The sequence below is a fragment of the Ictidomys tridecemlineatus genome, chromosome 7 (assembly GCF_052094955.1).
Source record: "Ictidomys tridecemlineatus isolate mIctTri1 chromosome 7, mIctTri1.hap1, whole genome shotgun sequence".
In the NCBI taxonomy this organism is placed as follows: Eukaryota; Metazoa; Chordata; class Mammalia; order Rodentia; family Sciuridae; genus Ictidomys; species Ictidomys tridecemlineatus.
The window spans coordinates 7,196,158-7,267,447 of NC_135483.1; the positions used below are offsets into that span (position 1 = coordinate 7,196,158).

The window sequence follows — 71,290 nt, forward strand, 5'->3', positions numbered from 1 at the left end:
AGTACCACAAGTCCAGAGGACTGACAAAGCAGGACAGGAGACTTAACTATAATGGGAACATGTGGTCCAGACAGGGGTTGAAGAACAAGACGGGGATATGGGTCATAGGACTGCAGCAGAAACATAATGACGGGTGTTTCTACTCATTTTCTTGGGTCATTGAGATGATGAAAGCAGTTACCAGAAGACATTTTTTACCTCTGATGCTGAATAATTGTGGTAGAAGGCAAGGTGGTATTGGTCTCAGAACTCAGGAGAAAACTTCTGTAAAATGTTTGAGTCACCGGAACATCATGAAGGGGCACGGAACTCCTCACAGAACCACATTAGGCAGCCAGTGCCAGCGGAGAGACGAGGGGTGGGCTGGGGTTTAGTTCTGTCTTGCTCATTATTCTTCAGGTTCGTTTATCTGTAGGCCCCGGTGAATCTTCTGGGAACCTGACCTCCTTCCTCTAAGTTCTTTGTGTACAATACCTAAGCCCAGAGTCCATCAAGAAGGAATTCCCACAGTTCTTCTAGCTGCATGTGACAGACCTCCACCTAAAAACAGCTTAAAACATTTGTTTGGGATTCATAATTGACCTGTGGATGCAAACTGGGCGAACGAGGGTCACTCCTGGGACCGTGTCAGTTAGGAATGACATGTCCTGCTTCCAGCACGTGGAACCCTTCTTCCTCAGCCTGGGGCTATTCATTAGTGCACACTCGGCCACCGCATCAGGAGAGCTGGCCTGACGGTGCACACAGTGCAGAGAAGGGCAAAGACCTGGATGTGGGGAGCCAAAGTCCATGAGGAGGGACCTGCCCCGAAGCCATCATTTGACGCCCTCCATTGAGCTCTTTCTGGAGTAGAGGTTGGTTTTCCGTTTACATAGGCCCCTGTATTTAATTTTCTGTCTATAAAGGTTCCTGTTGGAGATTTTGCCACTTGAAACTTGAAGGCCATTTCCATCTGTGTGATTCAGTTCCTCCCGTTTTGGTCATCAAACACAGGCATGGCACTAGCCTGAACTGGTCATGGGTGTCTCCTCCTGCTCCTCCCATGGTCTGATTTTCAGGAGTGAAGTACGTAGGTGAGGTGGTTGCCTGGAAGCTTGGAGATGCAGAAGGACGGGCTCCTGCCGTTGGCCTAGGACTAGATGGACATGAGATGGGAGAAAGAACACAAGAAGGTCCTGTTATTAGAATTCCAACACAACTATGAAGCAGAGGCCCCCGGCCTCACAGGAACTCTCTTTCTGTAGGAACAAGGGGTTCTTCTTACGGTGCTTCCTCCCTCGAGATGACACTCTGCAGGCTGTGAAGGTCCCAGGGAACACACTGTGCCACCCCATGCTAAAGATTGTCAGTTTCCAGAAAGTTCTGTTTGGGGAATATAAAATATGGGATGAGTTCTCCAGGTGGATTTGAAACATCCCGTGGTGTGATCTCTAGGAAGAACGTCTCCTGGGTGCTTGCCTCTCTTCATCCAGAGTTCCACCGCAGCCTGAACCGACCCACAGAACGAGAGATGAACTCACTGGAAAGCTGAGCTTTTCTAGACCCTCCCAAAGGCCGCCCTCCTGAGGCAGGGTTAGGTCTTGAGCCTGGAGCCTGCGTGGCACATCACCGTGTGTGGGAAGTTGTCCTTGGCCAAAGCTGTGGGCAAGAGAAGGAAGAAACAGACTAGCAGCCGTGTCACTCCTGGCTGCCCAAACAGGGAAACACAAGAGTCCAAAACTACAGTTCACTCCATACTTTGGGGATACCATCCGACTGGCGATAGGCCCCATCAACGTCATCCTCTGAACATTGTTAATGGTGAAGAGTGCAAAAAAATAAGGTCCATTGTGGAAAAGCCGACACTGAAGTCAAGTTCTCCAGTGTGTCGTGTCTCCCTTCCCTTCTGCCACCCGTTTTTTATCACATCTTACCAGAACTATTTCTGTCTATGGGGAGTTAGCAGGAAGATCACATATTGTACAGAGAGCGGGGTGTTAAATTTATGCAAAGGGAAGGGATGTGTTATGGCAAAAATTATTTATTGCATGGCGTCTCCCTTGAGGGTTAGTCTCCTGTTGGAGCTTTAAGGACAGCAGCTCTATATTTGTCACATGGCAGAGCCACACTCCTGCCTGCCTCCCGCTGCCAGTGCCAGGAGCATTTATGTAAAGTCGTGATGCAAACCTGCCACCTTTAGGAGGCACGATCTGGTCTAACCGGGTGCCTTGCCTTGTAGTCATTTGTGTTCTGAGAGGAGTGAGGCTTCAGCCAGGGAGAAGGAAAGACAAAAACAGAGAGGGGTTGGGATCCTGGAGCTGGGCCATGTGGTGGCAAAACAACCAGTGGAACAATGAGACATTTTCATGAGCTCTGCGGATTTTAGGAAGCGGTGTGCTGGGGTTTAGCATCAGGATTCATCAGACCTAAGATGGAGTGATCTCAGAGGGCGTTGGCATCTGTGAGCCTTCATCTTCTTGCCTGTGAAGTGGGAACACAAGGCTCATTTGCATTGTATTGTGAAAAGTGAAATAAAGCATGTGCTTAAAAGAAGATGCTAAATTTATATTAGTTTCCTCCTTCTTTTTATACAATGTGAATTCAGTGTTTTTCCAAGAAAATCCATTGCCCAGATCATGTGGGCAGGTTCCTCAGACAGGGATGTGGAACGCTGGGCCTGCCTAACCCGGCTTCCCTCTTCCTTTCTTCTGTCCGACATTGCTCATTGATCATGCCACCCTTTCCCCAGGATTCCTCGGGATTCTTCTCAGCAGTGCTGAAGGTGGTCACTACAACTCGGAGATGATGAATAAGGTGAAGCTTTTCTTCCTTCTGCATCCAGATCATGTTCATAAATTATTCCATTGATCACTGCACCTAAAACGCACAGGTGGTTCTCATGGACATTAACCACACCGCTGGATTTCCAGGTGCTTGGACGACACTGCACTTCTGAAAGACGTGCCAACATTTTCCTAGTCTTGATTCAAAGGTTGAATCACAGACGTTCTCTCTCACTTTTGGACATTTGCATCCCACAGCACACATTCTTGAGTGGAGAAAGGTGTCAGCTCATCTTCATCTTGTCCTGTGTGTCCAGGGGAGGCTACTCAGGGAGGCAGGGTGTGCATGTCTCGGAGGTCGAGACCCCTCTTCAGTCAGCCTCTGCCACGTACCAGCAATGGGAATCTGGCCAGTTATTCAACTCTCTAAGCCTCGGTTTCCCGATCTGTACAATGAGTATCATAAAAGCTTAACCCAGTGCCATGGTGAGGATTGTAAAATTGTGCTGATATAGGGCAGAGCAAAGTCACAGGCTTGCAATTAGCAGTGATGATGATGGTGGTGGTGCTGGTGGTAATGGTGGTGATCTGAGCATATACAGGGATGGGAGGTCCAGAGAGTGTCCATATCATGTTACAGAAGAAGAGAAAAGGAATTGGAAATAGGAGAAGCTGGGGAAAATAAGGTCATGGAGCACTTTCTAATTATCTTCAAATATTTCTAACAGATTTGAGCACATGGCTGATTTCATTACAGTTCCAAAAGTTGGTTGTCCAGCCCCTGGAAGGATCATGTCTTCTCATCCTCTCATAATTGACTGGGCCATGTGACTCCCTTTGACCAATGAAATCCAAGAGAAAGTAATGTTTGCCACATCCAAGCTTTAAGAACCAGGTATGGTTCCTCCATCCCACCGTCTCCCTGCTCCTGGGACCAAGGTAGAGCATGCTTCTCCAGCACCTGCCTCAAATCAAGATCAAAGAGCAGAGGTCAACCCACCTGGAGCTGGTGTGTACCTAAGGTAGTGGTTACAAGTCACTGAAATCTGTGGTTCTTTGCTACTGTGGCATAACTTGTCCAGGCTGATATTTTCTTTTAAATCTTATGGGTCTAATGGGCATCAATGTCTAGGATATGAAATGTTTCTTTTCATCATAGAAAGTAACTTTCTGTTAATACAGCCATCAGAAAACAGAGAGGGCTGCCTTGTGGGCGGTGGACTTCCTAACAGTGGAAGTATTCAAGTCAAGTCGCATAGTTAGTTGTCCCCGTGGTTGTGACACAGAATCTTCTGAAGGCCAGGAGTTCCTGATATTTAAGGAAAAGTGGGCTCTGAAGTCAAGCAGAGGTCTTCACTCCAGACTTCCCATCAAGTTTAAGACACTCATATTTCTGGAGCTTTTACCAAAAGAAATGCTATCTATAGTGTTTTCGAAACTTATTTGACACAGGTAGCCCCCTCACTCCCACCCCTCACCACCGTCAAAAGAGCATGTTATGGAACAGATGTTTTTAAATGCATTTTATGAAATGCCGACTTGATAGCTTCAGGGTTATATCAGGGTTTGGGCCAGATATAATTGGAGGTGTGTTATAGCACTAAGCCCTGGAACAGAACGTTGAAGATATGTTAGTGGTCTGCGATGCCAGTTAAAACAAGGAGCTCTGCATCCAGAATGAGTCTATGGGAATCTGATTCTGTCTCTTCTTCATTATTTCACCTTGAGGAGGTTTTCTGACCCTTGACCTGTGTTCTGAGGACCATGTCTTTTCACTCTGGAAAATTCACAGCTACAAATTTGAATATTGCCCCCCCCCGCCCCGATTTCTTTATTTTCTGCTTCCTTCTGGTCACTAGTTCTCTCTTCAGCTGAATCTAGTCTGATACTTCATCGATCCATTGGACTTTTAATTTCTACAGCTGAATTTTAATGTCTGGTCTTCCAATGTCCTTATTTTTTGAAATAATCTGGTCTTGCCTTATGCTGCTGTACTGTCTCCTTCTGTTTAGTTATTTAAAACTTTTAAAACATCTCATTTTGTGTTCCCTTTGGACTATTTGGTTGTCTCAAAATCTTGGAAGTGTTGGTTCCCCTGATGATCATGGTCATTAAAATTCTCTTGTGTCCGGTCGCTTTTCCATATATTTTGTAAATATGTTTTGTTAATGCATTTTCAGATAGGGCTGATTCTTTGTCTTGTGGGAAGCTCATGTGTTTGGGGAGTGAATCTGTACTTCCAAGCACTTTGTTTTGGCTTCTGTCAAGGGCTTCGTGGGAGCTACGAACTAGGGCTCACTTTGTATAATAATTTGTTCGATTGAGATTTCTAAACTATTTACAGTACGTAGTTCTGTTTCCAACCCCATCTGCAATGAAGGGTTGGATATTTTATTTCCACAGAGCCCTGGGTACAGAGAAACTTCTCGTAATTTCCCAGAGTTGGTAGTTAGAATTTTTCTAATTCTACTTTCATGAAGAGTTCTAGTTTTTTATGGTATTGGTTCTATGCAGTTACAGTTACAGCTTTCCACCTACCACAGCATTTAGACCTCATCTCCCGTGCCCCTGTGAGTCGAAATCCAAGCCATGAACATTTGGTCATTTGTCTAAACTCAATACTGTCTGCTACCACAGGACGAGAGTTCACATTTCCTGTTGAAGCTGTCAGCTCCCTCTTTGTTCCTGGCACTTGGGGACTTTCTCACTTAGAAACTGAGTTATGTGCGTGTACTTTAGCTCCTTCAACTATCGTGCTCTACCCATCTAGTGTGTAGTGTGTATATACATATGTACCAGGAGGTTTCTCCGTGGTTTCAGACTGCCTGGTGGCAGTTCTCATATGCATGTGAGTGTCACCTTTTGTAAATTGATCAGGCAGTGTCCATCCATCTCATGGATTAATGTGAAGATAAAATAGATAATGGTTAAGATGCACTCAGCCTCGTTCAGGCATATATTAAGTAATCAATAAATATTGGACATTATTACTTTATTATTTTTAGTAGACAAACATTTGAATAAGAAGACAGTTATAAGTGTTGGAAGATCCTGGAAATGGTAGATCTGTCCCTTCAGCAGGTATTTCTGGACCTTTTTCTAAAGCTACAGTGAGTTCCTGGAAAGAGTCATGGGCATTCTTTCTCCAACCCTCTGACCTCTAACCCTCTGAGGATTGGGGTGGGAACTGGCATTTGTAACTGCAGAGAGGAACTAAGATGCTCAAGAGCAGAATACATAATACTCCCAGTTATCTGCCGCGGTCTGACTGGGCGAAATAACCAGGGGGTGGCAAGCAACTTGTGAAGGTTGATACAGCAGGAGCCGCTTTATTGTTGGACAGCAGAGGTATATATACCTAACTCATTATACACAGCTTGTTTCAATTAACATCATCCATCTGCCATCAAGGAATCCTCATCATCTTAATTACACACAGCTTAACTCAATTAACGTAAACCAGATACGGCAGTCAGTCATTAAGGAATCTCCACACTTAATGGCTCGCTGGCGTGACTTCACAAACCACTCCCTCTGGCAAAATGCCAGGCGCCATCCTGACTTGTTTACGGACCCTTACAGCTATCCAGCGGAAGCAGGGAGACCTGGAGGACTGGTCTAGGAACTCTGTTAGTGGTCATCACCAGAGGAAAATGGTGGCTAGAGATCTGGCACAGGTAGAAGGACTGGTGTCTCTGCCAAGGCTCTGGATCGGTAAAGAGGGTGCGTGTGTGCTCTCCTTTCTGTGGGCACAAGGTTCAAGCCCTCTCTTGGTGGTTTTGGGGGCTCTGTTTCCCAGGTCCACTTTCCTCCATGGTCCTGGGTTTGGGTCTGACAAGAAAGGCACCGAGATGGGAGGAAAGCAGAGGCACGGTGTTCAGAAGGCGTGGTGTCCCGTGGTGACAGGCAGCTGCTAGTGGCACTCACCCACACTCCTCTGCACCCATTCACCCTCCCAGCTGTGGTCAGTGCAGGCAGGAGGCTGTCGCTCCAAAGGCCACACAGCTCCACACACGTTGCTCTTTCCTGGGGGGACAGCTCCAGAGACCTGTCCTGCTTGGTCCCTTTGGTGCCACTCAGGGCCTGGCTCACTTGCAACGTTGGATTCCCCTCAGGATGTCTGTGGGAATGGACCACTGACTGGTGTTTCAGGGACACGAAAGGCTCCTATTTCCACCCCTGACTGGGCCTGGGAAGGAACCCTGCCCACGAAGCCCCTCAGGGCCAGCTCAGGCCTTTCTGTGGCCTCCCCCAGAGCACGTTCCCACGCTCGCTCTCTCCCACTCTCTCTGGAACAGGCCACGCTCTTTGTCCAACCTTCCTGGGAGGGCAGGATGAAGGCAAGAGCGTGGTGAAGACTCCTCTCCATCTTGCAGATCTCAGCCTGTGGCCTTCTCCTGCTGCAGAAGGGAACTTCCCCCATGTCCTCTCACCACACTTTTTCCTCCGATTGACACACTCCTGTGTGCGATTCCACTTGTGTGTCCACTTCCACATGTCAGGATGTGAAACCACATCGACGTGTGTCCGTCACCCTCGTGCTAGTGATAAGCACGGTGTCTGACGTACGTCGTATTTACGTCCAGCGCTCCTGGGCCCCCGGCCTGGCTTCTGATGGCATCCCTTGGTGTTGTCCACCCAGTGTTGACGCGAGGGAGATGTCAAGGCGGGTAGGTGGCTAGAACAGGGTCAGAATGCTCTTCTCTCCCTGCCTTGCAGTGTTCATGGGCTTTGTTCTTAAAACAGAAATGTTTTACTGAGAAGGGTCAAGCGTTGGGGAGGAAGGGATGAATGGCTTTGGACGACAGAAGAAAAATGAATTGAAATACCTGAAAATACCTGGCAGAGATGAGAGAGGACCCTCAGAGCCCGGGTGTAACAGGGGGAAACAGGAGAGGGAAAGATCTCCCCGAGACCTTATAGACAAGGGAATTGTAAAACAGAAATGTCTCAGAGGAGCTGCCTATTTTTCTTAACTTTGCTGAGGGTGGTGCTAGGTACCCTCCCCGACTCCGTAATTGTCGTCCACATTACTCACTAGTGCTTGAGTACCAGTGGGTTCTTCACGGGGAACGGAGCAGCTGTGGATAATGAGATGAACTGAGGCCCTGCATGTGGGCATGATATGAAGGATGGGCTCCTAATTGACATATGGTTTACACCCCTAGTCCCTTTGCACGTCGGAAAGAGAGAGAGCCTGAGGCAGGAGTCATCAGATCCCAGTGACAGTGGTGAAGCCAGAGACTCCCTTTCCGTACCACAGCCATGAGAGCCAATGACTTCTTGATGTTCTTCCTCAGACGAATGCTACGGGGAGGGTGCACAGGCAAGTTTGGGAAATTGTGGAAACACGGAAAAGCCAGCTGCTCTGCAGAAGGGCTGAGCATAGATCCTGGCTGACGAGAAACGGCTGGGGTTCAGCTCCATGTGCAGGAGGCTTGGTTCCCAATATGATGATGTTGAGAGGCGGTGGGATCTTCAAAGATGGGCTTAGCGGAGGTGAGGTCCTTGGGGGCACCACCCTGGGAAGGAATTGATAATAATGCCCACCTCAGAGCGCAGGCTAGGGCTTGCAGCCTGCATTGGTCACCTCGAGAGCAAGTTGTTACAGAGACTATTTGACTTTGGCAGTTCGTTCTTGCACTCGCTCTTTCCTTCTTTCCCTCTCAAAAGTGCCACTCACCTCTGTCACAAGTGCTCTGATTATATGATGGCACCTGTATGCTGTGACCCAGTATGAAGCCCTTGCCAGATGTGGCTCTCTGATGGTTCTTGAGCTTTCAGCCTCCAGAACTGTGAGTTAGATAAACCTCTTTTCTTCATAAATTACCTGACCTCAGGTATTTTATCTTACCTGACTCCTCCAGAAGCCAAACACCATCTGGAGAGAAAAACCTGGTAGAGATGGTGTGAGACTTTTAACTAATAACGAGTACTGAGACCTCAGACGGTCAAGTGAAGCTGATTTAGATCTTCTAGCCCCCAACAAGCTGCTGAGCTGGCACCATGCAGAAGAAAGATCAAGCTTTCTTGTTAAGTCCAGTCTAAATGCCTGGCCCAGGGAAGCAGGGTTTGTAAAACCATGGCTGGAGTTTTAAGAAACTAACATTAAAAATCACATAATGACCCACCATATGTCACGAAGCCATAACTGCTTTCTCCTGCGCATCTTCTTTTCTTCAAGACGTTCTTCTCCTCCACTTGTTTTGCTGTCATTCGCCACTTGCCCTTTGAGAGGAAAAGTCGTGAACACGGAGTGTCGTGTTCATGTGGTGCTGGTGGATCAAGAGCTCGAGGAAATTGAAATGACACAGGGCCAGCTTCAGGGAGGTGACCTAGATCGCAGAGCAGCTGCTGGTGGGGTCTCTCCCCTTCCTCTGGAGGACAATCAGTCCTCAGGGTGGTGAGGGCCCTTCTCCCAGGGAGGCCAGGCGGAAACCTCCTCGGCACCCAGAGGGGGGTCTCTGAAGAAGCCAGTTCACAACAGGTTTGGTGTAAAGGCAGCTGGGATTCAGTCATTGAGATGCCTGCGGGCACCTGGGACTCTGTCTTTACAATGGATTTTCCATCAGAAGGAGTGTCCGTAGCATCCAAGACATCATTCTGCAGGTGACCTTTGGTGCCAGTACCTGGGGACGGATGGCTTGTGGTGAGGGCACTGAGGCACAATTCTAAACTCTTATTTCCATGGTTAGAAAAAAAGCAGCTAGCACTGATGTGGTGAGAGGAAAATCCAGGGACTCCGTTCTCTCCCATGAGGGAGGCGCCTTTCGTGGAACGGAGATGCTTGCCTGCACAGGAAGGAAGGATGGACACTCGGCTGCCCCTCCATCAGGTCCTCAAGTGACATTCTTGCCACCTCCAATCTCAGGTAGCATCTTTCTCGGTTAGAACCTCACTCAGGTTTTGGAAAAGAGAGTCGAAAAAGTCTCTATTTGGAGTTTAATATTTGGGGATGACATTATTTGTAATTTCCAAATGATCACAACTGCATACTGTCAGAGTGTCATTTCTAGATGCATCTGAGGTCACCTGCAGGATTCAGAGAGGTGCCAAGACCTAGAGATAGTGTAGGTCAAACTGTTTCTACGCCCATGCTTCATTCCTTCTCTACTGTAGATGGGCTCAGCCACTGGCTGTCCACATGTAGAGGGACAGACTAAGCCAATAGGTGCTGGATTTCCAGTCTCCATGGCCGGGTCTTATGATAAGGTGTGTTTCCAGAAACCCCCTGTAAGTTAAAATACCTAGAGGTGAGAAAGCCTGGGGTCCACCCAGCCACAGAAGGATGGCTCGGCTGCCCTGCGTGCTGCAGTGTGTCCCTCGTTTCCTCTGTGCCTTCCAGACTGACGGGAGCTGCGGCTGACCACCACTGCACAGCACAGCGAGAAGATGCCGTCCCAGATATCACCAGCCCGGGAAAGCTCCAAATTCAAAATTAAAAGTGGGGTTTCCACTGCATGTATTGCACTTTTGCACCACCTTAAAGTCGAAAAATTCCAAGTGGGACGGTCCTGCAGGAGGAACCGGCTTTATGTGATTTCTTGGGGACCCCAGGCAGCTCTTGGAGAAGGACAGGCTCTGGCCACTGTTCTGGCCTAAGCTCAAATAACGGAGAAGATCCAACTGGCTTTCCACCTCTGGGCTGTGGACGCACAGACAGCCTTGGGGGACCCACCTCTCATGACAAATGGAAATGCTCTGGCAGAGGAGAGGATGCCCTCCAGCGGCCAGCCCCATGGTCTCCTTTGGAACAGATCCTCTCACTCCCTCTAAATCCCTTCACTTTCCTGGTGTTTTGAACTAATTTAGCCCTTGCTAGCTCTTGTTTTTTAGTCCTAACAAACACTTTGGCGTGTGTGGATGTGTGTGGAGGGGCACAGTTATAAATAGGGCACTGAAGCTGGCAACCTCACAGAATAAAGAGCCCTGGGCAGTCTGTGCTTCATTACTCTGATTTATTGGAAGCACTGGTCACTGGTTTTTGTGGGCATTATGACAGACTATGAAGACAGCGCCTGGCCTATAGTGGGTGTGTTAGTCAGCCTTCTGTCACTATTACAAAATACCTGAGATAAACAACAATAAAGAGAAAAGATTTATTCGGGCTCATGGTTTTGGAGGTTCCTGTCCATAACTGATTGGCACTGTTCCCTTGAGCCTGTGGTGAGGCAGTACATCATGGCAAGAGTGTATGACAGCAAAATCACTGAGGAGAAAGAGAAGGAGAGACTAGATCCCCTTGGAGGACACTCGTCCACTCCTGAGGACTTCCCTCTCACAGGTCCCACGCCCTCCACCGCACCACGTGGACCAGGCCTTCATCACAGGGTGCTTGGTGACTCACTATCCACGCCGTAGCAGGGAGTAAACAAGACGTGTCAGGTGCTGTAGAGCAGGCCAGGGCCACAGAGCCCCTTGGGCAGGTGGGACAGTGCCTCCTTTGCTCCTTGTCACACAGGAGCCTGATCTTACTGAACCAGATGGCTCAGTTTACAAAAGGAGACTGAGGCTCAGGAGTGTTGTAGCCTGCTCCCAGGCGTCCCTGTGACCAACCAGGCCACAGGCCAGGCTGTCTGAGTCCCATCGGAGTGCACCTCCCCGTGTTCCCCATCTTGGTATCTCCTCAGGACCTGAATTGAACTGGAGAGGACTAAGAGATAATCTGCAGTTGACCACTGAAATTGAGTAGTGAGGAGTCAGGATCAAATCAGGGAGGATCTGGTCGGAAGGCAGAAGCACCCTCCGAGTTAGTGACTGAGACAAGTGTCCGCAGTCCAGCGTGTGCGGTGATCAGAGTCATTATGGTTGTGAGTTTAGCATGTGCCTCCCCAGGACTTTCATAGGAAAAGGGTTCTGTGGTCACTACGTTCAGGGAACACACACGTCCCTCTTGGAAATTCACAACACTCGTGGGCCTACTAAGTGCTCTGGGAAACCTTGTGATAAAGAACACTGTTTCCTTCTACCTTTCTGTTTGCCTACCAAAAACCCAGCAGCAGCGTTGGTGATATGGGATATGGTGACAGATAACGTGAGTGACATATGCAAAGCCACCTGGGGCTTTTGAAGTCCCCTGGAGCTCTGAGCTTTAAACCAGGTTGGAGAGGCCCCAAAGAGCAACAGGCAGAGAGAGGGGTGAGCAGGGAGCAGCTTGGGGTCTCCGCCTTCCGGGTCGGCTTCGCCCACCGAGAGAGGACATCCCTCTGACTTGGACGAGCGGATCTCCCTCCGACACTGATCTATCTCCACAGCCAGTGCTTGTGGGATACCCACCATGAGGCCACACGCCAGCCCTGTTGGAGGCACGTGGATAGGTCAGTGACCTGCGGAGTCAAGAGACCAGGGACGCTTCCTAGAAGGGACAGAGAGACGATGGGAAACGGACACACTGAGTGGGAGGCCGCGGGTGCTCAGAGGTGACAAGCCTGTGGGGAACGGAAGGAGAAGCAGTATAAAGGGGACTGAGAGGACTAAGGGGGGCCAGACGGGGGGAATTTAAGTAGGAACATGGGGTGCCTCCCTGGAAGTGCTCCTGGCAGAAGCCTGGAGGAGCTGAGAGAACCAGCCGCACACTCAGCTGGGGGAAGCCTGTCCCAGGCAGAGAACAGCCAGTGCAAAGGCCCTGAGGCCAAGCCAGTGTTGAGGAGAGCTGTGACAGGGAGGGCCCAGGGACTGACAGATCTGAACTGTGATGGGGCGTGGAGCAAGAGAAGGAGAAGCAGAGGAGACCAGGGGAGTTTATTTATGCAGTGGATGATGTGTCCAGAGTCCAACCAGCAAAACAGAAATGACTTATTCCTTCAGAGAAGAAGACGTGGGCATCCACCACCAGGAAGTGGAAGAACGAAGAAAAAGGGACTGAGATGTGAAACGGCAGGAGCCGCTCCCTGTTTGGGGCTGAGGGAAAGGGGAAAGAAACGAGGCAGGGGAACACCTGGCAAAGTCGAAGCTCAGAAGGTCCTTCCAGGAAGAGCCGCAACCACAGAGAAGAGCTTCTCCCCCTCCCTGCTGCCTCTCGGGGACCCCCTGGCCACACTCCGCCTGGCCAGGCCAAGCCAGCATGGCAGGGGCTTCCTCAGTGGACTGTCTCAGCGTCCTCCCACGGGCCTCCCCCACAGCACAGCGCTCACAGCGACCTCCACATATGGAGCTTGAGGCGCTCCTCCCCGATGTGAGCAGTGCGTAGGGTGCACAGGAGTCAAAACACACCGCGCCTCATAAACGTGTCAAGTCTCCCATGTTCCTCAAACTCCGCAGTGGAAATGTTGACTCCTGATGTGATCATCACTCACTGTGTCTGTGTGTGAAATCATCACATGGTACACCACAAACGTGTGCAATTAGAACAACATTCCTAAGCACACAGATTGCTTGATTTGCTTGTCGTCATTCTGTAGAATTGGGCCTGGGTTCAGCCAGCCCAGCTCCGGGGCTCTGCTCATAGCTGGGGCGAGGCTGGTTCCCTGGGTGCAGGTGGCCACCACCAGCCTGACCTGCTCATGTGCCTGGGGACTTAACAAGATGCGTCAGGTGCTGTAGAGCAGGCGAGGGCATGGGGTGTTGGCCAGGAACCCAAGTAGGCTGTTGGCTTTGGCTCTCAGGGCGGCCGAGACTCGCCCACAGCAGGGTCCAAGGTGGGCAGATAGCCCATGTGGCAGCTGGACCCCAAGATGGTGGAAGGAGAAATGCCCGCTCTTCCCCAGGCTCATTCCTAAAATCCACACACATCCCGCCCACTGTGATCAGCTGGATAGAGCCAGTCAAAGGCCGGCCTGGATCTCCAGGGGGGCACCAGGGGACCAGCCAGGTGTGGCAAGAGGCACGGAGGAAGGAGCCCCAGTTCAACAGGGTTGGGACAGGACTGCCTTCTCCTTGGCTCTTCAGTGTGGATCCTCACATTTCTGTGGGTTTCTAACTCTCTCCTGATGGCGGAGTCCAGGCACACTGGGAAGAAGCACAGCCTGTTACTCAGAAGAAACACTCCCGCCTTCCCCCGACAAAGGGCCACAAGGTGCCTCCGTTTCCCCAAACTTCTCAAGACCAGACCTTTCAGGGCTGGGTGAGGCCCATCTGGCCTGGGAGCCTGGGCTCTGAGGGGGAAATTAAGCATCAGCTACTGTCTTCACACAAAGGGCAGGAGGAAAGAAAAGGAAAAATAAGCTCTGTTTGCTGAATACTCGAGGAAGACATGCTCAGCTGCTTGGGTTCCTGTGTCTGCACCTGGTCACAGGACTATGGTTGGTTTCTGTAGAGTCCTTCTTCAGCACACCCATGTGCGATCCCCTGGGTCTCCACCAGCATTTCTCCTCCTCCTCCTCCTCCTCCTCCGGGAGTGGGGACTGGTACAAACTCTTGGCCCTGAAGGCCTGGTCTGCAGCCAGCCCTCCTCCCCAGGTCACTGCCCTCTTCCATTGTTTCTTATCAGGAGCTCCCTGAGATGCCCAGAACTGAGGTTCAAGGCATAGCTCCCTGCTCCCATCTGTGACAAATCTTATCATCCAGATCCCTCACCATGTCGTACAGGGAACTCTTTGACCTGTGGGTTCAGGGACGAGAGGGGTGCCAACTAGGCAGCTGACAGTCTGAACTTCCACTCTAGACTGACCAGTGCTGTGTCCCCTGGGGAACCATTCTTCCCTGGGGCTCAAAACCTCTAGAATAGCAGAGCCCAAAATTGAGGGGACAAGGCACCATGTTGGGCCATCTGGTGTCCCAGTTAGAGGCCACTCCCACCTCCACTCCAGACCCAGGTGTTCTGCTTATGGTCAAAAGAGCATCGATTACTTTTCTCTGGACCAAAGCAGATGCCCAGTCTCTGGAAGAAGGACAAAGGCTGATGGCATCAACACTGACGTGAAAGAACAGGAAGGAGGGGGCAATTTATGTTACAACTCTTCATATCTTCAGCTGATTTAAAAAGCAGAATCCGTGTTGAGAATGACTTCAGATTATCATAAATTTAATCAGATGCCTTAACAAGAAAATAAAAAATAAAAACCTTCTTATGCTGGAGGGTAGAAGATAAACCATATAAAACTCACTCCTTGTTCCAAGAACTGAATCATTCAGGACTTAAGCAAGAAAAGAGAGACCACTTGACACATTTCTAGCAGGAGGAATTTTTAAACCACATGGTTAAGGTATGATTGGCAGGAACCAGCCCAGGAACCCCTGCCACAGTCCATGCTATAAACTTAGCATCAATCACTTCCAGAAGTTTCTTCCTTGTCCTATTGGTTGGTTTTTGTTTTCCCTTTATTGGTCAGAGCACTTAAGATCCACTCTCTTGACAAAATTTTAAGTGTTCAATTCAATATTATTAATCCTGAGCTTGACATGGTAGGCAGAGCTCCAGAACTCACTAATCTTGCATAGCAGGTGCAGGGGATGGTCTACACAGATGATGGAAGAGATAAGCAAGGGACCAGAGTCACCGTGGAGGAGCAAGAGCAGGCTGCAGGTACCCCCAGGTGAGGGAGGAAGAGAGCAGATGCCAGGGCTGGAGCAGATGCCAGGGCCCTGGTGGTGAGGGCAGAGTGGGTACAGGGAGGTCTGCTAGCCCCAGCGTTCTCAGGGAAGCCAGGCAATGCCACCCCCTGAGAACAAGGAGCCAGGGAGGTGCTAGGAGCTGGTAGCGAGAGAAGCTGTGGGTGGGGGCCTAGCGGGGACGTGAACAGACTCTGTCTCCCAGGCCTCACATGGCCTCAGCCCCTTCAGGATGCCTCCCCACCCCAATGCCACGGCTCCCCTGGGCCTACCTCACTGTTTCCTGCTGTCTCTCTCCCGGGAAAAGCTCTGATGGCTTCTGCCCTGTTAGGTAAGTGGGTGAGAGCCTCTCATGGGGAGGGCGGAGGCCGGGAGGAGCACCCAGCAGGCCCACTCCTAGGGGAGGGAGACACGTGAGGAGGGGAGAGTTGCCTGGCAGCCACAAAGACGTCTGGAGGCCCAGGTCTGTGGTCACAGAAATAGATGGATAAGAGCAGTCACTACAGCTGTGGGTTTGTCCACTGCCATGCCCTAGTGGGTCCAGGAGAGGAGTAGGTGTGTCATAGTAGAGCTACGGCTTCTCCACATGGATGTGAATGAGGGAGAAGTGGGGGAGACTAAAATCAAGCAGAAGGGATTACAGCAAGGGTGGACCTCGGGGCAGAGGAGGGACAAGAGGATGGTTCAGGAGGAGGAGCAGCTGCCAGGTGGCCAGGGGCTGGGACACATGACACCAAGCTCTGGGGTGAGTGGAGTTCTTCAGGGTGAGCCTCACAGGAGCTGAAGGAGGAGCAGAGTGCATGCTGGGTTGGAGGGAAGGACTTTGGGACTGAACAGGAATTCCTAAGCCCACTTCTCTTAGACACCATTTGCTCTCTTTCCTCCTTTGGTCATCTCAGCCTCCTTCCCTCTGCTGAAATGAGGCCAGCTGCACTCTCAGGGCACGTGGTTCAGGTGGAACTGCCCTGGAGCTCAGGAACTGGGCCCCGTGCATGCCCGGCTCTCCTCCTGCCCCCTCACATCTCCTCGATTCCCGAGGAGCTGGCCCTGCTGGGTGCTCTTGGAGGCCCTGCTCTAACTGGGCAGAAGCCACCAGAGCTTTCCTGGGTACAAGGTAGCAACACAGTGAGCCTTGAGGGTGGGGAGGGAGAGTGAAGGGCTGAGGCTGCAGGAAGCTTGTGAGATGCATGAGACCCGGGTCAGCTGTGATGGCGCTCGGAATTCAGGGCTAAAATCCACGAGGTGAGAATGTCCGGAGCTTAGGAGCCACCGAACACATGGCTCTCCAAGGCCGGGTCATTGGGGATTGGCACTCTTACCCAGTTCCTGCTCCTGCCTTGCTCTAAAGTTAGCAATACTTTACTGAAATGTTTTTTTTTCCTGGTGACAAAAGGAGCAGGTGTTGTCTTTAAACAGGTGTGACTTGCCATCTTCCATATAGCAGGCACAGTGGCCCTGAATGCCACCTTGCCTTTACTTGACTTCCAGGTACCACACTTAGAGCTGCAGATGTATTTTCCCTCTTACGTTTCCGTGCAAATTGAACAAGACATGTTGAAGAGCTTTGCCAAGGTGGATAAAAATGTAAGGGATTAATTTTAATTTCTATTACTAGTTAATTTCTATTGCTATTTCTATTACTACTATTTTGGACTTTGCTTCCATTCCTCCGTCCTTTGCCGACGATGACGTTCCCTGCTTTGCCCAGAAAAGCTCATTCGTTAGGCGCTGAGGACAATTCCCAGATGGCCCAAGGATGTGCGGCTTCCACGTCGGCTAAATTAGAAACGTTTAAATTTTTCATCTACTCCCTTGTCTGCTCTTTGGTCAATAGCTTATTCTGACAACTTCATTACCTCCTAATTACTCTAAGTTCCTTTGCTCATTTTCTGTGTGTGATAAAGGAAAAGAAAGAGAGAGAGAGAGAGAGGGAAAGGAAGGAAGAAGGGAAGAGAATAAAGAAAACCCTGCCTGGCCCTATAAAGAATTCGGCATGCCAAGTCCCTGAGCCGCTGAGGACAACCAGGCCTTGCCCACTCCCTTGGAGGGGATCTTCTTTGTCTCTAGGAAGAGGCCCTGGTGCCTGGCGTGATGCCGGCCAGCCAGCCCTCCTCCTCTGCACACCTCGCCTTCCTCTGCAAGATGGGAGCGATGAGACACACCTTCTCTCTCATCAGGGCTGATTTATCCTTTGCCCATAAATCTTTGAGCAGCCATTCAGGAAGCTGTATGGGCTGTGCCTTCCTCTCTGTATTACTCATTTCTTAAAGGAATTCTAATCTTCTGGGCTTTAATTATACATCCCTTAAAAAGTGCCAGCCTTTTCTTAGCCAGGCACTTTATTCTCGTAATTTGGTAATAGCCTTCACTCTCCTTTCTCAAGAGGCTATACTTAGAAATTTGGGGGTGGAGGGAACTTAGAGGTCATCCCACCTGCCTTGCTGCCCAAACCTGGAGGCTCATGCTTGCCCCAAGGCTGCCTGCTAAAAACACAGGGTCACGGTGGACTCTAATCCAACCAGGATCCCAGAAAGTGTGTGTTTAAGAAGCCCTGGGGTGACTGTAAAAGACAGACGGTGGGGAGCTGCACACCTCGCTCATGGGTTTCCAATCAGACCCTCCCGAGGGGAGGAAAGGGCAAAGATATTGCAATTTAATGTGTGTGACTTCATACCAACTGATCATCTTGGGGCAAGTTCCTCATCCCCTGTGACTTTAATATCTACCATGCAAAAGGGTTCACCGTGCTATAGAAAATAGTTCTGGGGCATAACATGGAAAACATATAAGGCCTCTAGCCTGGGACCTGGCACCTGGGAGCATTTGTTCTTTCTCTTCCCCCAGGTCCCTGTCATTTCCAATAGTGCACATAGCGAGACAACTTGTGCTTTTAGACTTCATAATGCTGCCTTGATTATATGAATGCAGTCCCTGATCACGTCCTCACAGCACTGTGAGCAGGGGGCACTGTTATCCCCAATTTACAAATGAGAAGAAATATTGTAGGTGAATAATGTTAAGTCCCTCCACCCAGGGTGACCCTGAACTGTGGACCTGGGAGTCCTCCCTGAGGGTTTCTAACCCGTGGTTTTAGACCTTTATTGAATTTCTTCTGTACTCTCTGGTACAGACGGGGCCAGGCGGAGGAGGATCAACAGCTGAAGGCACTTAGGGAGGCCCTGGTCCTCCAGTGCAGGACGGGCCCTCCGTCCTGAGAGGAGGATCCTCAGATCCACGGCCTTGGGCTCCCCCTGCTTCACCCTGTTGGGCTGATGGCGTCCATTGGGGAGGAAGATGTCACTGGTTGGCCTCGTCTGCTCTGCTCCTTCCCTAGAGGATGCAGAGGGGACGTGTGGCCGCTGGAGTACCGAAGGAGCTGAGGGGCTGAGGGAAGCCCAGACATGGAGGAGCTGTACCAGGACACCTGGGCTCTGGCCTCCACTCCCAAATGTCCGTGCCAGAGCCAGCCCAGAGGGCAGGTGGCTGGGCCTCTGCTTCATGGAGGAGCGCGCCTGTCCTCTTCTCAGGTCCACACGTAGGGGGAGCATTTTGGTTTGCTTCAAGATAAACCCCTTTCCCCAGCTTACCCTGGAGATTCTCAAAATGAGCCAGAGGATGGAAGGGAACCGAGGCAAGGTGGACCATGGGACGGGGGCGCTTGAGTATCACTGTGGCAGAGGAAAGCCAGGAGGGCAGGGGTCACAGTAATAGTTTTGACCTTAGATGGCTTATCTCTTATGATACAGGGTGTCAGAACTTTGAGTCTCCAAAATGCTCTTGCAAGAATAAAGGTAGTGATCCCGTTTTAGACAGTGAGAACCGAGGGTCAGAGGGGAAGCAGGCTCACAACCAGAGAAGGAGGAGAGAGACAGGATTAAGCACCCACTCAGTACACAGGCTTCCATAATGTGTAACCTTAATGATCACATGAACTTAGGAAGCAGGTAGAAATGGGCTCTCCGCAGGTGTGGAGGGATACTTTGATTTAAGGAGTCCTCAAGCTTGCTCAGCACGTCAGAGGAACCACGATTCAGACCACACTGGCTTGGCCCCAAAGCTGAGCCTTTGTCTTCTCATACTGTCACATAGGTTTCTGCCCCGGCAGATGGTCATTGCTCCAGGTGCACTGTGAGGAGGAGAGTCCTGAAGTGACATCTGGGTTTGACTTGTGATGTCTGCCACAGGGTCCAGGGAAGAGAGGCCCATCTGCCTCACAGGGACTCCTGGTGCCCTCCAGGAAGCTCTCCAGGGATCAGGAGGGTGGGGACAGGATGTGCTCGGAAATAAAGCTCCACACTGGGTGGCCAATCTACATGGCCTCCTGTCGTGCTTCCAAAGCCTGGTCTCAGGGTTTCTGCAGCTACTGTGTCCACTGTCAACAAAGTGGGCTGCATTGTATCTGTCAAATATTGTCAAATGACTGTGATGTGGCTGTAGAATTTTAAAATCCCACCAGCAGAATGTGAGGAATTCCTTTTCCCATATCTGTCGCTAGGTGTGTCAGCACTATCAGGCTGATGTGCTGTCTCATTGTCATTTAAGTCTGCATTTCCTGAAATAGTAGGAAACCCAGAGCTTGGAATATAGCTCAGCAGTGGAGCATGTGCTTGGTTCTGGGTTCACAGCCGAGCACATAGGAATAATATATATACTTTTTTTTTGGTACCGGAGATTGAACTCAGTGGCAGTTGATCACTGAGCCACTTCCCCAGCCCTATTTTGTGTTTTATTGAGAGACAGGGTCTCACTGAGTTGCTTAGTGCCTCACATTTGCTGAGGCTGGCTTTGAACTTGCAATCCTCCTTCCTCAGCCTCCAGAGCCAATGGGATTATAGGAGTGCATCACCATACCCGGCACAATCAGAATTTTGAGTCTTTATTTTTCATTCATATTTCCCGTTGGTGAATCACCTGGTATTCTTTGCCTCTTTTCCAATTAGGAGGCACCTTTTTAATGTTGATTTTGAGGAGCTCTTTTCATAGCCTGCATTCTAATACTCTGTCACTCTTATACCTTGCAAACATTTCTCCGGTTCAACTTGTCTTTCTGCTTGTCAGGGTCTCTTTTATAGCACAGAAGTTTCAGACTTTAAAATAGTTGACTTTCAGGTTTTTCTTATAATTTCAGCCTTTTCAAGAAATCTTTTCTAGTCTTGAATGCAACCCCATATTCTCTGATTCAGTTCTAAAACAATGTTCTATGTTTCTTTACGTGTTCGTATTGAATCTACCTGCAATCTACTTTTTTGGGGGTAGATCTAATAATGCTTTCAATAAAAATAAACATCATTGTTCATTGAAAAAAACGTATGAAGCCTCTAACTGAATCCATGGCATTGTGCGAAAGGGCTGCCTAGCAGAGGGGTGGTTTCACACAGAGAGAAACCAGAGCTGCCAGTAGTGAAGCCACACTCAGATGGCAACTGTGATCCCTGCGCTTGTCCTTGCAGTGAATTGTGCTGAGGAAGGGGTGGGAGGGTGCGGGAGTGACAGCCTTTCAGGGGGAGCAGCGAAGAAAGGAAGAAAGAAACTGCCTCGGGTCTGTTTGTTCACACTTTCCTCCAAATAAGGGCTCTGTCTCCTGGCACGTAAACAGGAAAAGGCACTGCCACTGGCAGTCCCCACGCAGAGTCGCAGAGTCGCAGAGTCCGTGCGGTGCGGGAGAGGGCCTGCTTGGTGCTACCCTCCAGGAGCCAGAGGAGAGCAGAAGGCTCAGAAGAGAAGCTCTGAGCTGGAGGAGAAGCCCATCTGAGATGCGGACCCAGGGGCTAAACTGGTCTTTGCAGAAAAGCCAGCTTCTCCTTATGCTCTTCCTTCTTCTCCTCTCTACCGCACACTGATGCTTGACCTGAGCAAGCTGGAAGAAGAGGAGAAACGAGAGAGAAATCGTGCCGCCAACTTCACACTAAGATGTAAATGACTGATAGGACAGCGTATCTCTGAAGACTTCCTTTACTGTTGGAGCAACAATCTTTGCAGAGCAAGGACTAGTGCCTGCCGTCTGACACGGGCAAATTCCACAGCCCCAAGGAGCTGACCGCCAGAGGGAGCGTGCCCTGGGTACAGTCTCTCTAGGGCGCGCTGGATTTCCTAGTCCACGACTGTGGCCTCGGTGCCCGTGTGTATGTGGAGACACACAGGCAGGGCTGCATCCCACCTGTCACTCAGGTTCCCATGGGAGATAGGGAAGGAGAAAGAACCCCAGGTCCCTCATGAGAGGAACTGGAGGAAGGGGCAGGAGCGCAGGAGAGGTGCACTAGCCTCAGGGGCAGAGCAGGACGCCCTGAAAGGGGGAGGACCAGGACCAGGGAAGGGCTTTGAAAGGGCCAGGGCAGGGTGGGCCCAGCCAGGAAGAGGAAAAGAACGTGAGCCACTGGGCTGCTCCCGTGAAGGCATGAGACGTCCTATTAGAACTGTCACAAAGGCAGCCACAGCCAGGGGCGCACCAAAGCTCTGAGCCCAGATCCGTTTAACTCCCAGACCAGCTCTTTAGAAGACCCCCCTGGACAGGTGCAGGTGGAGGGAGGGCCCTGGGCTGGCTGGAGGGTGTGGGGGTCCACCTCTTTGCAGCTTCTGATTGCACACCCCAGCCCCCAGCCCAGGCCTCCTGCCAAAGTGCTTAATTTCTTTCCAGCGGGAAAGGAGGCCTTTGACCTCTGGGAGCCCACGGTGGCTTCACACTCAGCCCCATGTCACGGGAGATCCTGGTCATGGCTGGTCGACAGCAGCCTAGGACAGTGGCCAGGGAGCTCTCTCAGGAGTCTGGAGCTCCTTACCTGAGAATTCGGAGCTGCTCCTCAGGACTCATTTCCTTCTCTTGAGCCATGGTTTTGAGCTCTGTTGTCCCCTGATTGCCTTGGGATCTGAGATGGTCACTGATAGGACACAGACAGACGTGAGTGGTGGGGACATGAGGTTAGGGGAATGATTCTGTAAACCTAGCCCACTCTGCAACCCCCACAGGCTTTCTTTTTTTTAAAAGCAGTTTACCTGCAGCCCTGCCTGGGCTGAAGTCCAGAGGACATGTTACACTTCTCAGCAAACTACCTCCAGCTGCAGGAGAAAGGCAGGCCACAAAATGCAGATAAGAACACCAAATACACAGAAGAGCGGACTTCTAAGGCCCGTACATGGACCACAGAACGCAGGGAGATAAGGGTGACTCACCCTAATCATAAAATCTGTAGGAATGGGTTCCAATTAGAACAGGTCAACATGCGCCCAAGTGACCTAGAGTGGTCATGACAGTAGGCACTTAAAAGCCTCATGTCACCCTGCTGTCGAAGGTCAAGAGGTGGACCTGGGCAGGTCTTTATGAAAACTTCCCTGGGCCCCCAATAAAACTGTGGGCAGGAGAGCAGGAGAGGTGCTCCATCCTCCTGAGAGAACCCAGTCTCTGCCTTGAGAGTGTCTGTCCCCTTTCCGCTTCCCTACTCCTAATAAACTCACGCCTGCTATGCCGAGGGACATGTCTGAAACTCTTCTGGTGTGATCCCAAGAACTAGGGAAGGGGACCTACATTCAGGCCTCTGCCCTGTAACAGTCACCACTGGATGGGGCCTCAGACCACCTGCTCTGACACCCTGTACAGTCCGTGTGGCAACTGAGCCTCAGGGACCGTGAGTCCCAGGCTGGCGGTAAGCAGGGTACCTGGTACCTGGCCCCAGCACTCCTCACAGGGCCTCCCTCCTCCCTCCGCCCCTCAGCCTCTTGGCTGCAAATAAACTCTCCGCTGTAAGCAACCTCTCAGGAAGCTCAATAAGCAGTAAGACAGAAGTGGTATCAGAAGCCGGTTTCACTAGAAAAGAGGAAAACAATCAAGATCTTAGGAGAGAAATAAACTTGAGCGTTGAAAGCTTGGCGGAGAGAAAACGTCCCAGAACAGCCACTGCCGGGTGGCAAAGATAAAGGAGACGCGCACACAGTGCAGAGAGGAGGTGAGGGAAGTGAGAGACCAGAGCGGCTCATTCAAGAATCCCGTAGTCCTGACAGGTCAGTTTCCCCCTCAAAAGCCATCCAAGGCTCCCCATTACCTGGGAATAAAATCAAAGACTTGGAGCACTGAGAGAGAAGAACTTCTATTTGCAGAACATGAAGCTCAGTCATTTAATTTAATAATCTTGTTTTCAGTGAATAAAGAAATCCATATTGTTAGTTCACTGGATTGGATAGGGAAAGTGGGGGGAAACAGAGGGGCTGGGAATGGGAAGGACAGTAGAATGAATCAGACAGGACTTTCCTACGTTCATATATGAATACACAACCAGTGTAACTCCACAGCACCTTCAACCGCAAGAACGGGAAGCTGTGCTCCAGGTGTGTAGGCTATGTCAAAATCCACCCTACTGCCGGGTATAACTAAAAAGAATGAGTGAATAAATACATAAAAAATAAAAGAAATACATATTGTTGTGGAAAAATAAAAATGTTATGGAGGCAAGAGTTATAATCTGTCTTGGCATCTTCCAACCCACTCCTGTCCTCAAAATTAACTACTACTGACAATCAGGCAAGATTGTTAATGTGTTTACCAATATTACATTTTACAAAGACTTTCCAAATTGTCCTTTTGTTTTTATATACAGTGATTCATCTCTCTCAGTAAGTAAAGCTTGTTCTTTGTAAGCAGTTGCATAACCTTCTAAAGAGGACATGGCCACACTCTATGTCACTCCTCTTCTTTTAACTAATACTTAAGTTGTCCTGTATGTTTTACCATTAAAATATTGACAAAGATGTTCTTGTAAAAATAAATGTATGCCCTTAGGTGGTTATTTCTATGAGACAAATTCCTATAAATTAAATTACACAAGTGGTTTTTTTTTTCTTTTTCCTTTTATTGGAGCATTATAGGTCTACATTCTCTTGGGTTCATTTTGACAAAATCATCCATGCATGGAATTTTATTTACTCCATTTCAGTCCCTGTTCTCGCCGTTCCCTCCCCTCCTCCCTCTTTCTATTCTCCTTTTTATACTCTACCCATCTTCCTTTCACTCACTTATTCATTTAGTTTTCATTGGTGCTTTCTACCTGTACATAAAAGTGGAATTTCCGTGGAATATTTATACATGCACATGGCATGATTTTGTTAAATTCATTCAACATTCCCTCCCCCTTCTTCATCTCCTTTTCCTAGTCCACTGGTCTTGCCTGCTTCTTCATGATATTGTCTATGCATTCCTAGTTTTGAGACTCTCACTGACAGTGAAAAAGCTAATCATCTGGGAGCACTCACCTTGTGTCGGCGGTAATTGTTCTCACATTCTCCCTGGATTATCATATTTAACATCACAATAACTCTAAGGCCTAGGCAATGCTAAAAATCAGAAAAATAGAGCTGTGAGGTTAAGCAATTGACTTAAAGTCACACAGAACAAGACATCATCCCTGGTCATCTGGCGGCACAGTCCATGTTCCTAACCAGGTGAATTTTTCTATCATCTAATGAGAATATCCATTTTCACGCAGTAACCCTGGATTTAATTGGCTAGATTTATTTTATTTTTTACCATCTTAATGCAAATTGTATCTTTTTACTTCAGTGTACACAGGCTTGATATATTTTCTGGGATTGGGAACTTTTTCAGATGTTTATTGGTGTTTTATATATCTTGTATTAATTGTTGTTTTATATTTATGCCTATTTATGCCTGTTTTTCTATGAAGAGTTTTAATAATTGATTGCAAGGAGCTCTTTGTATATATTCTTATTATTAATCATTTATAATGTATATTGCAATATTTTTCTTACTTGTCACTTTTAAATTTGTTATGTTGTTTTTCACAAAAAAAGGAATTAAAAAAAACATTTTATATCAAATATGTCAGTCTTTTCTTCATGGTGTCAAAAGTTTTAAATCTTCTCTGGGACAATGCTCCCAATCTATGTTAATAAAAACTGTTCTTCGAAATTTATTGTAAAATTTTCAAATTTTACTTTAAAAACATATCTTTAACACTATTGGGATATTATTTTTACCTATGACGTGACTTGAAAGAGAACAAGTTTTTCAGTCGTTATTCAACCGTCTTAGCACTGTTTCTTGAATTCTCACTCCTTGCCTGCTGATTAGAAATGAAAGTCTTCTCACAAGTTCTGAAATTCCTGGGCTGGGTCTGGACTCTCTTTTCTGCTCTTTAAATGGACTTGGCTGGTCTTTGGACACTGCCATGTTTTAAGCAAAATTAATTCCTATATCCCTCAAGTCGGATCGTATTTTTATAAGACGAGTTTGGTCTGACTGTATTTCTTATTCAAAATACTGTGAGTTGTTCTTACTAATTTGCTATCCTGGGTGAATTTCAGCATCCAATGGTCAAGTTTCTTTCTTCAAATGGGATTTGATGGCAACTCTTCGTTTTGTAAAGGGTGACACAGGGAATAGAGAGAGGAAGGTGCTTACTCCAGGTCACAGGTGTGCAAATGAGTTGTCAAAAATTCTAAGGTCAGACTAAAGCAGAATGGACCAGATTCATGACCACAGGGGCCTTGTCTCTGTCCCTCCCCTGAGGACACTTATCTTCCTTGTCCTTTTGAGGGGCAACACCAGTAGATCCTCCGAGACGCTTGGTGATGACCACATCTGCTCCCCAGTTGCTCCCTGCCAAGATCAGTGTCCCTCCTTCTGCCTGCACAGCACCCAATATCCCCCCACGGCAACCTGGCACACTCGATGGCCACAGCTCACTGGCGTGTCCAAGAGAGGGTACAGGGTTGAGGTGTGCCTGGGCCACCCTTTCATTTTCTGTTACTTGTGGCAGTTAAAACTTTGTCTTGCCTTTTGAAACAACTGTGGAAAAGCCCTGTACCCGGCTGAAGGAAGCTGAGACCTACTTTCAATCCCCTGTTGAAGGTCATGGTCAGGTACCTTTTGAGAACTGAAGGTCCTCTGGAAAGATCACTATCCTCACAGTCATTGGCATTGGAGGGAGGCCCCCCAACACGACCTCTTTTAACCAACTAAATGGGGGCATCAATACAGTGTGTCCCTCCCAGATGGCATCTCTGACAGCCAGTGCAGGGCCACCGTTTCTCTTTACCCTCAGATCATGGCTGCAGGAGCTGAGATGGAGCTTCTGTGGGTCCAGGTTCCAGAGGGACCAGGTTGACTGGACCACCCTGCCCACCCACACGGTTCATGCAGCAAAAGCAAAGAGTACTGTTTGCTGTTACGCCCCTGGGCTTGGGGGTAGCTGCCCAGGTGCACTCCAGCCTGTCCTGTCTGGATCCCGGGGTTCGGGGCTCTTGTCAGTCTGACGGCTCAGCTGCTCAGAGCCTCTAGCTTCCTCTAAGCTCATTTCTTCAAACAGACTTGACTCAGCTTTTCTTATACTTTAACCAACTTTTTTTTTTATTTCCTTTATGAGCTGCTTGCCCTGAAACCAAGAGAGGCTCCTTAGAAACAAACAGAATGTGGGTGATGATAGAGCAGTCTTCAGAGAACAGGCCAAACGTGGAGAATCATAAATTTGGCTTTACACAAAGTACAAATTGCATTAAATTTATTCTCTGAAGTTCATCCAGCATGTCTAGTTAGTTGATTCCTTAATTCATCATGGGTATCAGAGCCCGGCTGCATGCTATCCCCAAAGGATGAAAAACCGGAGCGGACAGTCCTGTGTTCAAGGAGGTCACCTTACAGCTGCTCAGGTCATTTTTAAACAGTAGTGACAGTGGGTGTGCTGCTAAGGCTGCAGTGGAGTCGTGTGCAATGTCTTACGGAGCCCGAGGAAGGGACCAGGATTAGCAAGGACACACAGGTTCCACAGAACAAGAGGCACTGGAGGTTGGATTTTGAAGACTGTGCAGAGGTGGGGCCTCTTCGAGGTCCTCAGGTCACTGGGGGCATGCCCTGGGAGGAGCCTTCCTGCCTCTCTGCTCCTGGTTCAGGATTCGATCAGTCACTTGCTCCTGCATGTGTTCCCATTATTGCCATCTGTGCGTGAGGTGGTGCAGCCAGGGGGCAGGCACCAAGTCCATACTTTGAGAACTTTCAGCCTCCAAAACTGTGAGTTAAATAACCTTTTTCTCTTTATAAAGTAGCTGCCTCAGATATTTTGTTGTAGTAAGGTAGGGCTGACTAACACATACGGTGTCAGCTTTTTCTTTGTAGTAACTCAGAGCAACCACTTATTTAGCTTATGGTTCGTAAGGAGGCAACGGGACTAAGCTCAGCAGGGCTTACTCCTTTAGACTTTTGTCATCTGCTGCCAAGTCCCACTGGCTGTCAGGACTGGTTGATCAAAGAGGACTCAACTAGAATATCTTGTCTCTTGTCCACAGAAAATCTCATCCTCCAACCAGCTCCCCCAGGCTCACTCACGTGGCAGGATTTAAGCAGAAGCAAGAGAAAATAACTGACAGCCAGTGCTTTTCAGCTCTTTCTTGTGTCACAATGGCTAACATCCAAGGCACGTCACATGGCGAGGCCACTGAATTGTTGGTAAGTGCACTCTTGCTGTCATCCCACCAGCAAAAACCATCCGGAGTTTGAATCAAAATTTTCCAAGATTTGACCAGCTTACTGTTTCGTTTCTTTTATTTTTATTTTCCTTTGTTTCTTTGAGATCCCTTGGTTTAAAATTGATGGTTACCCGACAACTTCTCACCCTTTTCTTCCTGGATTTTGACTTTAATATCTAATATGCACATTTGTACCAAAACATACAAATATTTGAAGCTGTTTAATTTCTCCCTTTGGCATGTGTTTGCACATGCATGCATAAGTGGGAACCATTCATTGTTTATTAATAAGGAACTATGCATTAACATGTATTTAATGTCTGTGGAGCCAGAAAAAAATTATTTTACTTTTCTGTATCAGGTAACTGTGGAATGATTTTCTTTAAAAAGGAAATGGGGCCATTTTAAGACAGAAGCAATGCCCTAATACTTGAACTAGAATGTCTATCATGGGCTTCAGAACGGGTTCGAGAATATTCCAGGCCAGTGTACCATTCTTGGAGGTAATTTTGAATAACCCACTTCTGGATTTTGTCTTCAATAATGAATGGGATTGCTGGTAAGGTCCCTTCCAAAGCTAATATTTTAATAGGAATTACCAAATAGAGGTGTAAGAAGAGTAGAATACACTACGACTTAGCTGGGTATCTCTAACGCCCTGTCTGAACATGGCATCTCTGCAGCCCTGGCATGAGATGACGTCTTGACCATTGACTGTCCCAGATAATTCCAGGAACTTACACTCAGATCAAAGGATAGTGAGATCTCAAGGTCACTAGGAGGTTTGGGCTCTTCCTTATTTTCAGCTGCTTGCTACTTCTCCTGGCGACATGCATGTGAGCATGGCAGTCTGAACGCATCAAAAATGTGATAAAAATACAAGGTCAACCTAAAAGTTGAAAAAAAGGCTAAAGAGTGGTGCATGCAGTGATTGATGCATGAGCTTACATTGCTATGGGACATGAATGAAGGAATATTTTCATAATTATGTATTTATTTTAGTCAGTTGTTTTCCATTTTGGGAGAGTTTTTATTTGTTTTGATCTTTTGCTATCCATCATTCAATTTGTCTTTCATTTAGTGCTTGGTTCTCCCCTTTGGGAATCTCCCATTTTGTGTGATTCCCAGGGATCTAGGCTACTAATAAGGTCCAAAGAACCAGACAGTTATCTTCCCCAATTTTGTCCCAAGGTAGATAAATGTGACTTGGTCTAGGCCCCATGGTTTTGTATTCTGAGCATATGGCATGGTGACTTGGGGATAGCTCATGGTGGTGGCAGTGCTGTGATGTGGGGCTTTGCAGACACCGGCATGTTTATGCTGCAGGACCACAGCAGTGCTTTGCAGCCTGACCAACCAGAATGGCCTTCGAGCTTCCAAAATCCCCATGAGACCCCAATATCCTTCCCCCAAATCTCTCTCTGTTAAAGATGGCTGCAATGGTTTCCAATCGCTTTCAGCCAAGGACACTCTGCCAGATGCGATGTCTGAATGACTGAATTAGAAAATATGTCATTAGCATATCAAACCCACAATTTTATCATTCCTTAAAAAAACGGCAAAGTTTTAAAACAGGATTGACAAGGTAAACTGAAAGAAAAATATTACATAAGAGAACAAGCAGTGGGTGAATACCCAGAATGTTATGATTTGGAAGATAGAGCAGTAGTTCTATCTCCTCATTTTGCAAAGCATGAATGTGAGTCCCAAGAGCTAAGGGACATCTGAAGGTTTCCAGTGGCTCATCTGCAGACCCGAATGAGGACTGTGTCCCCTGGCTCTGATCAGAGTTTCATAATCCACGTCATCATGAGGTAGAGACCTCAGGAACCGCACACAGGGTCCTTCTCCATCACCCAGCCTGGACCACCTTGGGACCTAAGGTGATGGGAGCCTTGGTCGGAGACCAGCAATTTTACACTTAGTAACTTCAAAAAGACAAATCCTTTTTTTTTTTCTATTATTTCATTTTTTCTGTCTTCCCCAGTCAAGGCTAACTCTGCAGAGCTTCACAGCCTGGGGCATGTACCCACAGACATCCTGTCTCACTCTGAAGTTCACCGCTGAGGAGTAAGACCCTCTCTCCATGCACAGCACCGAGGAGTCCTGTTGAGAGTCCCCTCCCTCAGCCCGCTGCAGCCAGCAGGGACCCCTGAGGGCAGCCTGAAGTGCCCGCCCTGGGGCTCAGCAGAGCACTTGTTCTTCTGAAGTCATCTCATCAGCACGACTTAGCAGTCAGAGCCGTAATTAGCTGCCCAGAATCAAGGCCTGTTTCCTCTACATTTTGAAAATAAATCTTGAAATAATTTCCCCCAAGAAGCCACCAGGGACCTATCCCTTTACATTAACCACCAATTGAAGCACTCCCCAGCGGCCTGGCCCAACCTCGTCCCTGCCAGTTACAGTGGAGGAACCCAGAATGGAATGAAATTGCCTGAATTGCCTGCTGGAGACGGGGCCCTGCAGAAGGAAGGAGGACAGATGGAGAGGGAGAGCCCTGGGTTCTAACCTTGGTTCCTGGCTGTGTGGGCCTTGGGAGGACAGTCACAGGAGGAGGCATCCTGGACGGGGGGAGGGGCACTGGAGCCTGATGATGCAGACGGTGAGGGGACTGGTGAACCTCAGGAAGGGGCACTTCTGCAGAGGGTAGGGAGTGTCTGAGGGTGGCAGGGGAGGCTACCTTGCTGCTAGGTGGACTGGTCCACATCTGGGAGGAGGAAGGTTCAGTGAGGAGCGCACGTGCTGCAGGTAGGCTGGGGGTGGAGGCTGCGCTCTGCTGAACTGGGTGACGTGTTAGTTGGGGAGGTATTGAGGGTGAGGGGCCTTGTGTGTAAAGGCTGTGTCTGGCTGTGAGACCCTCCCTGGTTACGCGGTGCTTCCTTTAGGAAGTGGGGTCATGGAGGACCACCTCCCTGATGTATGCAGCCTCAACTGGGAGGAGGCTCCTCAGAAGGGCCACCAGATGGAGGTCACTGCTCCTCACAGGCAGGAAACAGCCTGGGGTCGCGTGCTGATGGGGTGGGGTAGAAGGACAGGTGCAAGAGGTACCTGTACAGGCCGTTACGGGGCCTGGGTTGACTGGGGGGAGTCAGGAGGGTGTGAGAAGTAGCAAGGGTTTAAGATGGTTCCCGGGTTTTGCATGGATGATGGGTGGTGTGAAGCCCCAGCAGAAGAGGCAGAATGACAGAAGGGACAGTTTCAATAGGGAAGAGGTTGATTCTTGCCCTTAACCAAAACTGACCATAAAAGTGAAAAACAAAAGTCAAACCATGAAGAAAAATGAAACTTCTGAGTTATTTATCTAGACTTGGTTGAAAATCCAAATACTTATGAAATATATAGAGGCAGTTATCATAGTGAAAGAACACTGATTCGGCCTCTCAGGACCAGGCACCTTACCACATCTGTTTCCTAGTCACTGTATTTGGGGAGAGCGACCAAGCCCATCTCACCTGGGTTTCCTAAGCTATAGACACAATGACAGCGGCTCCTGCGCCTCCGTCAACTGGAGAGCCACCTGTGAGGGACCCTGTCTCACCAGCCAATGCGGTCCTCAGGGCCTTGGTCCCTGGTGCTCTGGAAACCTCCATGGGGCCCTCCATGTCATTCCTCTCAGCCTCGTGCTTTCGAAGGTGGTGAGTGCTCCTGTGGTCTGGGAAGCTGATGCAGTGCTGCCGGTCCTTCTGGATGTCTTCCAGGAAGGGGCCCGCGGGAGGCTGGGGAGCAGGGACAGCACGCTCTTCTGCAGGAACACACACTCCCCGCCATCTGCCCACGGCACAGAGGAACAGAGACAGCTCTGTCCTCAGGAGGAACTGGTGCCATCGGGAAGCAAAACAGGAAGGTCTGGTTCACTCTGAGAGTGTGATCACTGATGTTGTCCTCGGGCTTCAACGAGGACAGGGGACATACGGGATGTGAGTAGGAGGAGGAGAAGGAGATGAACTGGAGGCTTGGGAGGAGGAAAGGAGGAAGGGAGGACGGAAGAGGGGGAGGGGAGAAGCCCAGCATTGATGGAGGTGCGCGGTGGCTGGTTGGGCCGGGCACCACACTCTCAGCCTTCTGTCACATACCACAACTCCCGTTTGGCAGGTAAGTCAAACTTAGAGGCTGAGACTAAGAAAGGCTCTGTGTCCCACCCCAGGTCACACTGATTTGCTAAGCCACAGACTGTCTCTTCGACTAACACCCGCCATTTCCCCTCCCTGCACCCTGGCTACTGAGTGTGGGTGCTGCAGAGGGTGGCCGACCCAGGCTCGGGAAGAGGACTCGGCTTCCACAGGAGAGGAGCTTCCCCAGGGTCTTGTAGGCTGCATGTCCTCTGAGGTGGCTGCGCTCTGTTCTCACTGTCCCCTGGGAGGACCTGACAACCTGGCGTTGAGAGGGAGCAGCGAGGAAGGGCAGCCTGTGATGGGAGGAGTTGGGGTGCCTGGCTGTGGAGGAACCTGCAGCAAGAGCAGATGGCTGTCCTGGGCCAGGTGGGGGCAGCCACCATCTCCAAGTGGGGTGCATGTGACGGGCTCTGGAGGCCCCAGTCCTTTTCCCAGACTAATCACTTGGCACTCTTTCACAGCACTGGTTTAGAGGTGAAGGGCTCTGAGGGTGCTGGGTGACCCCCCAGGCGACTAGCATCTCTTCTGGACTCAATGTCTGCCTCAGTCAGCCCAGCTGCATCGTGGGGCCACCGTCCCTCCAGCCCAGGCACTTGACCATAGCTCCTTCTCCTGCCCGTTTGAGGAGCACCCCCCACCCCCCCCGAGTTCTGACCAGTGCACTGAACAGCCTTTCCTGTACTTTTCAGTTGTGAGAGCCCAGACCGTCTCCAGGACAAGTGCTGTGTCCTGCCACCTACTCCACCTGCACCTGCTGCTTCTTCCTGGCTCTGCTCGGGGGCGGGGGGGGGGGGGCGTCTCTTTGAGGCTCCATTCTTCACTCTCTTGGCCAGGGGGGGTGGTTCTCTCCAGTGCTCCCATACCGTCTCCTCAGATGGCGATGTCCAGGTGCCAGTCTTCCTCCCAGGACTGGGACATGTGTGTCATGGCCACCCCCCCCCCACCGTCAACATGATTGTAAGGCTCAGAGACACTGCGTACCCTCCCTGTGGTCACCAGGCCAGGAGATGGCAGGTCCAAGCTTGAACTCTAGCTTACCTTGGCCTCACTCTAAAGTGCGACATTTATTTCATTTCAAACAGATTTTTTAAAACAATAAATAGATCTTAGAACCCATATTGAAAATGTGATTTCTCTAAAATAAACCTCAAGCCGGACATTCGTGAGTGGTCCCAGGGGGTTTGGGGGTGACGGAATCCTCTGCCTTTCAAAGAGGATGATGCTGTGATTCACAGGTGTGCCTTTCAATGAACTGAGCACTGTGACTCTCTAATGTTATTCCTCCGTAATCTAATTCCGGCTGCAGGTTAATGGACCCACGGGGAATTGCAGGTAGCTCAGCTTCAAATGAATTTAGCAACATTCCCAGATTATTGGTTGTTAATGGGATCATCCAGCTGTCTTGACTTTCTCCTGATCTTTCTCGAGGTGACTGTAGAGAGGACAGACATGGGGACATTGGGGTCTCTGAGGCCACTGGAGCCACGGAGCCCTCCACAAGGCACAGGGGCTCACCCCAGGTTCATAGCAGACAGACCCGGTCGGCTCCACTCTCTTATTCCTATGGAAACGTGTGGAGCACTCGTGTGTGCAAGGCTCAGCGTTTGTGCTCTGGGATTGTCAGAGGAGGATCAGGGAAAGCTCTCACTTGGGGGAGAAATCACTCAAACCTGTGAGCTGCGGTCTCCTTACACAGAGCTCACTGCCAGGGTTCTCAGTCTCACTGAAGAATAAGTCTTAACATTTATTCCTTCAGACAAGACTGGGAGCTTCTCGGCAGCAGGTGTTTTTCTGATGACACTTTCTGATGATTCCAACCTTGTAGGAAATGGTGCTCTCTTAAGGGATATGGAGAAATTAATGGGATTAAATTTGGGGTAATTGGTCACCCCAAATTGGAGAAGTATTGGGGCCCCTGAGAACACAAAGGAACCAACCCTAATCAGTACTAAGGAGTCAGGCCCATCTTTTTAGAGTATTTTAGGGTTTGGTCTGAGTTTAGATCCAAAGATGAACAAGAGTCAGCCAGGAAAATTAGCAGAGGGCAGGAGGAGCAGAGCCTCAGGAAAACCAGCATGAGGTGTGTAGACTGCAGAGGGTCTGGCTTGCCTGTCTAGGGAGCCTGGACTTCATCCTATGGGCAGTGGACAGGGTGGAGAAGTCGAAGTTCTCCTAGGTGAGAGACAGAGCAGGTTTGGACTTGTGATAAATCCCCCAACTGCACCGTAGAATTGATCTGTACCTAGCAAAACTGGAGGCTGGAGCAATTGGACTGAGATGGTGGCCAGGACTCTAGAGGAAGCAATAAAGATGTAAATAAGAGTAGTCGGTTTGAAGGAGATTGGAAATAAAAGTAAAAAGACTTAATGGAAGTGAAATGGGTTCTTCCAACTGCAAGCATTAGGTTTTTAGAAAAATACAAAGCAAAAAGTAAATTACAGTCTGCCTACAGCCCAGATTCCACATTGTCTGACTTGTGACACCTAAGCTAAAGTTTTCTAAATTGGAATACTAGATCAAAGTCATTCTGCTCAGGATTTCATAAATTTAATAACATTTAAAGAAGAAAGAGTCTAGAAGACTAATAGTGTGAGATGGCTTTGACTGCAGGCTTTGGGGTGATTCGGAATCCAGGAGGTGATGGGGTATGACCCCAGATGACAGGCAAAAAGGCAAAGCGTGTCTTCCAGTTTAATGAGGACAGAGCTTCATGTCCACAGTTTTGTTATTTAACTCCATCTTACCTGGATCTCATTATGCAACATTTAATTTGCTTTAGAGAAGGGGGGAAATCTTGGTTCCTTCGAGTCATGGGGTGCAGAGGTTTGTGATCTTCTCTGCAATATTCCACATACAAATGCCTTCAGAGCCACCAAATAGCTACTGGAAGCAGAATGTTTTGCAAATTTTTCAAAAGTCTTCCCTCTGGTGAAGGTAACGTTTCATATTTTCAGGAAATCACACCCAGGCTTCCGTGCTCCCCGCGTGTGAGCAGAAGTGGAAGGATACAGCTGTCGACGGCTCAGCACAGCTTGGAACACCTGCTTTCCACCAGCCAGCTGCACGGGGTTGGGAAATGGTCTCCCTGGTGTTGCCCTTTTGTGAAGTGATCTGGTGATGATAATCTACCTCCCAGGCAACTGCAAGGATCACCTCAGAGCAAGGATCACCTCCCCCAACTCTCAGCTTTGTTTTTGATAGAAGAGCGACATTCTGCCATGCCTACCTCTACCTAATGGGTGACTGGGAGATCAGGGGAAGACGGAGGCTCAGAGTGGACAAAGTGATGTCCGAGATCATAAAACAGATTGGCAGCAGAGTGGCAGCCATGACTGAGGAGTCCCGAAGCTCGGTGGTCCTCCCTCGTGCCACGCCTGTGCCAGCTCCCTGAGCTGTGTTTGCACAGCAGAGCTCTCTGGGCCATCAGCCAGTTCAGGAAGCAACGGGAGGTGAGCTCAGAACCCCAGGGTCCCACAGTCCTTGATTCTAACCCAGCCTCTCCTCCACTTCCAATGTCCTGACAGCCTCCCTTCCAGACTCTACAGAGTGGCTTCTTTGGACTCACATTGCTCCCTGTTGCCACACTCCTAAGGGCCTTGGCTCCCAGTGGTCTGAAGGACCCGTCTGAACATGGCCCACGCCTGGAGGGAGGCTCTGGGTCTCGTCCCCATCTGTAAGCCCTCCTGTCCCCAGCCCCCATGGGGCATTGCGGGCACTCAATAGAGTTGCCAAAATAAAATACAGCAAAGGAAATTTGACTTCTGTATGGACTTCCACATGGGCTTCTGCACTCCTCTGCAGGATGAGTGGTCTGCTCTGGCCATCAGAAGAACAGGAAAGACGTTGAACTCTGACAACCTGGCCTTGATTCTTGGAAATATCCTCAGGGATGGGGTCAGGTTTAGAGATTTCCACCAACTTTAGAGGTCATTCTCCCCACTCCCACCGTCGTCCCAAGCCTGGTTCAGCAATCCACAGCTTCCCACTGGACCCCTTTAGCAGCCTCCTGACTCTTCTCCCTTTCATAGCTTGCCTGGGTTTTTCTTTCCCACACAGATTTGAACATTCTGTACTTGCCTCAAATACTTGCATAGTGCAAAACAGTGTAGGCTTTATAGACTCAGGCCCAAATCCCGACTCAGCCACGTGACTGTTGCAGTCTTTGCCTGATGGATTTGCTGCAAAGAACAGAAATAATGGAGTTAAGGTAGCAGGAGGCCATCCGATAAATGGTCGCTCATATTGTTTAAAAGAACAATTGAGACTCCTCTGCCAAGACTGAGAGTTTCACGTGCTGGGCCTCCCACAGCTCCCAGAATCCCAGCTCCTGTCAAATCTGGCCTGTGCGGGGCTCAGCACACTGGGCTCTGAAGGGATGACAGGGAGGTCTGGAGGAGCAGGTGAGCAACTCCAGCTTGCCAACTGCATCCCCGCATCCTCCCACCACTGCCACGCCCCTCACAGGGAAGCAAGACCACGGGACCAGTCCTGACCCCAGGGCCACGGGAGAGGTGACTCACACATGCCAGGCTGCAGCCTGGGACAACTGACATGGATCCTTCCTGTTGTTTCTTTCTCCACTGCAACAACCTTTGCTGAACTGGAGACAAGATCCCAGGAACTGGGCAGGCTGAGTCCCTGCAATGAAGGGAGAGTCTCTGGGGGTTTGCGTGACTATGTGCTCTGCCTTTGCTCTTTAAGCATCCTAGATTGGGGGTTATCTGTTGCTACAGCATAACCTCACAGATGATTACCATGCCATGTGACAAGCACTCAACTACAGCTTGCTCTGAGAGAATGGAACGGGGCTTTCGATATAGTCTGAGGTCAGGACAGGGTTTCTGGAGGAAGTAACAGCTAATCAAAGTATACATGCTGGCTAGGGGAGTTGTTTTGCAGACTGAGATGTTATAATGAAGCAGTGCAAGCTGCTTTCTGACACAGGAGGTCATCAATACTAAATACGATATCTTATCATTTCAGGTCTAGCTACCATCTTACCAGAATAAAGCAAACTACAAAGCTCTCTCCCTTAAATTATTAGCACACAAAATTCTTTCCCCAACTTTGGAGTCCTCCTTACCTGGAATTCTTTGCCCCCTTACCTGGAATTCTAGAATATTCCAGCTGACTTTGATATAGTTACTCTGCATCTCAGGATTTAGAAGAGTACAAAACAGGCATGAGTCATTCCATCTTGTGACTTAGAGTGTGTCTTAGCTTCTGAGTCACAGATCCACAAAGGCACGGAACATTTGGATGGGAGACCAAAGAGAGAAAGAATAAAAGTTCCTCCTGGCACGGAAATTATCTCAGAACAAATTTGTTGCAGGATGTTGAAACCACAGCCTCTGACGAGTGCCCTGAGATAACAGATGAGGAGTCCAGAGCTAAGAGGGAGAGGGCACAAGAGAGTGTCAGGGCCCGCCCAGGCTCCTCTTCTCCATTGTTGCTCCAAAGAGAGTTAAAAAGCATGAAAGAAGGAAAATCGCTGGGGAGAGTTTTTCCAAGATGCTCTTGGATTTTGGGTGTCACCTCAGGGTTGGGGAGAGAGACTTGAGTGAGATCATCCCAAGGGCTTTGGAATGTCCCTGGAGGTTGAGATTCGTCTCCTTGCCAGGAAATGCAAAGGGAGAGGGTTAAGGTCCTGCTTTGTGGATGGAACCTGAGGAAGCTTGCTGCTTGGAGACCCAGTGTTTCTTGAATGGAGGGACATGGGAATGTTTGCAGGCGTCAGCGTGGAACTCTCTGTGTTGAGAGAGGGCCAGAGTCGGGACCTTCCGATTAACAGTAGTGGTCGTGAGACCCCAATCAAGAGCCTGGATTTCTAGGTGTGAGGAAAGAGGTGCAACGTTCACCCACAGCCTGTCTTCCCCCTGGGTTGGGGAAAGTTCCGGGAAGTTCCTCAGTGGTCAGACTTCTGAAGTGTCCCTGAACGCCCAGGCTTCCGCCAGGTCCTGGGGTGCTAGGGTGGTGAATGATGGTGTCATCTAAGGAGGACTTTCCCTGTTCTCTTGTGCTTGCTCCCTCCCTTCCAGCCCCAGAGGGGACAGAAGCTTCTGAGAAGCTTACATTTGGGAAACTGTTGAAGCACAATTCTGAGAAATCAAGAAGTCAATCCCAAAGCTCCCCTTCCTGGAATTCCACAGGCTTCCACACCTGAACTGAGGAAGGAGGAAGACTTAGGACCAGACCTTTTGCAGTTTTTGGCCGATCTTGGAGCCAGCACCCAGTTACTAAATCGAGACAATGGTGAGGCTTAAAATGGCCGTAGAACTGCCAGTTACTTGCAAGTTACTAGAAGAGCTGGGGACTTGTCTTGCTTTTATTTAGGGGCAGGCGAAGATGGCCCCATTGCATAAATTGTAAAATGGTGATAGGCGAAAAGGGGTGTTTTAATTGGTTTTCAAGCTGTGCATCTCAACCTGCATTTTGTTAAAGATACTCTCGCATCTCTTTGAAGCTTCAGGGAAAAAAGATCCTTCAAAATTACTTAGAAATAAGAACCGGTAAATGGATACCAATTGTACAATATCCCTTGACATCTACTTAGGATGTGTAAAACGTCCTTTGTGTTTTCCTGATCTGGAGACCTGTCCCCCATTTTAAAAGAAATATGAGAGATATTTGTCAAAATCTTTATAGTCACCAACTCTCATACTGTCCTGATAGGATCTTTAGTTTGTCTGTGATTTTTAGGAGAACAGGCCTTGCAAATGGGCCTAGCAGGTTGAGGACATCATATTTACAGCCACCCAAGGCCTGCCCTCACCCTGGGCCATGCTGAAGGGTCCTAAGCTCTGACATCTGCTGCAACCTGGATTTAGCTAAGACCTCTCAGGTTGCCTCTGTCTGCTTTTAATTCTTTTCTCAACGTATAAACATCAAAGAACAGAACAACACAGTCAAGTACACACCCTCAAACTCGCTCCTTCTCTGCCACATCACAAATTAGCTCATCAAACCTGAGAAAGAAAAGAGGTAGATTTTTTAAAAATTATTATTTAAGAAGAAGGTTATTTAAGGTTACAAAGAAGAGAAATACATCACCTATAACAACAACCGCACCTTCTAGAGCTCTCCTTTAAGCACTTTTTTCTGTTCTAAAGCAGCTGTCTTCTCCCTCTTGGATCTTCATTGCCTGCACCCCCTCCCACTCCCCGTCCCATCTGCTTACATAACCTGCACCTCTATAAGTCAAGTGAAGGCCCATCCTTTAGCCCACATCCCAGCAGCTGCTCCTGCCGCTGCCCACGGGAATGTCTCAGGCAATCCCTGGTGCACCTGGATGGTGGGTGGGGTTGGCATGAGCTCCAATCTGCCTTAGTTGCTTTAACTCCTGCTGCCTTCTGGGACACAGACTTGTCCTTTCCTGGGTGTCCTTGTCCCTTGTAACTGCCTTCTGGTACTGACCAGCTAGGCTGAAACTGCAGAAGGACTATTTGCAGATCTTGTGAAAGAAGCCTTCACATGTGTGGAGACCCTGAGATGAAAAGAGCAAATGGAACAGATCCCCTCTAACTCTGGTCTTCTTGGCAAATTAGTTCACCGTGGCCCCAGAGGTAGAAGCAGGAACAAAATGGAGATGCTCTAGAGAAGAGTGGAGAACAGTCAGGCTCCAGGAGGAGGAGATCACCTCCTGAAAGTCAGCAGCTCAGCCATGGGCTAAGGGGGTTGGGAAGTGGGGGGCTGGAAACACTGGAGTTGTCCCTGCAGCAGCTGGGGAGGTGGGCACCTGCTGCAGGTGCAGTCCACAGGACTGAGTTGAGAGGACTGAGCTGAGCACCGAGGTTCTCAAAGCCACCAAATAACTGGGATACAGGGGAAAGAATGCTCCAAAGAGCACAAACGCTACCTGAGAAAGAGAACACTCACTCATCCTTACAGCTCAAGAGGCAGCACGATGACCAACACAGTGTAAGGAAGAGGGTGGAGTTCAGACCAATCTAGGGAAGAGCTTTTGGACAGCTAAACCTAACTGCATCACATTGTAAGAAAATAAGCTGAACCTTATTACCTAATAGCGCTTTAAGGGGCAGTAAAAGCCCCTTTCACCAGTGAAAAAATGTGAACTTGACCCTCTAGTCCACAGCGTCTTTGAGCATTGCTGAGCCTATGACTCCCTGTGAGACAGCAGACACCTGGCACACAGGTTGTGCCCTCCTATCATGTATGTCTGGCAGGCATTCCTGATCAACAGCGGTTCTCTTCCTGATGTGTTCAGGATGCCTCTTTCTCTAAGGAACTGCTGTCCATCAATTCTATCTTCTTTAGTTAGTGCACTATCCAAAAGCAATTGATACCTAGCCAAACTTAGCCTCGATCATATGCTCTAGATTTGACACAGTTCCCTAGGACACCCAACCCCAGGGGTGTGCGTGTGCACACACACACACATGCACACATGACATACCTGTGGTCTCCTCCTGACATGTTTTCTTATGGTCTTCATCCTTTGGCAAGTCAGGTGTGCCTCCAAATAACTCTTCCTTCCTGGTTTTGTAATCCCCGTGCTACCCCCACACTCTTGGTTCCTACTGACTGGGGCCTGCTGGAGATCTTCCCTCTGTTACCACATCTTTGTTCCTCTTGCTCTGACTGTGGTCCTCAGTTAGCTGGAGGGTGAGATATTGACATCTCAGTGAGAGCAAAAGAGAAGGCCTCCTTTCTACACCTCTGGGGAATGTCACAAAGAGAAATACCCCAGGAAAAGATGCTAACATGGCTTGACAACAGATGCCATGCCCAAGGGGCTGGGCAGAGCGGCATGAGCTAGACCTGAGAAGAAGCATTTACAGTGAAGTCACTGGACCCTAGAGACAAGAGGGAGCTGGAACTGGGGAGAGTCCTGAGGGCTCTGCTGGCCCTGGGTGGCCTCACCCAGGAGTGAGCAGGCAGGAAGATGTCTGTGGGAGGGTAATGAGTTTGGTCAGACCCCAGCTCCCATCTCCTGGTTGTGCATCCTCCACCTAGTGGGACTTACAGCCTAGATCACCAGCCTAGGTAGAGCTGCCTGGGGCACACAGGACTCCCCGTATTGGGTGCCATTGGACAAACTCTGCCCTCAGCACTTGGGAACAGAGATTCTGCACATTTCTTCCAAATCCATCCAGACAGTTTCATTCTTCTATCACTATGTCTGCTTTGTATATATTCCTAACTCCCCAATAACCACAGATTAAACCCATAGTTTGTGAATATAATACCAATATCACATGTACTGCTCCATCCACTTATTAAACAAACATCCCTCGACACCAGCTGTAGACCAGGTGGTAGGACTAAATGAATGAACACAGAGTCTGCTCCCAAGAAGTGCTTGGTCCTCCCTGTCCATCCCCATTCTCCTTTCCTGATAGGTCTCCCCTCAACCTGTGTGAATAGTCCATTCTGGCTAACAGGTGTACCCCAGTTACTTCAATGTGATTACAATTTGGTCGGAAAAATAAAGCTGGGTTTGAAACTCATTTATTCTGCTTTTTAGCATATTTTTTAACTTTTCTGTAGGTCAGCTGCCTTAGGAAGTAAAGAGTTGATGATTTAGTGTCTGAGTACCCGACACAGCCACTCTCACTGTCACTGTCATTGTGTGCCCCACCTCCAGCCTCCTATGCAGACCTTCTCTCAGCTGGAAGGCCCTGCCCCCTGCTCTGCCCTCCCCAGGCCTGTCAGAGCTGCTGCCTCCTTCTCTGCCCACATCCCTCACAGTGCCAGGCACCTGGAATGTTGTCCTGGGGTCACAGATGTAGGGCTCTGCTTCCTGCAGGGACAGTAGATCCTAGAAGGATGGTGGGAAGCCTTAACTTATTGAGATCCTCTAATGGAAAACCTAGGATGCTACAACCTATAAAATTGGGTGTTTGCAAGTTTGATTTTCCCAGAATTATAACCTCATGGCATTTGTCTGCTTTGACTTATAAGTTCCCAGGGATAAATCCTGCATGTAATGACCCACATTTTAGTCTCTTCAGCTTATTCCTTATTTGAGTCAGAATGGAAGATTTACTTTAGAAGAAGTGGGAATCTGTCACCCCTAGAGGTAGGGAGGTCTAATAACAATCACATGTTAGACTTTTTCTTAGACTTTTCTACCACAGAGGAATCCATCATTATGATTATCCATATGACAAATTATTTTTATTTTCTGTCTACAGTACTTAGCTCAGCAAGAAGTAGTTTCTCAGTGAATATTTCTTGCATAAACTGAATAAATAATTGACTCTTGGTGTTGAAAGTGTTTCTACCAAACGGATTTTCATAGCTAATAAAGTAATTGTTTCCCCAATTAGTCTTAGAGGTTTATAAACCATAGGAGAGTAAGCACACAACAGCAGCCAACAACAAGACTCTCTTAATTGAGCTTCTGTGGCAGACACTGCTGGTTCCAGACCAGCAGCACCTGTCCTCCCTCTTCCCATCTCCAGCTGAGCCTGCTTCCCACCCTGGGGTCAAACATGCTGGGTCCTCCTCTGCAGCTTGCCTGTGTGAATCAGTGTGGGACAGTTTAAGTCAATGGGGCATAAAAAGAAGTTTCCTATATTGAGGGAGAAACTAAAAAATGTTCCTCCCAAATTCACAGAAATAATAGATTGAGGAAGAAAAAAAAAAAGCTGCACCTCCCTTATGCTTTTGGCACTGTCCCGTGGGACCATGCATATAGATGAGGCTGATTCCTTGAGAAAGGCAGCTCAGAAAGAGGGAAACCCGTGGGCCCTTGGTGACGGCATCCAGCTGCTCCCTCAGCACTGGCTGAATCAGTGCCGGGGCCACCCACCTCTGCACATCGTATGATTGGGGGAAAATCCCTATGGTTGAGGTCATGTTTAGTTGAATATTCTGTCATTTCTAGCTCAGATCATCCTGACTTAAGTCACCTGTGAGTGAGTTAAGTGGCTTTGACTCACCTGTGAGGCCTCACCCATGGGCAGCTGCTACAGAACTCTTAGCAATGTTGACTGGGCATGGGAGCCTTTGCCTCCGAGAGTCCACGAGACAGACTGAGGCTCTCATTTTTTAGAGAGACAAAGGAGTAGGCATGGGCTTCTGTGCTGGGGCCTAAAGGAAACAAATCCTATCTCAGCGACTTTCTGGCTGTGAATGTGGATTAGCTCAGGCTGCCATAGCAAACCCCCTGACTGGGTCACGTAACAGCAGGCGTTGATTTCTCACAGTCTAGAGGCTGGAAAGTCTAAGATCAAAATGCAGGCTAATTGATTTGTAGGTAGATGGCTGTCTTCTTGCCATATCCTCACATACCCTCAAAAGCGTAGAGGGAGAGGAAGACAGGGAGACAGAGCACAAGGTCGAAGGTCACTAACACCATCATGAGGGCCCCACTCTCATGACTCAATTAAGCCTATTTACCTCCCAAAGCCCATCTCCAAATACCACAGCACTGGGGATTAAGGCTGCAGTGTATGAAGTTTCACGGACAATCCTGCCCCCCAAAGTAGGAGAAAGTTTTCTGTGGACAACGTCGTTGAGAGAGTTGAGAGCGACTTAGTTGGGCAAGTGCTTAACACCCCAACCCTCAGCTTCCTCATGTGCAGTGTGGAGCACCACTGTGGATGTGCCCCGGGCTTGCTGGGGAATTAAGCAAGGTCAAGTGTAAGTCTCTTGGCACGCACCTGGCGGGGACAGCTGTTCCCTGGGGGATGTTGTTTGTGTGTAGGAGCTGAGCTGGACAATTTGGGGTGGCTCTGAGACTAGCCAGCCCTGGTCGTCCCTTAGAGGAAGGTAGGGAGACCTCCTGAGCCCAGCAGGAGGGAGGTGTGAGCCCTGCAGAAGCTGAAGAGCTGAGCACAGACGTGAGGAGCCACTCACCAAGCCTCGCCTGGAAGCCTCCCCTAGTGGAATCTGTGGTTCATCTGACTTCTGCAGACTACTCACAGTTCAGGGCTCAGCCTTTCTTGCAGCACACAAAGTCCACTTATTCTTGCTACTCACACATGTGCTTAGGCGGCTCCTCTTTCCTGGGGACCGTTCTCCACTCTTTGGCCAATTCCAGCCACCTTCTGGTGGGAGTCTTGAGGGAGTCTCCTCACTTCCTACCACCTCTCTGGGTCAGGTGCCCCTTCCCCACCCACCCTGTCTACCCTCTCACAGAATCATTCATGTATTTCTTATATTTCTTAGTTTGATAAAAGCATCCTCAGTACCAACTGTATTCCTTTCCTATATGACAAAATGTTGGTGGCATCATTGCATGCCCATAAAAATAAGATTAATTTAGTGGTCAATAAACACCACTCTGTGTAGTTGTGCATTTGATCTACGATATAAAGTAAATTTTCTGTAAAATAAACTAGATACAATGGTTACCTCCACCAAAATTTTGGGAAAAGCCTTCTGCTTTATTGCCAAAAAAAAAAGAGAATAGGCTGCTGCTAGCTTCTTTGAGTGAAATAATCTAAAGAGACAAATAAAACATATGTTTAGAAATTGAAAAGCCATATTTAATAATTCATGACTTAAAATAGAAATCATAATGGGAATTTAGACATGAATGATAATAAAAAGATTATACATTAAAGCTTAAGTAATGCAATTTAAAGGGAACTTAGAGGAAACTATATTGTCTTACATGTATATATTGGAAAAAATTAAACCACCAGAAGGTACACATTTTGCTTAAAAGTTAAGAAAAACCTACAGAAGAAGCTGAAAGAAACATAAAAATACAAAGATTCAAAAAAATTAAATAGAAATATTGTAAAAATGGTTATTTTTTAAAAAGCAATTAACTGAAATATTGATTAATAAAAATCTCTCTGATAAGATTGCTCAAGAAAAGGAAGAGTCAGGCTTGGTATGTGGCTCAGTGGTAGAGTGCTTGCTGGTGTGCATGAAGCCCTGAGTTTGATCCCCAGTGTGTGTGCACGCGTGTGCGCACACACACACACACACACACACACACACACAATAATAATAATAATGAACATCAGTAAGAATAAAAAGAAAACATTACTGCCATTTTAGGAGAAATTTTAGCAGTCGTTCAACAGTACTGAGAATAACATTATGACAATAATTCTGATGATTTTGATGAAATCCATATTTTCAGAATAAATTGACAAAACAGACTCGACAACAAATAGGAACCCTGAATTGGTCACTCAGAAAATTAAGTCAGTGGTCAACCACATGCTTCTTCCCTTCCCCACCCTAAACATCTGCAGCATGAGATAATTTCACAGGTAAATTTTATCAAACATTCTAGGAAAGGACAATTACTCTCTTACATAACTTCTTCTAAACTCAGAAAAGTCACTGTGGGTAAAGAGTGAAAGAAACATACGAGACCTTCTCTTTCTAGACAAACAAATCTGACCATGGTTAAACCTGGGACGTGATAGAGGTGGGATACCAGCTCTGTCCAGCAATGAAACTAATGAGTGGGAAAGATGGAAAAGCTCCTGATTGGTGAAAGGTGTCATTCCCAGGAGGACCTTGGGCCACCCTTACCTACCTGATGGGAAGCTAGAATTTTGGCTTTCTGCATGCAGTCACCGTATAATTGGTCATATCTCTGACGGGGACTTGGAAGCTGGGCCTGCAGAGCTGTTATAACTATATTGGTTCTTATTTTAGTGTGGCACGTATAACCCAATTCTAAATCCACTTATATGCTCTTTTCTTGGCTCCTGAGCTGTGTCATTGGGAGATAGAGGTCAGTCAACAGACTGCTGGATAAGCTGTTGTAAAGACGATTACCAAAGTGGGATGCCCTTCCCCCTGCAGTGTAACCCTGTGCCAGGCTTGACCTCCCCAGACCTAGAACCCAATGTCTAGTTCAAACTAACACCACTGCAGAGGGTATTGCAAGACCTGAGCCATCAGGCTGCTGCAAATCAGGCCAAACAGGTGAGAGTTATAGTAGAAGAGAAAACTTTTTTGACAATAACACCTTGAATTAAGATGCAAACATCCTAATATTAGCCAATGACGTCCAGTAACGTATTAGAGTGTGTGTACACGTGTGCAACACACACACACACACACACACACACTCTCACAGAGAACAAAATGGAAGATAGAGGAGATCCTAAAAGAAAATCCACCCATACATATCAACTTTGAAAACAAGTTGGAACTACAAATTAGTTAACAAGAAAACACTATTTAAGTAATAGTACTGAGCAATTAATTAACCATATGTAAAATAATAAAATCAGAATTTCACCTCAATAGAACTGTCCTCACACAAAAGCAACTTTAAGATGAATTGAAACAATATTTAAAACTTGTAAAAATGATAGCACTATATTGTAACATCTAGGTCAGACAGGATTTCTTTAATAAGGCAAAAAGCACAGCTTATAAAATAGCAATGAATACATTTTTGTCACAGGTAAAAATATCTAGATGATAAAAAATACCATAACAAAGATTAAAAGACCATGAAAAATAAATTGCCAAATGTAACAGACAAATGGTTAATTTCCAGAATGGATGAATAATTTACAAATCACAAGGGAAAAAACAACTGAGTACAAAAATACAATAGGCAAGTCTTTGAAAAATAAATCCAGTGTTCCTTAAACATTGAAAATGTTTAATACATTTCAACAACAGTTACTATTATGGCATTATGTAAAAATGTGGATGTGTAACCAATGTGATTCTACAATCTTTGTAATGTTTTGAATAACCAATAAAAAAATAAATAAAATTCTCAAAAAAAAATTAAAAATAAAAATAAATAAATAAATAGATTAATTAATTAAAAAAATACAATAGGCAAGTCTTCGAAAAATAAATCCAGTGTTCATTAAACATTGAAAAGATGCCAATATTGCCAAATATTGCCATATTTCTCATTTACATGAGAAACAAAACTAGAATGCAGTGAGAGTCACTATCATTTTACCAGGTGTTGGTGGTGAGATGCAGCAAGCAACAGGGATATAGCGTGTGGTGAACTGGTGAAAGCACTACGTAATAAGTAGTAGAATTGAAAATGCAAATGACTAGTTGACAAATCCCTATTTATGGGAATATTCCACAGTGAAACTCTTACAGATGAGATGTGGATACATCTGCGGATACTTAGGAAAACTCTGCTTATAACAAAAATCATACACAACCTAAATTCCTGCCGATAGGAGAATGTTTTCACTTTGTTCTATTTGTGCTCATGAAACACAAGGTCTTCGTTAAAATGAAGGAATAAGGTTTACACATATCAACATTGGTGGATATATGCAAAACATAACATCTTGTAAAAATATTTGCAGTCAAATGTAACATAAAGAATATTGTATTTAATTGATTTTCAAAAAGCCCACAAGGCAAACTCTATGGACATGTGCACTTGGAGCATAATGTTTGCATGTTAACCGAAGTATTTGTTCCAGGAAGGAAAAATGGGATTATAACAGTAAGAAGAAGGCCTCTAGGTTCTAACTGCAGCACCACAGCAATTTAAAATAAAAGCTTTTAATAGAAGGAGGGCCTCAGCTTCACCCTTGATGTTTTCATATTTTTTAAAAGTTCAAAGACAGATAGGACAAACTATTGAACTGTGCTAATTCTGGGTGCTGAGTTATCATGTCAATGCATTCTATAATTTTCTGAATTTTGGAAATTTTCTACAATAGAAACGTAATATCATAAAATACCTGTTTGTACTTTGAATGACCACTCCCCATGAAGTCCAAGCAACATAGTGAGAGATAGGAAGACCAGGGGCCTCTGCATATTGACCCCCCTCCCTTTGTCTCCAGTCCTCAGGCTGAGAGGAACTACTCAGTGCTGTCCCACACATAAACACGGAGGTCACGAGCACGTGTGCATGTTCACACACGCACACCACCGGCACACTCGAGCCTCCTTCTTGACTCCAGACCTGGTCCATGCGGTCCCCTCTTCGTGGACTCCATCTCCCTCTCTCAGGGTAATTCCTAAGCATCCTTTAAGAGCAGTCTCCCTCGGTCTCCAGGGACCTTGCTCCTCTTGGTTTCCAGAACATTTCCCGGTCTCTGTGGCTACACTCTCACTTGCCTGCCTGAACCCCTGTTGCCCTTCCATGGTCACCCAACAAACTGCCGATCCCCGAGTGCCGCAAATGGGTCCCTTTTGCCCTCCTGTTATTAGCATTTAGAACCAAACAGGGGACCTGGTGGGCATTCATGAGCTCTTCTTGATTCACAAGTGCAGCCCCTGCATGTGGACAACAGGAGACCATCATTCAGTGTGTAAGTGCCACGGGATATACATTTTTCCTGAAGAATGTGACAAAATTCTTTCTTGTTATTTTTTTTCTTTTAATTGATGCATGCCATCTGTGTGTGTGTGTGTGTGTCTGTGTGTGTGTGTGTGTGTGTGTGTGTACACAGTATGATGATTTTACACATGTATATAATTGTAATGATCTAGTCAGGGAGATTATCATCAAGACTAGAAAGGTTGTGGGAGGACTAGGAAGAAGTTAGAGAATTGCTACCAAAATATACTTAGATAGGTAGAGTTGTAGTGTTTCCTACTTCTAAGTGTTTCCTAGTTCATAGACCACAACAACTTAGGATAGATTTCAAAATAACTAGAAGAGTGGGAAAGTTCCCAGCACATAGAAGTGAGGTGATTTTATACTGTGTGTTGACAGTTCCGGAGTGTGGCTCATGGACAGCGTAATCTGGGGAGAGAGAAGCCGTGTCCTGAGCTCCCTCTGCCCATTACTAGCTGTAGGACTTTGGACAATCCATAATTCAGCTTCTCTAAACCTCAGAAAAACAGGAATGACATAACATCTTTGAGAGTTATCGAGAGCTGTTCCATGAGCTAAAATCTGGCAAGCATGTTGCCCCTGGTGAATTTGGTATAAATCATTAAACGAGGCTTGGCAGATGTTCAGTGCAGTCTGATGAATGGAGGTGAGGGCCTAATGACAGGGATCAAGGGTCTGGGAAGAACCAACTGAAGAGGAGAGTTGTGAGTAATTTTGTAGGAAAGAAGAAAGACGGTCATGTTGGAGAAAAGCCCAGAAGGGTTTCCAGATCAAGAGAACCGCCATTCATACAATGCTTCCTAATAGGGCTGGTGAGCTACCGACTTATCTGCCCTGGTTTTGAGCACACTACCAAGCAGCTTTGTCTCTAGAGGAGGCAGGAGACAATGAATGGCGCTAGAGTTCATGCTAGACGCTATGGGTGGCGGGAAACCCCACGCTGAGGTCGGCAGGAGACAAGCAGGAGGTGGAACTGGGTCCTATTGTAAGGAGAGGAGGCTTTGGCTGGTAGCAGGGCAGCTTTACCACTGAACCTCAATTCCTTCTTCACCAAATGGAAGCAAACTGTCCCACATGGTTGTTGGAAGGAATTGAGATCACATTTTTAAGGAACTGAACTCGGTGCCTAGCCCTGGTGGGAGTTGATGATTGGCACGTTGAGGTTATTACCGTGACTGCCATGGTGTGGCTTGATGGGATGGTGTGGTTTCAAATGTACCTGAGTCCATCTACACTAAAAATGTCCAACCCGAACTCACCTGCCCAGTGCTTGAACCCACTGAGGCGGAGACACTCCGAAGTTGTGCACTAGAATTCTTATAGCACTTTCCCAAAAGCAGAGTTGATGGAGCCAACCCAGGCCTCCTAAAGCAGTCTCCCAGGAAACCCATCTTCTTTATCTAATCTTGTAACCGAACTGAGAACCAATGGTTGAGGTATCTGCTTTCTAAATTCCCCTGATAGAAGGCAAATATCATTTAGGACAGGCACAACTAAGGGATAGCTAGCTTTTCCCATCTGGAGCGAATTCATTGATGGCTTATCAGATACTGGCCGAGGGAGCCAAGAGGAGACTCCTGAGAGCCCAGAGGACACTTCCCTGAGGTCCAGGGAAGATGGAGTTGACACATCATCTCCTCTAGAATGGGCAGATTAAAGTGTCCACATCTCAGTGAATAGACTGAATTACATGAGATGCAGCTGTTTAATATATTGGTGCTCTGTCGGAGTGGACGAGTGGGCTGTGCATGGTGGACGGGTCAGGAAGAGTGCAGACAGGGTGCGGTCTGTGTAGGGGATGGAACTGGCTTCCTTGAGCTCCATTGGTGGTCAGGGCAGAAAGAAGGCATACAAATATGAATAAGCCTAATGTTAAAGACAGAATCTGCCCTTCAGCCACTCACCACACCCTGTGGGATGAAACCAAGCTCCTCTGCTGGATGACCGTCTCAGATTCCCAGGGCTGACATAACAAAATGCCACCGGCTGGGTAGTTTAAAAGAGCAGAGATGTAGTCTCACCATTCTGAAGGATGAGGGTTGGAAATCAAGTGTCAGCAGGGCCATGCTCCCTCTGAAGGCCATGCCTGTCCCTAACTCTGGGAGTTGCCACAAGTCCTGGTGTTTTCTGTCCACACAACCCTCTGGTCTTCATATGATCTCACAGGGACATCAGGCACTGGATCTACAGCCTAGGCTAATCCAATAGGATCGATCTAACCCATTACATTTCCAACAGGGTCACACTCTGAGGTTCTGGGTGGAGTGGAATTTTAATGATGTGAGACTGTGACAATCCTCAGTTCCTCTTCCTTTCTGTGTAGGTACTGACATTGATACTTGGGCTTTTCATGATTTGCAATAAATGATTTTTCACAGGTCTGTGTCTCTACCAATTTATGAGGGCTTGAGGGCAAATCCAATTTCTTCCGTTTCTATTCTGTTTTAGCATTTTACATCTTTCATGTCCAGTGTGTAGCAGGGCCAGGCTCCTATCTGGAGCTCAGTGAGTGCCTGGGGAAATTAATTTTTACAAGATGGGACAAGGGGAGCTCTACACTTGAGGGTGCCAGAGTCTGGGGGAATGCCTGAGGCCTCTGGAGGCCAGAAATCCACCACTTAGGGCAGCTGCCCTCAAGTGCATCAAATAGCTACCGTTCCCCATCACAAGCTCTTCCCTGTTAAAGCAGAGGTGTTGAGTAAAATACGCAGACACAGAAAGACAAGTAGGGCGTGTTTTCTCTCATACATGGAAAGTAAAATAAGAAACAAAGTAGAAGATGGCTTATCCAGGAAGGGGAAGGAGAGGAAAGGAGAAGGCAGAAGGGAAGGTGGACGTGACCGAGGCATGAGATATGCATTACGTAAACGCTGCAGTGAGGCCCATTAATTTGTACAATAATGTATGTTAATGATCATGAGTTTTTTTTTAAAAAAAGAATATGTCTGAAGGGTTGGGCTATAGCTCAGAAGTACAGCACTGGCTTAGCATGCGTGAGGCACTGAAAAAAAATAAAATAATAAGTATGTTCATATTATTTAATTAGGCTGTTTAAGAACTATACAAAAATTAAAATGAAGTATATGTAAAACCTCATAGAGTCCAGCTGTGTCTGCCACTGCCATGAGAGGGGCCGTCCTGTGTGGCGGGCCGCTTGCCTCCAAGCCTCTGGTGGATGGCCAAGGGGCCCGAGAGCAGCGGTCCTTTCTCTCTGACCCTCCATTTAGATCTGCTTTCTCTTTGGGTCTCAGATGGCTGCAGTGGGTTTGGGGGGGCTGGCTGAGGAGGTGTTTGGCAAATTGTGAAAGGGCAAGAGATCCCCAGAGAGAATATTTCCCCCGCTTATCAGAACCTTCCACAGCAGCAGGAGGGGTGAGGGATTGCGAATGGGCTCCCACCAGCATCTCTCCCCACAGAGGCGGAGAGACGTGGGGTTGGGGGAGTCCTGCTTTCAAGCTCCAAGACGGTTCAGTCCTGAGAAAGAAGAGGCTTTATGAGCAAAGTGTGGGCTTGACCTTCAGGAAGCCCTCCTCACCTACCCCCTGGGGCCGCCCCTTCTCCTCCTGCCCATCATTCTCGGTGCCTGTTTCCAAGCCACTGCTGCCACACTGGGTCCACAAGTTACAGGGCAGAGTCCTGCCATGAACTGAGCAACCACAGAGGCCCCTCTTCACCCCAATTCCTGCAATCGGGCCAGAAAGATGCCAGTCATGTTGCTCGGGAAAGCAGGCTTCTGACTTTTGACAGACAGCACAGGAACGGCTTCAAGAGCCCCCAAGGGAAGATGGCACGGAGCTCACAGAGCTGGTTTTTAGGAAATTGAGTACCCCTGCTTTTGCCTCCATTTCCTTCCCCATAACCAGTCTGTTACCCTTTGAAGAGCACTCAGTGAGCTTTGAAAGTTCTGATGTTTTGGTTGCCAGGTGATTGGGGGATGCAACACAGGTTTCAGTGATAAGGGAGGGTCCAGGCCACGGGGAGGGAGGGGGCTGTGACATGTCCTTGTTTGGGGAAGGTTTTAACATTCAGGCTTTCCTCTTGCAGGTGGAGCTCCCTGTGTTTTAAGTCACCTTTATTGTCCTTCCCCTGCTCATCCGTTTGTGGCTGACAAATGAAAGAGCAGACTAAATCAGGTGACCCCTGGAACTGGACTCAAGGAACACGAAAAGTGACGGTGAGGGGGAAAGGTCGGTCGGTGCATATGCCAGGAGCTGGAGTCCTGTCCTCCTGGGACCATCTTAGAACCTTGCAGAACAAACTGCAGAACTGAGCCACTGAAGGTCGGCAAACCTGTGGCATTTATCTGTGGATCTGCCGCCCTGTTGGCTGGGAGCTGATCTGGGGGGCATTAAATACCCTGCACTTTGGGGTGGCTTGAGTTGTGCTCAAAAAAAAATTCTCATGTTTACATTCACTGGGGCCCTGTGACTCTTCCCCTGATCAGTTGCTTGGCTTTAATAGCTACTTAATGGGGGAGTTAGAACCTCATGAGTTCCTTTAAAAATGTACTTACATGCTACGTTTTAGTCAACTTTGTGTTGCTGACCAAAAAAACATTCCCACATTACCTTGTGATCCAGTTGGCCTAAGAACACTAATAACGTCCCACTTCATACCTAGGGAAATGCTGTCTCTGAGACAGTGCCCAGCATTCGAGAGCCCTGTAAGAGGTGCTCTGAAGTCACAGAAGAAAAAATATCCAAGCTCTCTTCACTTGAAAGCAAATTTATAGACATCACTAATGGAGAACAGAGGCCCACGAGGAATTGCTAAGAGGCTGAGCAGCAGCCTGTGTTGCCGTTGGTGGTAGGGAACCCTCTCCTGCAGACCAGGGCCATGCTGCTTTGCTCCATGGACATCAGGCGTTGGTAGAGGCAACGTGAGCAAAAGCATCAGGGCCACATCTGAGCAGACTTCAGTGTGATTGCTGGCCTGGCATGGCCATCTCTGTTCTCCTGAGTTTTAAAGATGAGAGTGCCCCACGTCGGGGCTGCACCTTCAGTGTAGATCCCAGAATGAGAAGACATGTGGTCAGAGCCAAACCGAACCGCAGCAGCCAACATGCCCCGTGATCCAGAAATACGTTCTTCCTGTTGCAGCTGAGATCCAGGGGCTAATGCAAAGAGAGAACCTCATCTTTTAAGAGTGAAACAAAAATGATTAGGACTTTAAGCCAAATATCAAAAAGTATTAACTTGAGGAGTCTCTTGGAATTAGCTGGGTTTGGGGAAATACTATTGCTTAAGTTGGGATCTTAAATAATCAACATTTACTTTCAGGGAGAGAAATGGCATTAGGTGCATTTGCCTTGAAGAAGCTTTTCATAATTATTCTATCTTGCTTTCTTTTAAAAAAAATCCAGGAAGTGTTTTTATTCCTGTTTTTAGAGGATAATGAGGCTAGAAGGAGCTTCTATAGTTAAACAAAAGGCACTCACTCTGACACCATTAAATATGGACTACAAGATAATTAGTAAAAACAACTACCCTCATGCTCCCAGAAACATTGCAAATGTTGCTTCCAACCAAAATGCAAAAGAAAAAAAAATTCTTGGATTTTTTTAGAACATATTTCTTAGGATACTTCCCCAGTGATGCAAAGATGAAATGAAGGCTCTTTGAATTCCGTCAAACAGAAAAAGTAAGGAAATGACTCTGAGACCCTCAATGACCCTTGGAACCACCTCTTGGGAGATCATTTCTGCTGGCCACGGTTTTACATGGTCTCAGTCAATCAGTGAGGGTCTTGGCAGCCTCTCCTGTGCCAAACACCATGCTGGGCATCCAGTGCTCACTCCATCACTTTCCGACACCATCCCCTTTAACTCCCATAAACACTGTGACATGGTGTCAATCTCTCATCAAGGACCTGAACATTATGACATTCAGGGCCCAAGTTGCCTGCTGAGGCCACATGGAGATTCGCGCCACCCCATTGGTATATTCTGCTTTGTATCTTCTTACTCCAGTACATTATTGTATTGATGTCCAGGGCCACTCTGCAGAGAAGAGTTAACACAGCAGCCTGGGACAGCTCATCCTTAGAAAGTCCTGCTTCCAAAGTGGCCCTTCACCAAGTGCCCAGGAACTTGAAATCTGGAGTGCTCCCACCATTTCCTATGATAAGGGTGACTCGCTGTTCCTCAGACCTTAGTACGAACCATGTGGTTCATGCTGAGCTCCTGCTCTCCTGCTGGGACCTCCCCCATGCCAGGCGGGGGGCACCTGTGTGACCAGCCTCAGGGAGAACTCTGGGCACATCTCCAATGACATGTACCTCGTGCCCGTCATCGCCACTCGTTGTAGAGGAATTGTGCCTTCTCCATGTGACTCCCCTGGACTCCTGACATCCACTTTTCCCTTTGCTCACACTGCTTTGTGTCTTTTTCTGTCATAAGTCATATGACCATCTGCTGAGACCTGTGTGTGACTCCTCCTGGGGAGTCATCAAACCTGGAGTGGCCTTGGGGACCCCCTGGAAGTCACTTCCTTGTCATCTCAGACAATAGACCCTCAGCCCAACCTCCAGTCATGCATTTGGAGGAAATGATGGGAGTTCCGCTGAGATTCTGAGTAAGACGTGTGTTCGTGTGAGTGTGTGTCCATGTGAGTATGTTCCACCCTCCACTCTGCTAGACAGTGGTCCACCCAAAGGCTTGAGCTAAAGCTCTGCGTGTGCCCTGCAGCGACTCCACTGCCCACTGAAGGCCAAGCACATCAGCCGGATCAAGGGGGCATCCGTCACCTGACCCTGTCACACCTTCAACTTTACTTCAGATTCCACTCTATGGCAAGCTGCTGTGGTCCTGTAAACACACAGCTGCCTCAGCCTGTGCCCTTTAGCCCATGTCCCTCCCTCATCCTGGGGTATGCCTCCCCTTCTCTAAGAAAATTGCTCAGTTGGCTGCCATGGGGTGTCATGAAACTGTGGTGTCTAGTTTCACTCAGGCTGCCATGACAAAACAGACTGAGTCTTCAACAACAGCATTTGTTTCTCACAGTTCTGGAGGCTAGAAGTCTGGGGTCAGAGAGCCAGCATGTCGGGTTCTGGTGAGGACTCTTGTCCTGACTGCAAATGGCCACCTTCTCATTACGTGCTCTCATGGGCTTTCATTGGTGTTATGGTGTAATACGCGGTGTCCCACAAAGCGCCTGTGTGAATGCAGAAGGAGAAGTGATTTGATTATGAGAACTACACCTGGTCAGTGGTTCAACCCATTTGATGAACGGAGAGTCTGAAAGGACTCCTGCTCTGGGTAGTAACTATAGGCAGGAGAGTGAGTCTGGAGGAAGTAGGTGCTGGGGTGTGCCCATGGGGATTATATCTGGTCCCTGACTTCCCGCCTCCTCCCTCTGCCTCCTGGCTGCCCCAAGGTGAGCTTTGGGGTACCCCAAAGCTTTTTTTAGGCATACCCCAAGCTTTCTTCCACCGAGCCCTTCCACCATGATGTTCCGCCCTGCCTCAGACCCAGAGCAATGGAGCTGGCTCACCGTGGGCGGAGCCTCTGAAACGTGAGCCCAAATACACTCTTCCACCTCTTGCAGGTATTTTGGTTACAGCAACGCAAAGCTGACAAATAGCCTGGGTGTGTGCACATGGAGAGGAAGCACGGTGTCTTCCTCTTCTTATAAGGTCCTCGTCACGTCACGGTCCCACCCTCAGGACCTCATTGAGGCCTAATTACCCGCCAAAGGCCCCATCTCCAAGTGGCCACACAGGGGGTAAGAGCTTCAGCCATGAATTTGGACGGGAGACACCCGGTGTTTAATACGTGGACAGTTTAGGAGGCCCCTCTTCTCCCCCTCCACACTCACTCCTTTCCTAGATGACAGTTCTGCCCAGCAGGGGGTTGGCAAGGGAGAAGAGGGAAGCAGCCCCTCCCTCCAGAGAGTCACAGCTGCCAGGATTCTCTTCAGGGGAACCTTCCTCCTCTACCCTGTGTTCTTTGATCTTCACTTTGCTGACTATCTCCTGTATCCTTTGATCTCGCTCGACTATTCATAAAAACCTCGTGATCAGGCACTCCTGTGCATATGTATTATTTATTTATAAGTTATGCATATTCTAGTATATAATGCATAATATAACACATACACCAAAACACATTTTTTAAAGGCATGGATAAAATAGAAAAAAAAAAAAAAAAACAGGAGAAAAGTCCTAAGCGATCATCCCATATCAAAATGGACCACCTACCTGTGGTGTGAACCCAACAGCCTTTGGAGATCTCTGGTCCCCAGGAGGGCCCCAGCTCCCCTGAGCAGCTGAGACCAGCCTCACCCGGACTCACCTTTTGGAGTTCTCTGCTCACCTGTATCTCTCCACTGGAGGTCAGCCTCCTTCATCTCCCTGTGCCCAGTGATTGTGGCACTACCTGGCACATAGGAGACTCTCTGTAGGATTTTCTGGAAATAGTGACAAAATGAAGCATGGATAGTGTTTCTAGGGTGATTATGATTACAGTGCTGGGATTTGGGGAAAGTTTTCCTAGACAGGCCCTCCCAGGGTTCCTTGGTGAAAGCACCCAGGGTTTGGGGTCTGGAGCCACATGCTGGAAACAGTTTCCTCGGTTCCCCTGAAGCCAGAGAAGAGTGAAGCAGTGCCTTGGGAAGCCTTGAATAGAATCACCTTGGGGGCTGGCTGGTGATAGTCACTGCCGAGGGTTTTAATGCTGCATCTTTAATCCTACCCACGCTTCATGATGCCGATACCTTCCACTCCAAGGAAAAAGGAACTTAGACACATAAAGCAATTTTCCCAAGGTCACGGATAAAGGGGCAGAGCTAAGACCATGATCCAAGGGTCACCTCTGTAGCCACTACTCCAAAGGAATTGGCAAAGGACCCTTGTATTAGCTGTGTGTGACAACTTATGAATTTATATTTGTGGAAGGAGGTCTTAATTTTGATGAAGTGCTGTCTTTAAGCACATCTCCATCACAAGGACACTCTCACACTTGGGAAATAATGGGATGATGGGCAACTAAGTGTTCCAGAATGTGGTGACTAGAAAGCACCAGAGCTCAGGTACTTGGTTTTGCTGTTCCTTGGCTCAAGGTGACCCAGCTAGTCAGAAATAGAACTATAGCCCCAGCCCCCTGACTGCTATATCACTCCCATACCATGCTGCTCCACCCCTTGAGAAATTGTATGGTATTACGATTGCAAGCGAATGGCCACATTCTGTCCTGCAATTGCTCCGGGAGGCAGGGCTCTCCACGAGACACTCATGCAGGAGCTGACCTTTAGCTAGCATCCTCCAACTGTGACCCAATCAAACATAATGAGTTTAGAACAGGGCTCAGAATTGTTTTCTTCTCTCTGCCTTTTTTTTTTTTTTAAATCCCAGCCTTTATCGGTATTTTAGCAGAAGGCTGTTTTTCCTTCTGCACTTATTTATATTTAGCCTGAGCATCCTGTTAATTACAGAGCAGTTACAGGAGAATTAGGGACACTATATATAAATTTGCCATTTATGCAAATTGTAAAGAGAGAACAAAGAAAAATTAGCTTAATTAGTGTAATTGCTAAAAAAGCGAGAGGCGAAGCAAACAGGGCTTTAATCAAAGAAGAAGCAGAGGAAGTCTCAAGGAAATGGTGACCCAAATCAGCACAGATCCAAGGGCTCTGACCTTTTATGATCTAAGACCTTGCAGAGCTGTTGGGGTGACTTGAAGCCATGGCAGGGAGCGGCTGGGGGTTCCCAGTATTAAAACACCCTGTGGTTTCCTGAGAAATGGAAGAAAACCCATGAACTTGGAAAGCTGCTGTGTGCATGTGAGTGTGGGCACCAAGGAGCGTTGGGGACAGGGAGAAGCACATGATACCCCTGGCACCATCTGTCCAGAAAACACCTACTCAGCACCTACTATGTGCTGGGGACTGTTTAGATGCTGGAGACACAAATTGAATTAGATGTTGTCTCTGCCTTCATGGGACTGGGAGAGAGAGGAGGAAAGTCCAATCAACAAATGACTCATGAAGGGCAATGTAGAGGGGCCTGCAGGATAAGGCAGCCAGAGAGAGCAAAGAAAATTGGAGGAAGTCTACTTAAATTTTAATTTTACATAAACAAAAATATATTTTTCGTCTAAGTATGTTCATGCAATATTTAGGGCAAACTTAACACTTAAAAGGTTATTTGTTGTTCATTTGAAATTCACACTAACTGAAGATCCAACGTCTTTCCTGGAAATCCCCAAGGAGGCACAGAGGTGACCCCCCACACCCCTATAGCCCCAGAACTATAGGTCACAGAAACATCCAGAACTTTCCCTGAATGCAGAAAAATGTCCCCTGGCAAGTGCATTTTCCTTCATCCCTGGTGTCACATCAATGGAGACATAGAAAGAGCACTCTGAGACAAACAGAAGCTGGGCTTCAGGTGACAGTCAGAGGACTTCTGAGGACACGGGAGTCTGTATGTGTATTTGTCCCTGACTCCCAGAATCTTCAGTAGAACTATCAGACAGAACTGTCTGTGAGCACCAGGTCTTCTGCTTTCCACGGAGACCAAGGAGGGGGCTCAGAGAACCACCTGTGAGCAGATGTGCTGTGCCTTGTGCTTAACCCACATGAGGTCGGTGATATTGTCCCCATTTCATAGACATGGGGAAAGGCACAGAGATTCAGTGACTCCAGGGAGACCGGCTAAGAGGCACTAGGGCTGGGATTTAACCCAGACAGGCTAGCTCCAGAGCCTGAGTCTCATGCTTTCCGCTTCACCTACCACACAGGATTTGTGGGCCGGCAGCAAGACAACCGGCAGAAAACCTAATCAGCCATCCCATGTCATTTTACTTAGGAGATAACAAAAACAAACTAGCCTGTGTGCATGGGAGTATTCTGTGGAAATAAGGAGGCACACATTTGCCACATGGTCCACTGGAAAGAAGGGATCCCAGCCCACGTTCAGTCTCTCTCCACCACGTGTGGTTAGCCACATGAACAGCAAAACCAAGGCCGCCCACTGTGAGGCCTCTGGTTTCCCACTCTGGGACTCATAGTAATAACACAGTTGTGCCCAGCTATTCAACAAGTGCAATACCTACCCCAAGTCACAGCCCAGAGAGAGTCTTAACTCAAAATTCATGGAGATCAATGATGCATGGAGGCCGACCAAAGCCACATTGCTGAATGGAACTACATACGATTTGCTTTTTTTCTTTGTACAGGGGACACCTGAAGAGTTCTGATCTCTGCTTTTCTCAATAAGTAACTGGTAAGGATTCTTAGCCAACAAACAACAACCATCTTCAAAGTGATGGTTGGATCCAGTCCCTTTGTTTTATGTCCCTCATGCAGATTATCTGCTCCTGTCACATAGTGACTTGATATTGGTCATACCAAGCTCCCAGTCTTCACTCCTACACTGGCCAAAATCACAGTCTTCCCAAGCCTGCCTTCCTCCCTGGAGCAGAACTCGGGTGAGGACAGACCTCTATGGCTGTTCTGGACTCCAGACTTGGCAAGAAGGATCAGCCTGCTGGAGACAGTGGTTTCAATTCTACCTTTTCCTTAGGAGGAGGAGTTGGTACATTCCTGGAGACTACTGGGGAAGCCTAAACACGGAACCCACCAAGGGAATGGGAGTAAAGTAATTCACAGGGTTGAGAACTGTAACTATTTGATATTTCCAAGCTGCTTTGCTCTGTCTTTTATTCATTAAGGATTTCTTGGTTGCAAGAAACAAGAACATATAAACTGCAAGCAAACGCATATTTTGAAAAACGGTGCAAGGGTCCAACTGATCCACACAAGCTGAAGACACAGCTCAGCCTCACAAGGGACAGGAACCAAAATATGAGTTATGTCATCCGTGTGGGACACCACACTGTCTTGTGTCTGACTTTTAGGATTGAAGTAGCAGAGAATAGAAATGGTCACCCTAACTCCTCATGATCTCACAATCCAAGCATCTAATACTCTGTGGCATAGTTCAGATTACTGAGAAAAAAAAAATGAAAGCAAAAACAGGGAAAGAAATGGGAGAAGAAGAGAGACCGGCTCAATGTGGCCTGTGACTTACTTTGTCGGGAGTCATTTGTCAACCTTTGATCCATCCACCCATAGCAATTAAGAGCAATTTCCAGTGTAGACAGGGTGACTAGGTTTGTGGGTCATGGATTCCTCAAGACGGGCAGACACAGGGAGGACACAGTCGTCTTCGCTGTGGCACTGACTTTTCCTCTCTGCCCCTTGGACAACATCGTCACAGTGGCTGACATCCGCCATGACATCCTCCTCTCCTGACCAGGAGCCTGGATGTCTCACACCTGCTTCACTGGTTCCGGGGTTGCTTTCTCCTTTGTCCCCTTTCTCTGGGGATGACATTTTCCGAAACAGCCTGAGGGCTTTTCATTTTGTTTTGTGTGGATGTTTCTATTTGTTCCTCCTGATGACACTGTATTTTTCTTTTTGTCTTAGGGTGCCATCCTGTGTTGTGTCCCTTTGTGATTAAGGCACATGATGGTGATGGAGCTTCCCCACTCCTGCTCATGGCAGATAAATCATGGCCTTCTCCTCAGCCGGAAAGACACTTGGGAGAGACACTCGCGCAAGAGAACAAGGATGAGTCCACGCACTGTGGTTCGTGCCACCAAGTGTGGCATATGTACCAGCCAGCACTGATAGTTGGGGACTCCAAGTCACGGGATGATAAATGTCCACAGGAGAAAACTTATGAGTACAGTTTCTGAAAGAGCCAACATCAACCTCCCTGCCTTCTTCTGTATTTTCATGGGCACAGACAGATTTATTCAGGAGAGCAGAGACACATTCCAGGGAGAACAGGGTCTATCTCAAGAAAAAGATGTCTTTGGGGCAAAAATAAGAAATACACACTCATGGGAGAGTTCAGGCCATCTTGAGGGTGAGAAGCCCTTGGAGTAAAGCAAGGGACATACATTCATGGAAGAATGCGGCCATCTCAGGCAGAGAGAGACAACCCCTTGGCATGGAGGGTTAATATTTATGGAGGGACAGGGGTTAATATTTACAAAGGGAAAGACGGAACCAGGTGGAGTAAGGCAGCTTTATGCTCATTTCCTTCATCCCCGACCCCCACACTCTTTTTCTTTCCCCAGTCCTCACCTCTTACCCTCTGGTTTTCCTCTCTGTGCTACAATCCAAGTGAGAGCTGGAGGCCTCTCTCTATGGGGCTCCTGCAAGCCCTGTGTAAACTTCAGGTGGTTCTGGCTGTAAGTAGACCTCCCCAAAGGGGGCTCTGGGTCTGACTACAGCTGAGATTGAAATACGGTATCACTCTGGATGTAGAAGCATCCAGAAAACCTCACCAGGACTCGGGTACATCTGCCCCACAGCTCTAGGTGAGAACACCACTGTATTTATTTTGGCTTCAGTCCTTTTCTTGGATTTAAGCTGCTGAGGAAGATGTGCTTTAAGATTAACCAAAGGCTGAATGTTTTCTCTAATATGCGGATGCTAATCACAATAAGGCGGAGGCCACTAGGGAAGAATAGCCTTACCTTAGAATAGGTAGAGGGAAGTGATGGGAGGGGAGGGGAGGGGATGTGGGGATAGGAAAGATAGCAGAATGAAACAGACATGATTACTGTATGTGTATATGTGACTGCATGACCAATGTGATTCTCCAACATGCACATTCAGAAAAAGGAGAAATTATATCCCATCTTATAATATATCAAAGTGCATGAATGCATTCTACTTTTTAAAAAAATTTTAAAAAGATTAACAGAGATAAATGTGCCCAGAGAATGGATTCCAGGATGGCGGCAAGACTTGAGACAATCACATGAGGACAGATGAAGGAGCTGGGGTGTGGAACCAGAGGAGATGGAGTGGGGAAGCCTGGGATGTCTGAAGGGCTGGTACCTGTAAAGCAAGAACTTGCCCCAGTACCTCCAGTGGGTAGGACCAGGGCCAGTGGGAAAAAGCAGATGAGCCGGTTTCCTTGTTAAATAGGAGTTACACATTTTAATGTCTATATTAATAGTTATTCTTTAATGATTGGCCATTTCTGGATTGTGTTTGAACTTGGCGATTGAGTTCTCCGCCGGGGGTGATGTCTCTGGTGGCATATTTGACAACTCGTGGATGTGGTAAGTCCAGACAACATGACCAGCTGTTCTGAGGTCCTCTTTTATCCCTTAAGTGTCCTTCTGGAAATATCCAGGGCCCCATGTCTTATCCCATTTCCCTGAAGGGCCACCATCCGTGCCAGGTTTTCAAATGCTCATTGTCAACTTTGGTGCCGTGGAATAAGGGGCTCCACAGGAATCAGATACGCCCCTGCCCCCCTGGTGCTCCAAACCTGGTAGAAAAGTCGTGAGAAAAAGAGCACAAGGGTGAATTTGAGGCTCACTGACTTCCAGGTCCACCTCTCAGGTTCCATTGAGAAGAAGACTTGTCCTGGGACCTCCATGCAGAGGGAACTGAGAAGTTACCAGCTTCACTGGAGAAGGAAGGTGAGAGCCACCTGCTCACCCACCTCCTCTTCTTGGTCACTAGCAGAACACGTCAACCCCTGCACCAAGGTGGGGGTGGGCCCACCTGGATGGGTTTTTTAAAAAGGAATTTATCTAGTGAGCTGGCAGATGCCTTTAAATCTTTATTATCTCATTTGATAATCCCAAGGACTGAGGGAGGTAAGACCCCCATTTTGACTATTTTAAGATGAGGGGATTAAAGTTCAGAGGGTTTTATCAGCGACCTGTTTTCACACATCAAGGAAGCCCAGAACTCCACAGCTCCTTCTTCAGAACCTGAATCCTATGACAAAGCCTATCCTTGCCCTGAATCTGAGGGGTATTTTAGAAAGTAGCAGGTGGGGGTAGTGAGTAGCGCACTCTACCCTACCTATTATTTGTAATTTAGGAAAAATAAGGCTGACCTCTGTGGATGAAATTGTAAAACCGTTGAAGTCCACTTCACCATGAAAATTAAAGGCCACCCTAAGGTAAAAGAGCTCTGCAAACAGGAGAGCAACTGTACAACACACAGCACAGTTCCAGCCCCTTGGGAGCCTTACCAGGGAAGGGGGCTGGTGCACAAATACCCATAGAGAAGTAAACTCTGGAAGCATTTGGGAATATTCCTGAGAATGTGCCATATAGAAGTTTTCAATTGAGCTTATGGAGAGCAAATTCCTGTGTTTTGTGGACTGCAGACAAAGGATAATGGATCCTACCAACTTATTTGTACTAGCACTGGCCCAAGGAGTAAATGCTGCTAAGAGTAGATGGAGTCACAGAAGAGGTTTCTAAATGGACATCCCTCTCCTCTGCTGGTTGGAGCCTGGTACAGGAAAAGGAAGGGGAAGCAGGTCTTTTTCTGTAGACTCTGGCTAGTGGTGCATCCCGGTCTCTTCATAATTGGAGGAAGGAGGATTATCACTAATCAATAGATGTAAGACTTTTTGAATGGAAGGGATGTAAGTTCTTTAAGAATAGCAGGGTTGCCTGGAAAGAGGACTTTTAGCCTAGACTTGTTTATAATTTACATGGAATTGCAAGATAAAGGAACTATTACATTTAGCTATTAGTGTATAACAAGTTACTACCAATAGCAAAAGCAATATAACAACTTGTTATTATACCTTTCTTTTTATAAAGTTTTATTAGTGCATTATAGTTGTGCCTAGTGGTGGGATTCATGTGCCATTCATATATGCACATAATTTGCACCAATTAATTTCCCACTATTCCCCATTCCTCTCCTCTTCCCTCCCTTTGTTACCCTTCCTCCACTCTTTTGATCTTATATTTATTTACATGTATATCTTTTCATTAGTACATTATAATCATAAATAAAAATGGGATTCACTGTGGTATATTCATACTTGTGTTCTTCCCCTCTCCTACCCTGCCCCAAATTCCTACCTCTCCTCTACCGATCTGGGTTCAGCTTTTATGAGATTCTCCCCTCTTTTAATTCTCTTCTTCCTCTCTCACTTCTGCATATGAGAGAAACATTTGACCAGTGACTTTCTGATTCTGGCTTATTTCACTCAACATGATGTTCTCCGGTTCCATCCATTTATCAGCACATGACACAACTTCATACTTATTTATGTCTGAGTAAAACTCTATCTTGTAAATACTCCACATTTTCTTTATCCATTCACCTGTTGACAGGCACCCAGCCAGGTTCCTTCACTTGACTATTGTGAATCGCACTGCTGAAGACATTGGGATGTGGGTGTCGCTAGGACATGCTCATTTCAGTTCTTTGGATAAATACCAGGGAGTGGGATTGGAGCTTCACATGGTGGATCCATTCCTAGTTGATGCTGCGAGTTGACTGGGCTCCACAAGATGGTTCTCATTTGGCATCTCTCACGTGGCAATCAGAGCAGATGGACGCACAGTCTTCACGAGTCACCTCTATGAAATGACCTTTTGGCTCCCTCCCAAGCCTGCAGGGGATGCTGGCTGTCCACTGAGACCTCAGTCGTGACTCTTGGTCACAGCACGAGTGGCAGCTCTTTGTGCCTGGGCCTTCTCAAAGCGGTAGTTGAGCTGAGAATAGGAGTGTGGTCAGAGCAAGAGTTCCAAGAAATCCAGGCAGAAGTTTCACGGATTCCTGCGACCTAACCCCAGAGTCTTGGAAGGCCACTTCCACTAATGAAGATCAGGTGTGAGGCAGAGGGCTCCATGTTGGGTATACAAGAATGAAATGTCACAACATGGGCCCTTGGAAGGTGACAACTAATCAGAGGAACATACATTGACTATTAAATAGAGTGCTCTGATAAACATCCGTCCAGGTCATGATGCGGGCACAAACAAAGAAAGCATTTAAGAGGGTGAGGTATCAGAGTGGGCTTCACGGAGGAGGAGATTTCTTGGACAGAGGCAGGAAGATGTTGTTTGGTCTGGGCAGTGTGTGGGGAGGTGTAGGGAAAGCACTTGGTACGAAAAGAATGAGAACACCACACAATGGAACAAAAGAGATGGTCTTTGCGTTCTGGGAACTGTAAGACATCCAACACAGAAAATCCACAGAGTGGAACTGTGTTTGCACCAGGTGGTGACATCAGCCATCTGGAGAACTGCTTGAGTGGGTTAGCTCAGAAACACAGCTCAGCTCTTGCGGTGCTCCTTGATTTTACAGTGTGCTCTACGCATCGTGAACGCTAGCCTATCTGGAGGGGTGGCAGGCAGGTCAGGAACACGGAGTACTTCCTGGTCAGGTTTTTGAAGGCACGCATGCTGGTAGGATTGGTTTTGTCAAGATTGTAATTTGGGCCATGCTGGGTGCGAACCGAGAAGGTAGAACGGCAAGCCACGGGGCCGTGGAAGTAGGTGGAGGCTAGACCAAGAGGGTCAGCCCTGACCTTGGGGACAATTCACAAGCTGATGTTGATCACCACCATGTCCAGGCACTCTTCAAGACACGGAGGATCCATCAGTGAACAGTGGGCACAGTCCCTGCCGCCAGCAGTTTGGCTCCTCTTTGGAGAGCAGACGCGACACAAGATCGGGAGGGACAATGCGGCAAAGTGCCCAGCACCAGGGATGGAAAATGTGGCAGGGAGGGACAAAGGGGAGTTTTGATGCAAGCAGGGGAGAAAGGGATAGAGCAAAACAAACCAAAAACAGAGAATTCTAGCATGTCCGTGAAGGGAAGGCGATTGGTTCACCCCCACAGAGTGATCCTGGGTGCAGCCCTGGGAGGAGAGGGCCCCAGAGAGGGAGTGTCCGCACAGGGCTGATGAGACCGCCTTGCTTGTGAAAGGACTTCATGATGGGCATGAAACTGAGGGAAGGGGGCAGAGGCAGACACTGGGATGACAGATTAGAAGGCCCGGTATTAATTCAGGTGAACTATGTTGGGGGCTTGTGTCGAGTGCGAGGAAGGACTGCTGAGAACTGACTGGCTTCTGGGTACATTGTGAAAGGACACTTGACCCTCAGTATCTGCAGAAGGCCGGCTCCAGGACCCCCATGGAATTGTACAGATGCTCAAGTCCCTCGTCCTAAGTGCTGTAGTATTTGCATATAACCTACACACATCCTCCCATATGGTTTAACTCCTCTCTAGATTAGTTATCATACCTAATACCATGCAAATGCTATGTAAATAATTGGTATACTGCATTTTAAGAGCATAATGACAAGAAAAAGCCTGCACCTATTCAGTGCAGATGCAACTTTTTGAAAACATTTTATTCATAATTGGTTGAATATGCATATATAGAACCCACACATAGGGGGGATCAACTGTGAAATGAACAAGATTTTCTCATGGATAAGATGTGAAATGTGAGAAAAGGAGAAGAACCCAAGACTCCTAAGAGAAACCTACTGATTTGGAAAGCGAGGTGCAGATGCCCAGTTGCCAGCTGAAGCAGAAGAGACATGTACCCCTCACTAAATGTTCCTGAGCTCCCTCACATTTCTGAGAACCCTTGCTGTTATTCAGATGCATATGACTCCTTCTTACTCATGGACTAGAGGCAGAGGTGATCTGTGTCTCTTCTGGGTCAAAACATTTAGGAGTCATTGCATAACCCACCAGCCCACTATTTTATCACTATCAGGACTAAGGAAGTCATGTGCCCAGAGGTGGCAGAGCCCCATGATCCTGGGTCTCTGAATGACTGTATAATCTCTTGCCAACAACTTGTGTTGAATATGTATCATCAGCGAGAAATATGACTTGATAAATAAAGACGTGATATTTGAGGATCTATTTGTTATTGCAGTATAACTTATGCTATCCTAACTAATCTATCTGGATATATGTGTCTGAAATTCAGGGAAAAAGGAATTTATCAGTATAAATGTGGCAATGAAGCTTAGGAAATGAATGGATTGACTTGGTGAGAGATTGCATAGTGATGGTAAAGGGGGCAGGAGGAAAGGGCTCTGAGAAACAGCAACATTTAAAAAGAAGAAAGATAAAGAAGATCACTGAAGTCTGAGAAGGAGCGTTCAGAGATGCAGGATGACTAGAGAACCACGGGAACCAAGGCAGAAAGGAATTCCAAGGACAAGAGGGGGAGGCGTATAAGGTGTATTACAAGGGTATATCCACCTTGTAATACATCCCCCAATGCATCCCAATTCAGTTCATGTCCATCTGCTTTAGAATAACAAACACAGATAGACTACCTCAGAGACTCCTGAGAAGGAGATGCAGGCCATGGAGAGACTCTTGGATAGAGCAATCCACTCAGGTCATTTACTGACCGTTGGCTGGAGTTCTTTCTCAGATAAGTGATAGGGGCAGAAGCAAGTCAAGACCAGGTTGGGAGTGAGTGGAAGGCTGGAATGCAGAGGCCACCTGTATGACTCTTTGAAACCCTGGATGTAAAGGGAGGAAGAAATTCTGAAGGTTTTGAATGGGAGGGGTGGAGAAGTAAGTGATAATCTCCACTCCTACAAGATGGAAAGAGTAATCGTTCCCCACAATCCAATGAAGGAGAAGCATTGCCCTGCTTTTTCCTGAGAGAAAGCACAGCACTGTGGCTAATCACTAGCTGGAGCAGGACATCTGGCTGTGCCATTCACTAGCTGCAAAGATTTGGGCAAGTTACTTGTGCCCTTGTGCCTCAGCTCTCCCTCTCTGTATGCTGGAGGAATAATGCCTTTCTCAGACTTTTCCTGACCAATGTGTGGAGTGAATAGCGGTCCCGACCTGCCCAGGGCGGAGGGCTTTCCCAGGATGTGGGACCTTCAGTACTAGATTCAGGATGGTTCTAGAACAACCTCCCCACATTGGTCATTCTATGACTCAAGGACTTTAAATATCCTAAGAACAGGGCTTTAAAAAAAGGCAAGTTCTCCCAAAAAGTAGTCACTACTATTCTTGAACACCCACGTGCCTCAGTTTCTCCGCCTGTACATGGAAGGTAATAGAAGCTGCATAAGGAGTTTCGTGGAAACTAAAAGGATGGTGCACACATGTGCAAACGGGCAGCGTGAACACCCTGGAGTCTCCATTATTGTAATGATGGTGGTGACCGCAGTGCTGATCGTGAAGAAGAAACAGGCTGTGAGGAGTCAACACACATGTGGTCAGTACAAGAACCGGGGCTCACACCAAGTGGGCCTGACTCCAAGGCTCCTGGGGTTTTTTTCGGGCCATCTTGTAAGCAGGGTCAGGGAAGATTAAGTAATGATGAAAATTCGAGTTCAGCTTAGAGGGTGAATTGGATCTGACATTCATTTGCTGATCGACTTCATCAATAAATATGTGACCAATATTAGTCACAACCCAGATGACGTATAGGGTGAAGGACATGAATGCAGAGTGCCAATCCGCAGATCGCAGAAATCCAGAGGGGGAGAAGCAGAGGGTTCGAGACGGAGGAATAAACGTGTTCCCATCCCACCCTCCCTACTCTCAGGACCAGAGTGAGTTTCCCACATGCAAAGATCCTTGGAGAAGTCTGGCCCACCCCACAAGCCCTGAGGGGCGCACTGATACCTAATGAGAATTTCTTGTTTATTAGGCTTGCAGCAAGCGGGAGGATTTCTCACACCGTCGGTGGGCCCTGTCTCCGCGGTCATGTCAGCCCCACGTTTTCCCAGCCTGAAGCTCTCAGGTGATGTTCTAATTCCATGCCAACAGCTAATAGCACACCCAGCGAAGCTGCTGATTAATAAACACTGCATCTATTTTCAGCCTCTTTGCCATGGATTTTGGCAGATCTTTGCTCTGAAATGCAGGGCTAACCTCTGAGCTTTCCTCTAAGAATAAATACCCTCTGAAATGCTCCCTGGGTGAATGTAAATAGACAACAGATCCACTGTGTGATTTGAGACTGATGAACAAGAAGGATACAGTGAGCTCCCAATTAACGAATCTTTTGATAAGACACAGAGCCTCCCTCAGCAAAACCTCCCTGTCCTTGGAGGTGGCTTGGAGCTGGCCAGAGAGGAGGAGGGCGTACAAGGTTGCATCCCCAGGTGCTGGGTCTGAATGGATCACTAAAGAGGAGTTTGCTTCAAAAAAACTCACTCACTTAGAGGGTCAGTCTGCTTCCTGTAAACTAGGAAAATGAGGACAAACCCAGGCAGGCCCTAAACAAAAAAGGTGAGCCGGTGGAGTTGGCACTCTTCAACAGATGTGTAATGGGGGCTGCTCAGTGGGTGCCAGTCCCCAAAGCCCCGGTGCCCGACGGCCTGAGAACAGACATGCTCAGACAGTAGGACCAGACGCTGATAAAGAGCAGCTGGGCGTCGGCACCCCTCATAGTGCAGTGCCAACTTTGCCCAGCAGGCAGTTCTTGAGATCTAGGGTCTGAACTGCTTCTACCAGGGCTGGCGAGGACCCCAGCCAGTTCACATTCCAGGGCCGGGATTCTTCCCAGGGAGTCAGGAGTCAAGTTGGATTCAGTGTTTTTAGATACCAGAGGAATTCAAAGAAATGAACATTGGTTGAAAACAAGAATAGGTTCAAACCCAGGTAAGGTTCCACCCACAAAATGAAAAGAAGGCAAATGGGGAGAGTGACAAGGAGGGTCCTGGGAAACGGGCCCCTGGCACGGAGGCTCCTGGGAGTATTGTATGAGGAGACCTACGCAGCTGGGCTGAATCTACTCAGGTGCTGGAACGGAGGCAGGACCTCCTCAAGATGCTCCAGGGAGAGCCTCTCCCCTTCCAGCCAAGCCAGGCAGGCAGGCAGGTTTCACACAAGGTAGTCACTTAATAGTTGTGTTCTTTTAGATAAACCTCACTTAGTCAACTAATTCACACACCCAGTGTCAGCAACACAATCCTTTAATCCTCCACCCTCTTGGCTATTTTATCAAGTCTCTCCATCAACAAATTAGTGAGACATATTGTCAATCATTTTAGCTTCATCTATTCAATTGCATCTTTTATGCACCAATCAGTTAACGATTCGCACACATTCGGTCACGGGCAATCCTTTCCCTCTCTCCTCTCTCACTCACTCCTTCACTTATGCAGTTAGTCCTCCCATCTGTCAATCAGTCATTACACAATTATTTTACTCATTCACTCGCTCATTTATTCCAACATGCAGGGCTAGTCACTGACTCATTTTTTCACTCCTATATTTATTCATTTATTCATCAGTCTTTCAGCCAGCCAGCCTGTCAGGCAATCAGTTACTCACTCATAGTGAACTTGTCCACCAAGCCTCAAGGGAACAGATTCTAATCTGTGCTTTCTTCAGTTAAACTTGAATTTGCATAATAACCTGAAAGGCACAGACTGGGGGGTGTGGCTATAGCATCAACATACTCTTTCTTAAATAATAATAAAAATAAGCCCCGGTGCCTGATATTAAAAAGTACCTTCACACAAATAAATTGATAAATGCTACATTTTTTTAATCTATTAATCTATTGAAGGGCATCTAGGTTGGTTCCACAGTCTAGCTATTGTGAATTGTGCTTCTATGAACATCGATGTAGCTGTATCCTTATAATATGCTTTTTTAAGGTCTTTGGGGAATAGACAGAGAAGGAGGATAGCTGGGTCAAATGGTGGTTCCATTCCCAGCTTTCCAAAGTATCTCCATACTGCTTTCTAAATTGGCCGCACCAATTTGCAGTCCCACCAGCAATGTACAAGTGTACCCTTTTCCCTACATCCTCGCCAGCACTTGTTGTTGTTTGATTTCATGATGGCTGCCAATCTTACTGGAGTGAGATGGTATCTTAGGGTGGTTTTAATTTGCATTTCTCTGACTGCTAGCGATGGTGAGCATTTTTTCGTGTACTTGTTGATTGATTGTATGTCCTCCTCTGAGAAGTGTCTGTTCAGGTCCTTGGCCCATTTGTTGATTGGGTTGTTTGTTTTCTTATTGTTTAATTTTTTGAGTTCTTTGTATACTCTGGATATTAGGCTCTATCTGAATTACTCAGCACTAAAAAATGACAAAATCATGGCATTTGCAGGGAAATGGATGGCATTGGAGCAGATTATGCTAAGTGAAGCCAGCCAATCCCTAAAAAACAAATGCCAAATGTCTTCTCTGATATAAGGAGGGCAATGAAGAACAGAATAGGGAGGAAGAACTTGAGAAGATCACCATTAAATAGGGACGAGAGTGGGAGGGAAAGGGAGAGAGAAGGGAAATTGCATGGAAATGGAAGGAGAAGCTCATTGTTATACAAAATTACATATAAGAGGAAGTGAGGGGAAAGGGGAAAAAAACAAGAGCGAGAAATGAATTACAGTAGATGGGGTAGAGAGAGAGAGAAGATGGGAGGGGAGGGGAGGGGAGGGGAGGGGGGATAGTAGAGGATAGGAAAGGTAACAGAACACAACAGACACT

At 47.7% G+C, this 71,290-nt stretch overlaps 1 protein-coding gene across 11 annotated transcripts; it reads right to left on the minus strand.

Annotated features, from left to right (window-relative positions):
* Positions 1–14,707: 14,707 nt before the first annotated feature.
* On the minus strand, positions 14,708–45,434 carry LOC120892879 (uncharacterized). Of its 11 annotated transcripts, XM_078016671.1 has the most exons (11): positions 45,297–45,434; positions 42,733–42,883; positions 40,242–40,443; positions 38,746–38,793; positions 36,934–37,218; positions 36,349–36,466; positions 35,906–36,006; positions 31,255–31,531; positions 22,242–22,304; positions 22,028–22,126; positions 14,708–21,108 (listed from the first exon to the last, which is right to left on the minus strand). In XM_078016671.1, the coding sequence occupies exons 5-10, from the start codon at positions 36,979–36,981 to the stop codon at positions 22,056–22,058; spliced, it is 678 nt and encodes a 225-aa protein (XP_077872797.1). In that variant the 5' UTR covers positions 36,982–37,218; positions 38,746–38,793; positions 40,242–40,443; positions 42,733–42,883; positions 45,297–45,434; the 3' UTR covers positions 14,708–21,108; positions 22,028–22,055. The 11 variants fall into 11 exon arrangements, with proteins under 11 accessions (XP_077872797.1, XP_077872796.1, XP_077872795.1 ...); XM_078016670.1 differs by lacking the exon at positions 42,733–42,883 and having other exon boundaries at positions 36,934–37,048; positions 45,297–45,433; XM_078016669.1 differs by lacking the exon at positions 42,733–42,883 and having other exon boundaries at positions 36,934–37,051; positions 45,297–45,433.
* Between the last annotated feature and the right edge of the window lie 25,856 nt (positions 45,435–71,290).

What these genes read in the sequence shown, in the direction of transcription:
- LOC120892879 (XM_078016674.1), bottom strand. Translation starts at nt 36,981, where the DNA reads ATGCAGAGTAACTATATCAAAGTCAGCTGGAATATTCTAGAATTCCAG. An exon ending in CAGGCTGCAGCCTGGCATGT is followed by an intron (nt 36,007 to 36,348) that starts GTGAGTCACCTC and finishes TGTTCTTTGCAG; the next exon opens with CAAATCCATCAGGCAAAGAC. An exon ending in GCACTATGCAAGTATTTGAG is followed by an intron (nt 31,532 to 35,905) that starts GCAAGTACAGAA and finishes CGATGGCACCAG; the next exon opens with TTCCTCCTGAGGACAGAGCT.